This window comes from Phacochoerus africanus, chromosome 2 (assembly GCF_016906955.1).
Source record: "Phacochoerus africanus isolate WHEZ1 chromosome 2, ROS_Pafr_v1, whole genome shotgun sequence".
In the NCBI taxonomy this organism is placed as follows: Eukaryota; Metazoa; Chordata; class Mammalia; order Artiodactyla; family Suidae; genus Phacochoerus; species Phacochoerus africanus.
This window is the reverse complement of record NC_062545.1, coordinates 255,316,650-255,376,181: the sequence shown is the minus strand read 5'-3', so window position 1 is coordinate 255,376,181 and position 59,532 is coordinate 255,316,650. Positions and strand designations below refer to the sequence as shown.

The 59,532-nt window shown below is 44.1% G+C and overlaps 1 protein-coding gene across 4 annotated transcripts; it reads left to right on the top strand.

The window, feature by feature from the left end:
- Positions 1–27,770: 27,770 nt before the first annotated feature.
- On the top strand, positions 27,771–45,155 carry INIP (INTS3 and NABP interacting protein). 4 transcript variants are annotated; one of them, XM_047768171.1, is made up of 5 exons: positions 27,771–27,907; positions 28,881–29,010; positions 38,318–38,420; positions 41,393–41,483; positions 42,379–45,155. In XM_047768171.1, exons 2-5 carry the CDS (start codon positions 28,986–28,988, stop codon positions 42,472–42,474), a joined length of 315 nt encoding a protein of 104 aa, XP_047624127.1. In that variant the 5' UTR covers positions 27,771–27,907; positions 28,881–28,985; the 3' UTR covers positions 42,475–45,155. The 4 variants fall into 4 exon arrangements, with proteins under 4 accessions (XP_047624127.1, XP_047624126.1, XP_047624129.1 ...); XM_047768170.1 differs by having other exon boundaries at positions 27,774–27,907; positions 28,930–29,010; XM_047768173.1 differs by lacking the exon at positions 28,881–29,010 and having other exon boundaries at positions 27,809–27,907.
- Positions 45,156–59,532: the final 14,377 nt, after the last annotated feature.

Below are 59,532 nucleotides of genomic sequence, written 5' to 3'. Positions count from 1 at the left end.
GCTGTGGCCCTGCAAAGCTCAGCGATACCTCACACAATTTCATTCCTTAGTATTTTTCTTGTTTGGGAAAATGTAAACCTAATTCACCGTTCCCTCTTAGGGGCAGTGATAACGGGGAAAAAAGATGGAAAAATGGTTCTCTCTCTCTCTTTGCAATACCTACTCTTTTTTTTTTTTTTTGTCTTTTTGCTATTTCTTGGGCCGCTCCCGCGGCATATGGAGATTCCTAGGCTAGGGATCCAATCAGAGCTGTAGCCACCGGCCTACACCAGAGCCACAGCAACGTGGGACCCAAGCCGCATCTGCAACCTGCACCACTGCTCACGGCAACGCCGGATCGTCAACCCACGGAGCAAGGGCAGGGACCGAACCCACAACCTCATGGTTCCTAGTTGGATTCGTTAACCACTGCGCCACGACGGGAGCAATACCTACTCTTTTAAAGATGCAGAAAAAGCTCTAAAACAAAAGAGGAACGGAGTTCCTGCTTTCCTAAGGCAGAGCTCCTGGCCTTCCCAAAGCCTCTGAATTCCACCGGCTCTTCCCAGATCCTTGCCGCTGCGGTAGCCCCAGCCAGGCCTGCTCTGCCTAGCCCCTCCCCTGCTTCGATAAACGATCACACAGGCCCAAAGACTCGTCCTCAGTGTAGAGAGGTAGTGAGACTGTGAGGGCAGGTGCACACAGTATTTCCATGTAACAGTGTAGCAAGATGGTGTTGAGGACACAGTAGGAAAGTTATCCTCGGTACCCAGATTTTAGATCCAGGTGAGATGTCTTGCTAAAGACAGGGCTTCCTCCCGCCCCAGCTGTGCACGGTTAGTTCATTATGAGGGCACTTCAGGATTTGCAGGGCAGGAGCCTTGGTTTTCCTGGTGCCCCACTTGGGCCTTCCTGCCATGCAGCTGGCAGAACCATCCCCCGCTCATGAAGAAAATGGGAGATTCAAGAAGCTGCCCGCACCACACAGTCATACATCTGATTCTCTCTTCTGGCTGGAATAGCAGCCTTTAAGGAGCTAGGGCCCATAGACAGACACTTCTAGAAGTTTTATCTGTAGGAATGCCTTTTTCTCCAAAATCAAACCCCAAAGCAAAAATCAAGTGTTTGTGAGACTTCTTAAACCACCCTGTCCTATTCTAGAGTGCTATTTAGTCATCTCCCAGTTTCTAGTGCTGGTGGTGCATCTTGGCTCCTCCAAGTTTCCAACCTTGCCGAGTCTTCCAAATTCACTCATTCAACAGCTTCTTAACATTAAGGCGGAACTACGATCCTTCTAGGAAAAGCCACATCCAGCCACTCAGGAGGGGATCTGCAGAGGTTATTGATGATACAAGTAATTTAACACCTAAATGAGAGTAGCGTTCTAGCCTCACCTCAACCGCTGGATTTCAGTACAGTCTCAGAATGAAGGTCTGCTTTGCTGACTTCTCTCCATCCATCAGCACCAGCACAGCCCAGAACCCCCTGGAGTGTTGATACTTGGGTACATGGCCAGTACAGTCTGGGGGTCAGAAAACTGAAGGGGACATCGAGAACTAAATCATGTCACTATTCCCTTAAAAAGGGAACATCTGCTAGAAAATAATAACTTGGTAGTAATAACATTAGTGTTATTACTAATGGAATAGTTTTTTTTTTTTTTGTCTTTTTGCTATTTATTGGGCCACTCCCTCGGCACATGGAGGTTCCCAGGCTAGGGGTCCAATCAGAGCTGCAGCCACCGGCCTATGCCAGAGCCACAGCAACGTGGGATCCGAGCCGCATCTGCGACCTACACCACAGCTCACGGCAACGCCGGATCGTTAACCCACTGAGCAAGGGCAGGGATCGACCCCGCAACCTCATGGTTCCTAGTCGGATTTGTTAACCACTGCGCCAGGACGGGAACTCCAGGATGATGTACTTTCTATTGGATGATATTGCTGCTGATGGTAACCCGTCACATGGATAAGGGAAGCTACAGAGGGTCCACTCCTTCCAGCCGAGACCAGGGGCCTTGGGCTATTGGGCAGTGAAAGATGGAGGGAATAACTCCCACCTGCAGCCTCAGGTAGTACAGAAATCAAGAGATTGTGCAGAACTGAGTAAGATGAGGAGCCAAGATCAGAAAACCAGGGTAAGGGGTCGGAATAGGTCACTAGAGCAAGGAGGGGGATATGGTAAAAGCAAGTCTCAAGAAAAGAGCTGGGGGACTTCCCATCACAGCTCAGCAGTAGCAAACCTGACCAGTATCCATGAGGATGTGGGTTCAATCCCTGGCCTTGATCAGTGGGTTAAGGATCCGGCGTTGCCATGAGCTACGGTGTAGGCCATAGACAGGGCTTGAATCCCAAATTGCTGTGGCTGTGGTATAGGCTGGCAGCTGCAGTTCTGATTCAGCCCCAAACCTGGGAACCTCCATATGCCACAGGTATGGCCCTAAAAAGAAAAAAGAGCTGGGGTTCAACAAGCTGAAGTGACAGATTCCAAAAATAAGCCTTTCATGATCCTGAGCAGCATCCTGGGGGAGAAGAGGGTCGGGTGGAGGCCATTGTCATTGTGAACCACTCACTTGCTGGGACGGGATGCGTGGAGTGGCCAGGACATCAGAATCGACTGTTATAGAAGGCATCTCTCAGCTGATGGGGAAATTTCAGCCGGGGAAGTGATTTCTCAAACACTCCTTTCTGACCCGTGCATATAATTTGTATCAAATTAAGCACCAGGTTATAGAGATACCAACTCTTGTGTTTCTGAAGGCAGGATGCTTTCTTGGCCTCGATATACTTCCTCGGGAAGGATGTGGCTAGCAAGAATATTCTCTCCCTCCCTTTTAAAACTTTTTATTTTAGAGTACCTTTAGATTTATAGAAAAGTCACAAACAGTGCAGAGAATTCTCACATACCCCTCACCCAAAATATCCTATTGCTAACATCTTATGTCACTATGTCACTTATATCACTTATCACTCATATCACTTATATCACTCTGTCACAACTAAGGAGCCAATGCTGGCACATCACTATTAACTGTATACTTGATTAGATTTCACTAGTTTTCCTGATGTTCTTTTTCTGTTACAGAATTCCACCCAGAGTACCCACATTACATGTTATAGTCACATCTCTTCACCTCTGCTATTTTGTGGCAGTTTCTCAGACTTCCCTTATTTACAATGACCTTGACCCAGGTTTGAAAAGTACTGATTAGGTGTTTTATAGAATGGACCTCAGTTTGGATGTGTCTGGTGTTTTTCTCATGGTCAGACTGGGGTGATGGATTTGGGGGAGAAGAGCGCAGAGGTGACATGCCTGCTCACCACATCATATGAAGGCTACCTGACATCAACCTGACTTACCTCCGAGGATGTTAGCTTTGATCACCTGGTCCAGATGGTGTTTTCCAGGTGTCTCCACTGTGGTTACTCCTTCCCCGGCATCACTCACCCCCTCCCCATACTCTAGTTTTTGGAAGCCTGTTGCTAAGGGAAGATTGGCTACTTTGTAACCATTGAGGTTAAGATCCCATTTTCGGAGTTCCCGTTGTGGTTCTGTGGTTTACAAACCAGACTATAATCCATGAGGATGAAGGTTTGATCCCTGCCCTCGCTCAGTGGGTTAAGGATCTCGCATTGCCATGGCTTTGGCATAGGCTGGCAGCTGCAGCTCCCAATTGACCTCTCACCTGGGAACTTCCATATGCTGCAGATGCAGCCCTGAAAAGCAGAAAAGAAAAAAATCATCCCATTTTGAACTCTTTATTTTAAAAGAGAAAGCCATATGGTCAAGGCATGTTTCAAAGCATCATATGAGCAGGCATGATGTGCCTGCAGCAACGCCATGCAGTCTAACTGGGACCCTGCCTTTATATGTGCCACTCCTCCTTGCTCCTGCCCTCTAGGCCTGGTTCTCAAGGGTTATTCCCTGGCCCCCCACCAAGTCTGTTGAAAGAGAAACTTCTCTTTCATTAGGCTCAGCAATTTCCTCCTAAAATCTAATCAAGAAGTGGAGGTCTGCTTAATCATTAACTAGGAAAGGATTAAGAAATAATGCATTCCAGATGACTTAAAGATATAAATGTAAAAAAATTTTTTTCATGGCCGCACCCTCGGCATATGAAGGTTCCCAGGCTAGGGGTCTAATCAAAGCTACAGCTGCCGGCCTACACCACAGCCACAGCAACGCCAGATCTGAGCCATGTCTGCGACCTACTCCACAGCTCACGGCAATGCCGGATCCTTAACCCACTGAGCAAGGCCAGGGATTGAACCTGAGACCTCGTGGTTCCTAGTCAGATTCGTTTCTGCTGCACCACGACAGGAACTCCCTAAAAATAAAATATTAGCAGGAGTTCCCGTCATGGCTCGGTGGTTAACGAACCTGACTAGTATCCATGAGGATGCAGGTTCGACCCCTGGCCTTGCTCAGTGAGTTAAGGATCTAGTGTTGCCGTGAGCTCTGGCTTAGGCAGGCAGCTGCGGCTCCGATTCAACCGCTAGACTGGGAACCTCCACATGCCGAGGGTGTGGCCCTAGATAGACAAAAGACAAAAAATAAAATATTAACAGACTATGTAAATAGCTTTATAGAAAATGCAGACCTTTAGCCACACTGGATACTGAAATCTGTAATAGAGAAGATAGAGATATTTGACTATAAAAAAATTAAGGAGATTTGGAGTTTCCATGGTGGTGCATCAGAAATGAATCCAACTAGTATCCATGAGGATGTGGATTCTATACATGACCTTGCTCAGTGGTTTGGGGATCCGGCATTGCTGTCAGCTGTGGTGAAGGTTGAAGATGTAGCTTAGATCCCATTACTGTGGCTGTGGTGTAGGCCAGCAGTCGTAGCTCTGATTCAACCCCTAGCATGGAAATTTCAATATGCCAGGGGTGCCATCCTAAAAAGCAAAGAAGAAAAAAAAAAAAGAAAGAAAATTAAGGAAATTTGGTATTTAAAATACTATATATCAAGCTAACACAACATTGTACTCCAATATAAAATAAAAATTTAAAATAGAGTAAGATACTATATATCAAAAGCAAATTGTGATGGGAGATCAGGGGTAATAGCTAAACAACACAGGATTTCTTTGGGGGGGGTCACAAAGTTGTTTTATTTTTTATTTTATTTTGTTTTTTGTCTTTTTGCTATTTCTTGGGCCGCTCCCGCAGCATATGGAGGTTCCCAGGCCAGGGGTCCAATCAGAGCTGTAGCCACCGGCCTATGCCAGAGCCACAGCAATGCGGGATCCGGGCCGCGTCTGCAACCTACACCACAGCTCACGGCAACGCCGGATCGTTAACCCACTGAGCAAGGGCAGGGATCGAACCCGCAACCTCATGGTTCCTAGTCGGATTTGTTAACCACTGCGCCACGACGGGAACTCCTATTTTTTTATTTTTTTGGTCTTCCTCTCTTTTTAGAGCCGCACCTGTGACATATGGAGGTTCCCAGGCTAGGGGTCCAATCAGAGCTGTAGCCGCCAGCCTACGTACACCAGAGCCACAGCAACACAGGAAAGCCTCATCTTCAGCCTACACCACAGCTCACAGCAACACCAGATCCTTAACCCCTAAGCGAGGCCAGGGATCGAACCTGCGTCCTCATGGATGCCAGTCAAGTTTGTTAACTGCTGAGCCACGACAGGAACTCCGATGGGGGTCATGACATACTTTAAAGTTCCTTGTGAAGATGGTTGCGCAACTCTGAAAATATAGTAAAAATCATTGAATTGTACACTTTAAGGGGGTGAATCGATGGATATGTTAATTAGTGGATTACACACCTTAAATATATATTTTTTTTCTTTTTTTTTGTCTTTTTGCTATTTCTTGGGCCGCTCCCGTGGCATATGGAGATTCCCAGGCTAGGGGCCTAATTGGAGCCGTAGCCACCGGCCTACGCCAGAGCCACAGCAACGCGGGATCTGAGCCGCGTCTGCAACCTACACCACAGCTCACGGCAACGCCGGATCGTTAACCCACTGAGCAAGGCCAGGGACCGAACCCGAAACCTCATGGTCCCTAGTCGGATTCATTAACCACTGCGCCACGACGGGAACTCCCTTAAATATAATTTTTAATCTGTCAATTATATTTCAATAAAGCTGTGGGAAATATCTTTAGGAAACAAATAAGTGTATGAATTGTGTGGTATATGAATAAGATGTCAATAAAACTGTTAACAAACAAGGGAAATGACAATCTAGAGAAAATTATTTGAAACACCAACTACCCTCTAGGTGTTAACAAATCTTTAATATGTAGAGCTCCTACAAATTAAGAAGAACCCAAACAATCAATCCAAAAGAAAAAATGGACAAAAGGATATGGATAATCAGTTCAAAGAAGAAGAAATACAAATGGCCAATGTAGTGTGAAAAAATGTTCCATCTCACTAGAGATCTACGAAATGTGCACAAATGCTAAAAGATACAGTCTTCGCTCATCCTATTGGCAAACATTGCAAGATCAATAAATTATAATCAGGTGAAGATCATGTTTTATGAGGCCTGAAATTTAAACAATTTAGGGGGCCCTTTTCAAGAAAAAGAATTCAAAATTTCAATTAAAAAATTTCTTACAAAGGTGACTATTTATTTAGAATGGGAATGTAAATCAATTGATAAATAACAACATCACAAAAATTTTATTTATTAACTGCATGATATACCTCTACTATACTATTTTCCATAATCTTTGGAAAGACTTTTTTTTTTGGCCACACTTGCAGCATATAGAAGTTCCCAGCCAGGGACTGAACTCCCATCACAGCAGATCCTTAACCTGGTGTACTGCAAGAGAACTCCTAGATGCAAATTTTTGTGTGTGTGTGTGTGCACGCGCACGTGTCTTTTTAGGGCCACATGCACAGCATATGAAGTTTCCCAGGCTAGGGTTCGAAATGGAGCTGTAGCTGCCGGCCTACACCACAGTCAGAGCAATGCAGGACCCAAGCCCTGACGGTGACCTACACCACAGCTCACAACACCACCAGATCCTTAACCCGCTGAGCAAGGCCAGGGATCAAACCTGCATCCTCAAGGATGCTAGTCAGATTCATTTCCACTGAGCCATGACAGGAACTCCAGAGACGTAAATTCTTTAAGACCTTCTTCTATAATATTTTATAATATCATTTTCTATAGAGAGAATAGAAAGGTGATGAAATCTTTCTTTTAGAATGGTTGACTACCAATTGCTTTCTTTATTTTTGATAGTTTAGGAAAGTTTCAGCTTCACATTTGTTGTTGGTAATGTACTAAGGTCCTATTTGATACATCAGCAGCATAAGATATGTGGCTTACCACCAGACATACTTGTTTGAAGTTCTGTTACAGATTTTTGGCCTATAAACATGGGAGTTCTTATTCTGTTTTAGGTAAGATCCACCAACAAAACAAATTTTATGGTGAGTTACTGCATTATCAAGGATATGCCTATAGGACAGAGTTTTTGGTTTTGGCTAGACACCAATGAGAACTGAATTGCTTGTTACAATTGTTAACTTTGATGATGGGAAGAATTTTCCCCAGAGCAGCCTCTGGCTCCATACATTTCAAACTTTGTTTTTTCTCTAAAACCTTCCTACATCCAGTGCCAGGTGCTGTAAGATGAGTCTAGTTCACAACGTGACCTTTGGCCCCGCATCTCACCGGATTATGCCTGGAAACTACTCCTACTCCAGAATGGCTAGCAATAACCTCACTACGGGAGTTCCTGTTGTGGCGCAGAGGAAACAAACCTGACCAGGAACCATGAGGCTGCAGGTTTGATCCCTGGCCTTGCTCAGTGGGTTAAGGATCTGGCATTGCCGTGAGCTGCGGTGTAGGTCACAGATGTGGCTTGGATCTGGCGTGGCTGTGGCTGTGGCGTAGGCCGGCAGCTGTAGCTCCCATTCGACCCCTTGCCTGAGAACCTCCATGTGCCACAGGTGCGGTCCTACAAAGTAAAAAAATTAAAAAGACAAATGGGGAGTTCCCTGGTGGCTTAGCAAGTTACAGATCCAGGGTTGTCACTGAAGGTTGGCTCAGGTCACTGCTGTGGTGTGGGTTTGATCCCTGGCCCAGGAACGTTCGCATGCTGCAGGCATGGCCAAAAAAGAAAGAAAAAAAAAAAAAAAGGCAAGTGGCAAAATAACATGTAGAGTGGGATCACTGTGTATGAACACGTGTGTGTGTGTGTGTGTGTGTGTGTGTGTGTGTGTGTGTGTATACACACATATATGAATGCCTACGTGTTTATACGGGAGTAGGAAAACCATGACAGACATGCAGCAGACTATTGAGGTTTTTATCTTGGGGTGAGGGGGTGTCAGGGCAAGGGCAGGCCAGATTAACACTATCTTTCTACAATTTCATGTACTTTCCCACATTATGATGAACATTGATTATTTAAAAATTCTGATAAGGAAAACATTTTAAATTAAAACATATGACACCTCTTAGTTAAATGTATTTACAATGTCTCCTACTTCTTTTCCAAGACTAAGCACATTCTCTGTTACAGGCCAACATTTTTCTTAACATTTCACCCCTCCTAGAGTGGTGTAAGTACAGGAAGAACTTCTAAGAAATCTCCATTATACCCCAATTAACAGTCCATTGTACTTAAAAAAAAAAAACTTTATCATGTATCACTTACTATTCCAAATGATATTCATATGCTACACAATAGCAACAAAGACAATTATCAGGCACAATCTTAGACTTTACCTTAGGGCTATGTCTTATCCGTCTCCTTTTTTGTCTTAGCTCCGCTTTCATCATCTGTGTCTTGTTAACTAGCAAGATTGAACTCGTGTCATATTCTGAGGGATGCTACAGAAGCATTCCTAATTTGGAAAAAAATTTCAGTTTTATTAGAAATTTTTAGACTTCAGAATTATGCGTCTCTTTGCTATTAACTGTATTTATAATGTGCATTTTTAACTGGAGCTTGTATGTTCTTAGCATCTTCATTTTGATGATGATCTCAGGATTTTTTAACATTCTGAATACTTTTTGAATATACAATAGAGCATATTTGGAGTTGTCTGAAAAATAAACACTATTTAATTGGCTAATGAAATAGCTATCTGTTCCCCATACTTACATTTGTTTAAGATCAAGAAACTACCACTTATTTCAACTTCAATTTCTTTATGTTACTGACAAACGAAGAGCAGCAGGCTTAACACATGGAAATTTGTGCCCAGTCAGGCTCATCTGAGTTTTGTGGGGCCTAGGGCCAGAGTACTGATGCAGGCTCATGGTCCATACATCTAAATATTTAAAAGTTACACATCAAGCTAACAAATATGTGTAAAGCTATGGCTTCGAAATGACTGAAAGCTGGCTAAATATCAAAGACAACTACCTTTATTATTTTTCATGTCTGGGTGGTCTATTGATACTGGAGATGAGTAATAAAATAAATACATCAATAGGTTATAAAATTTATTTTTCCTGCCTTCATGCCAGCAAAATAATTATTTACATTAAAAGATCATAAGATTTTTCACATAAGAGGTGTGTTCAAAGATAAACTGAGGCATATTAAAAATTGTAAGAGTTTGAGCAAAAATCAATTTGAGGGAGGTCCCATTGTGGCACAGCAGAAACGAATGCAATGAGTATCCTTGAGGGTGTGGATTCGATCCCTGGCCTTTCTCAGTGGGTCAGTGATGTGGCATTGCCATGAACTGTGGTATAGGTCATGGATGCGGCTCAGATCCTGAGTTGCTGTAGCTGTGGTGTAAGCCAACAGCTATAGCTCCGATTCAACCCCTCGCCTGGGAACTTCCATATGCCTCGGGTGTGGCCTTAAAAAAAAAAAAATTGAATCAGGCAGCACCAAACTGGAGCAGTTAGGAGCACTCCAAGGATAGGAGCTGGGGGTGGACTTTTGTAGCGAAAGGTGGAATCAAAGCAAAGAAATTACTGTCTACAGCTTAAAGTCTACTTGGCTGTTAGTGATTAGGTGTTCAATTTCATTACCGGAGGCATTTCCAGGCATAGATTTTGGTTTGCCATGGCATTAACGTCATCCCAGCCTAATGGCCTCTAATTTAGCAGCAGTCATGTCAAAGTGGACCGTGTCTTAAGTGACTGTACTTCTTAGTTTTTTTTTTATTAATTTCAACTTGGAGAAGATGTGTTTTTTGCTAAGTAAACAACTGAAATTGCCCATTAAATGCTCAAAGGAGTGTTTAGAGTCAGAAATTAATCACAAATTTTACACATCATATTGAAACACTGAAATGGGAATGCAGGAGTTCCTACTGTGGCTCAGCAGGTTAAGAACCCAACTAGTATCTGTGAGGATGCGGGTTGGATCCCTGGCCTCTCTCAGTGGGTTAAGGATCCGGCATTGCTGCAGGCTGTGGCATAGGTCACAGATGCAGCTCGAATCTGGCGTCGTTGTGGCTGCGGTGTTGGCTGCAGCTGCAGCTCTGATTGCTCCCTAGCCTGGGAACTTCCATACGCCGCAGGCACAGCCGTAAAAAGACAAGACAAGAAAAGGGGATGCATATGGTAAATTATTATCACAGAATGTTAGAGTATATTTTAATTTTATCATAAGTTATCACATATTGTAATTTCTACCATCTCTTAAAGCCATAGCTAGAGTCAATACAGTAAAGAGTCGGTATCATGTTTCACTCCTGGTACAAAAAACTGATGCATATACACATATGAGAGGAATATCAATTGTTTAATACTGCAAAAATATTCCTCAGCCCATCCAACTGTGCTAATTCATGAGCAACTCCAGAATTACAAATGAGAATAAGAAGAAAATGGACATTCGGCACTAATGAGAAATAATTGTTAGGTGTGTAAGAATTTATTGAATTGATCTAAGAGGAAGTATTTTGAAGTTAATTTGTTTTCTCCTACCTATGTACTTCTGCTGTTCACCTATTCCCTGCACTCAAGAGCAGGGTCCATTTTTGACCTTGTGAGAAAGTAGAAAAAATATGTATTGGTTTCTGCTTTCCACTCCCCACCTCATCCTGGCCCAGAGCTCCTGACAACCTTGTGAATTCCTAAGGGATAAGGACGCTGGGAGCATCGTTTGATCTTATAGTTCGCCTTTGACCCTAGTTGCTGACATAGGGTTCCTAAATCCATCAGAACTTCCTGGGCGAGAGGAGTGCCTTATTTTAATGAGGTGATTCTGGGTTGGCTCCTGGATCGCTCCTGAATGGCAGTTACTCACCGCCACAAAAACCAATGATCGGCAACTTGGAATTTTCAGCCACATTTCTCTGTCTCCTGAGAGGAGAGAGGGGCTGGAGATGGCGTTAATGAGCCATCATGCCTGCATGATGAAGCCGCCCTAAAAATCCCAAAGTACAGGGTTTGGAGAGCTTCCAGGTTAGTGAAGCCCCCACATAGCAGCAGGGTGACACATCCCAGCTCCACAGTAAGAGAAACTCCTGTGCTTGGGGCCCTCCAGGCCTCGCCTTATGTATCACTTCATCTGACTGTTCCTCTGTATCCCACAGCACAGTCTTTAAGAAACTGCTAAACATAAGTAAGTGTTTCCCTGAGTTCTGTGAGCTGTTCCAGCACAGAATCGAAGCCAAGTAGAAAGGAGGTCATGGGAACCCCCAATTTGTAGCCAAGTCAGGCAGATGTTGAGGGTAACCCGAGGACCTACCACGTGCAAATGACATTTGAAGTGGTAGACAGTCTCATGGGACTGAGCCCTGACCCTGTAGGATCTGACACTATCTCCCAGTGGATGGTGCCAGAATTGAGTTAAATTGTAGGAAACCCAGCTAGTGTCTCAGAATTTTGTTGAAAAGCCTTCTGGTGTCAGAAGCGTTGTGAGTGTGGTAGTGGTGCAAAGGAGACACCCAGGAGGAAGACTGGGTTTTTCCCCCAACTCAGACCTCAATGGGGCGAAACCCATCAATTTTCACGGCATTCTAACCCAGCTGACTTTTGCTTTAAGAACATAGGGCAAGAGGAGTTCCTATTGTGGCTCAACAGTTAGCAAACCCGACTAGCATCCATGAGGCCCTTAAAAAAAAAAAAAAGAACATGAGACAAGAGATATGAAATGTTTCCTTGGGGCCTGAATCGGGTAAGGTGCAGATGCTCAAGGTTCCAGGCTGTGCTGGGCCAGGGTCAGGTACCATATATTGAGTGACAGAGGATCTCATCTGTTCTTTAACAAATCTGTGTCTCTCTGTGTGTGTACATGTGTGTGCAAGACCCTCTAAAATGTGGGGGCAGGATCCCCTTCTGCTTAGGCCTAAGGGTAGTCCTTTATGAAGTCACAAATGACTTCACACTGTGCCATGCAGATGAACGCTTACAGTCTTTTTTTATTTTTATTTTTGTCTTTTTCTAGGGCCTCACCTACAGCACATGGAGGTTCCCAGGTGAGGGGTCCAATCGGAGCTGTAGCCGCCGGTCTGTGCCACAGCCACAGCAACTTGGGATCCGAACCGAGTCTGTGACCTACACCACAGCTCACGGCAACACCGGATCCTTAACCCACTGAGCAAGGGCAGGGATCGAACCCGCAACCTCATCGTTCCTAGTCGGATTTGTTTCTGCTGCGCCACGATGGGAATTTCCAGATTTTACAGTCTTGAATAAAGAAAATTGGTGGAAGAGGCAAGCAAATCCTCTTCACACTGAATTGTGATCAAGTTTGCCAAAATAATGTTACATAAAATTTAATGTGTTGATTTGAATGTATTAATTCTGGGGGGGGGGTTCTGTGATTGAATTGTAAACCTGAATTCTAAACAGTTCTTAATTTTGAGAAATATCATATTTACCTGAAAATCTTGTAAAGTTAAGTAATCTTCATAAGCAGGCCCAGGATTTGTATTGATTTACAGGTGATAGGAGTAAAGTATAATAAAAAATGATTGTTCCTCTTGTTACCAATTAAAGGATTTCTCAAAATAATGAAGTGATGTGTTTTTAATTTTATTTTTACTTTTTGCTCTTTAGGGCGGCATCCACAGCACATGGAAGTTCCCAGGCTAGGGGTCAAATGGGAGCTATAGCTGCTGACCTACACCACAGCCACAGCAACGTGGGATCCAGCCACATCTGTGACCTACACCACAGATTATAGATCCCTGACCCACTGAGAAAGTCCAGGATCGAACCCATGTCCTCATGGATACTGGTGGATTTGTTTCTGCTATGCCACAATGGGAACTCCTAAAATGATGTTTTTAAAATGCCCTGGGAGAAATGCATGCTTAAAAGAAGCCACATCAGTGCACCAAAGATACACGTGTGTTATTAATTCAAAGCTATTGCTCACATATTTTGGTATTAGATGATAGATACTGTGAAAGAAAAATCAAAATGGCATCACTATTGCTAAGAGAGCTCTCTTTTTTTATTTCTATTTTTTTAATTTAATTTTATTTTATTTTGCTCTTTAGGGCCGCATTCACGGCACATGGAGGTTCCCAAGCTAGGGGTTGAATCAGAGCTGTAGTTGCCAGCCTACACCACAGCCATAGCAATGCCAGATCTGCGTCGCATCTTTAGTGAACTCCTAGAAGAACTGTTTAAAAGGCAGGCAGGAGGTCACTGAAGAAGTGTGACTTATGCACATCTCAGCCCAGATGGAATCGGACCATTTGACAAATTATCTTAACATGGGCATCCAGAACATCTGCCCAGTGTTCCAGAAACTGAAGATACTTAACAGACACTTACCCTAATGCAACCTGCAACAGCCATCCCTAAGGACAAATCTTGCCTTTCCTATGTCAGAGTAGCACCTCATGGCTTCTGCCTTTATAACAAGCTCCTGATACTTTCTCTTCCCCAGAATACTTTTGGTTTTACCTGAATCTGTGTCTCCAGAATTGCAATTCTTAAGACCCCAAACTCTTTTAGTATTTTCAGCCTTCTGTGTTTTGGGGGGCTGACATGACTGAGTAGGAACCTTCCTTTAAAACCATGGGAAAATACTGGAGTTCCCATTGTGGCACAGCAGAAACAAATCCTACCAGGAACCATGAGGTTGCGGGTTCAATCCCTGGCCTTGCTCAGTGGGTTAAAGATCTGGCATTGCCATGAACTATGGTATAGGTTGCAGACGTGGCTCAGATCTGATGTTGCTGGAGTGTGGGGTGGCAGCTGTTGCTCCAATTGGACCCCTAGCCTGAGAACCTCCGTTTGCCTCCGGCGTGGCCCTAAAAAGAAAAAGAAAAAAAAAATGGGAAAATACAGTAAGAGATTACATTTGTAGGGGGTTGTTTAGCTTTGTTTTGTTTTGATTGCTTTTTATGGTCTCACCTGTGGCACATGGAAGTTCCTAGGCTAGGGATCCAATGAGAGCTACGGTTGCTGGCCTACACCACAGCCACAGCAACACCACATCTGCGACCTACAGCACAGCTCACCGACCTACAGCACAGCTCACCGAAACACCAGATCCCCACCCACTGAGTGAGGCCAGGGAAGGAACCCAGGTTCCCATGGATACTAATGCCATTTGTTTTCTCTGCACCACAACAGGAACTCCCCCTTTGGAGTTCTTTTAACAGGATAATGTTGGTGCGAAATTTTCCTGTCTGGTCTGTCTAGTATTACACACACAGCTCAATACAGTAGTTTGCATTGTAGAAAACACTGAAGGGAAACCTCAGATAGTTACCAAAAAGGCAAATTACAGAAAAAGAGATTAAGATGGTGGAATAGAAGGACTGGAGCTCAACTTCTCTCCTAAAAACAAAATTCACAACTAAAGACTGAGCACTCTTCACCCAAATGGACTGGAAACCTTAAAAAAGATATCCTACTCCAGAAGAAAAAGAGGAGGCCACATCAAGAGGTAGGAGGGGCAACTTCATGATATAAACAACCCCTTACCTCCTGGGTGGGAAGCTCCACAGACTGGAAATTAACTAGTTCACAGAGACTCACCTACAGGAGTGAGAGTTCTGAGCCCCACATCAAACTCTCACGTGTGGGGATCTGGCACTGGGAGAAAGAGTCCCCGGAGCTTCTGGCATTGAAGGCCAGTGAGGCTTGTGTGCAGGAGCTCCACAGGACTGGGGGAAATGGAGACCCCATTCTTAAAAGGCACACACAGACTTTCACGTGCACTGGGACCCAGGGCAAAGCAAAGTCTCCATGGGAATCTGAGTCAAACCTGACTGCAGTACTTGGAGGACATCCTGGGAAAACAGGAGTGAACGTGGCTTGTTGTGAGGGAAGGACATTGAAAGCAAAGCTCTCGGGAATATTCAGCAGCCTACCTTTCTCTGGAGGTGGCCATTTTGGGACAATCTGGCCCCACCCATCAGTCAGCTGCTGAGAAGCCCCAGGGCAAACAACAATCCAGGTGGGATCACAGTACCCCCCCCCCCCAGTAAACAGGCTACTTAAAGACCCCTCAGGCACACAGCTGCCCCTAATCCCATCCAGAGACTAAGTCCCACCCACCAAAGGGATTAGAATCAGCTCCACCTACCAGTGGGCAGGCATCAGCCCCACCCATCAGCAAACCTACAGCAAGCCCCCATACGGACTTCAGCCACAAGGGGGCAGACACCAGAAATAAGAGAGGCTACAATTTTACTCTCTGTAAAATGGTCACCACACCAAAAACCTATAAAAATGAAAAGACAGAGAACTATAACTCAGATGAGGGAGAAAGGAAAAACCCCAGAAAAACAGCTGAGCAATGAGGAGATTCTCAGCCTCCAGGAAAAAGACTTTAGACTGTTGATGCTGAAGATGATGCAAGACATTGGGAATAAACTGGAGGCAAAGATGGATAACTTACAGGAAACACTAACCAAAGAGATACAAGAAATAAAACTTAAACAAGAAGAGATGCAAAATACAACAACTGAAATAAAAATTCACTAGAAGCAACCAACAGCAGAATATAGGAGGCAGAAGAACAAATAAGTGAGGTGGAGGACTGATTAGCGGAAATTACAGATGCAGAACAGAAAAGAGAAAAAAGACTGAAAAGAAATGAAGAGAGTCTCAGAGAACTCTGGGACAATGTTAAATGCACCAACATCTGTATTATAGGGGTGCCAAAAGGAGAAGAGAGAGAGAGAAGGAGAGAGAAAAAAATATTCCAAGAGATAATAGCTGAAAACTTCCCTAACATGGGGAAGGAATCACTCACTCAAATCCAGGAAGCACAACAAGTACCATATAAAATAAACCCAAGGAGGAACACCCCGAGACACATATAAATAAAAATGACCAAAATTATAAGACAAAGAGAAAATCTTGAAAGCATCTAGGGAAAAGAAACAAGTAACATACAAGGGAACCCCAATAAGATTATTGGCAGATTTTTCAGCAGAAATTCTGCAGGCCAGAAGGGAGTGGCATGATATACTCAATGTGATGAAAGGAAAAAACCTCCAGCCAAGATTACTTTACCCAGCAAGGCTCTCATTCAGATTTGAAGGAGAAATCAAAACCTTCACAGATAACCAAAAGCTGAGAGAATTCAGCAACACTAAACCAGCCTTACAACAAATACTAAAGGAATTTCCCTAGGCAGAAAAGAACAAGAGAAGAGGAAAGAAAAAAGAGCAGCAAAAACAAATCCAAAGTAGTTAATAAAATGGCAATAAGAACATACATATCAATAATTACCTTAAATGTGAATGGACTAAACACCCCAACCAAAAGACATAGACTGGCTGAATGGATACAAAAACAAGACCCATATATATGCTGTCTTCAAGAGACCCACTTCACTTCTAGGGACACATACAAATTGAAAGTGAGAGGATGGAAGAAAACATTTCATGCAAATGGGGATCAAAAGAAAGCTGGAGTAGCAATACTCATGACAGACAAAATAGACTTTAAAATGAAGAATATTTTAAGGGACAAGGAAGGACATTACATAATGATGAAAGGATCAATCCAAAAAGATGTTATAACAATTGTAAATACCTACGCACCAAACATAGGTTCACCACAATATATAAGGCAACTGCTAACAACCGTAAAAGGAGAAATCGACAATAACACAATCATAGTGGGGGACTTTAACACCCCACTTACAGCAATAGACAGATCAACCAGACAGAAAATCAATAAGGAAACACAGGCCCTGAATGATGCATTAAACCAGATGGACTTAATAGATATAAATTTCTAGGACATTCCATCCAAAAGCAACAGAATACACATTCTTCTCAAGTGCACATGGAACATTCTCTAAGATTGACCATATCCTGGGCTACAAATCCAACCTCAGTAACTTTAAGAAAATTGAAATCATATCAAGCATCTTTTCCAACCACAATGCAATAGGACTGGAAATCAACAACAAGAAAAAAACTGCGGAGTTCCTGTTGTGGCGCAGTGGTTAACGAATCCGACTAGGAACCATGAGGTTGTGGGTTCGGTCCCTGCCCTTGCTCAGTGGGTTAACGATCCGGCGTTGCCGTGAGCTGTGGTGTAGGTTGCAGACGCGGGTCGGATCCCGCGTTGCTGTGGCTCTGGCGTAGGCCAGTGGCTATGGCTCCGATTTGACCCCTAGCCTGGGAACCTCCATATGCCGCAGGAGCGGCCCAAGAAATAGCAACAACAACAACAACAAATAAAAAAAGAAAAAAACTGCACAAAACACAAACATGTGGAGACTAAACAACATGCTCCTAAATGACCAATGGATCACTGAAGAAATCAAAGAGGAAATTCAAAAATACCTAGCAGCAAATGACAAGGAAGATATGACACTCCAAAACCTATGGGATGCAGCAAAAGCCATTCTAAGAGGAAAGCTTAGAGCAATACAAGCCCACCCCAGGAAACAAGAAAAGGCCCAAATAAACAAGCTAACTTTACATCTAAAGCAGCTCAAGAGAGAAGAACAGACAAGACCTAAAGTTAGTATAAGGAAAGAAATAAAAAAGATCAGAGCAGAAATCAATGAAATAGAAACAAAGAAAACCATAGAAAAGATCAATGAAACAAAAAGCTGGTTCTTTGAAAAGATCAACAAAATTGATAAACCCTTAGCCAGACTTATCAAGCAAAAAAGAGAGAGGACTCAAATCAATAAAATTAGAAATGAAAAAGGAGAAGTAACAACAGACATCACAGAAATACAAAGGATCATAAGAGACTACTATATGCAACTATACGCCAATAAAATGGAAAACCTAGAAGAAATGGACAAATTCTTAGAAAAGTACAATCTTCCAAGACTAAACCAAGATGAAATAGAAAAGATGAATGGACCCATCACAAGAACTGAAATTGAAACTGTGACAAAAAAACTTCCAACAAACAAAAGTCCAGGACCAGATGGCTTCACAGGCAAATTCTATCCAACATTTAGAGAAGAGCTAACACCTCTCCTTCTGAAACTATTCCAAAAAATTGCAGAGGAAGGGATACTCCTAAACTCATTCTATGATGCCACCATCACCCTGATACCAAAATCAGACAAAGATACCACAAAAAAAGAAAACTACAGGCCAATTTCACTGATGAACATCGATGCAAAAATCCTCAACAAAATGCTAGCAAACCGCATCCAACAATACATTAAAAGGATTGTACATCATGATCAAGTGGGATTTATCCCAGGGATGCAAGGGTTCTTCAATATCCACAAATCCATCAGTGTGATACACCACATTAACAAACTGAAGAATAAAAACCACATGATCCTCTCAATAGATGCGGAAAAAGCCTTTGACAAAATCCAACAGCCATTTCTGATGAAAACCCTTCAGAAAGTGGGCATAACGGGAACCTACCTCAACATGATAAAGGCCATATACGACAAACCCAGAGCTAACATCATTCTCAATGGTGAAAAGCTGAAAGAATTCCCGCTGAGATCACGAACAAGACAAGGATGTCCGCTCTCGCCACTACTCTTCAACATAGTTCTGGAAGTCCTAGCCACAGCAATCAGAGAAGTAAAAGAAATAAAAGGAATCCAAATTGGAATGGAAGAAGTAAAACTATCCCTATTTGCAGATGACATGATACTATACCTAGAGAATCCTAAAGACTCTACCAGAAAACTGTTAGAGCTCATCCATGAATTTGGCAAAGTCACAGGATACAAAATTAATACACAGAAATTGACTGCATTTCTATACACTAACAATGAAAGAGCAGAAAAAGAAATTAGGGAAGCAATCCCATCGCATCCAAAAGAATAAAATACCTAGGAATAAACCTACCTAAAGAGACAAAAGACCTGTACTCTGAAAACTATAAGCCACTGATGAAAGAAATCAAAGATGACACAAATAGATGGAAAGATATACCATGCTCGTGGATTGGAAGAGTTAATATTATCAAAATGACTATACTACCCAAGGCAATCTACAGATTCAATGCAATCCCTATCAAATTACCAAGGACATTTTTTACAGAACTCAAACAAAATATTTTAAAGTTTGTTTGGAAGCACAATAGACCCAGAATAGCCAAAGACATCCTGAAAAAGAAAAATGGAGCTGGAGGAATCAGGCTCCCGGACTTCAGACTATACTACAAAGCACTATACTACTGGCACAAAGACAGATATACAAATCAGTGGAACACACTAGAAAGCCCAGAATTAAACAAACCCACGCACCTACAGCCAACTAATCTATGACAAAGGAGGCAAGGATATACAATGGAGAAAGGACAGTTTGTTCAATAAGTGGTGCTGGGAAAACTGGATGGCCACATGGAAAAGAATGAAATTAGAACACTCCCTAACACCATACACAAAAATAAACTCAAAAGGGATTAAAGACCTAGATATAAGACCAGACACTATAAAACTCTTAGAGGAAAACATAGGCCAAACACTCTCTGACATAAACCACAGCAATATCTTCTCAGATCCACCTCTTGGCGTATTGACAATAAAAACAAAAATAAACAAATGGGACCCAATCAAACTTCAAAGTTTCTGTACAGCAAAGGAAACCCTAAACAAAACCAAAAGACAACCCACAGAATGGGAGAAAATCTTTGCAAGTGAATCGACTGACAAGGGATCAATCTCCAAAATTTATAAACAACTTCTGCAGCTCCATACCAAAAAAACAAACAACCCCATCAAAAAATGGGCAGAAGATCTAAACAGACAGTTCTCCAAAGACATATAGATGGCCAAAAAACACATGAAAAGATGTTCAACATCACTCATCAGAGAAATGCAAATCAAAACCACCATGAGGTACCACCTTACACCAGACAGAATGGCCATCATCCAAAAGTCTACAAACAAGAAGTGCTGGAGAGGGTGTGGAGAAAAAGGAACCCTACTACACTGTATGTGGGATTGTAAATTGGTGCAACCACTGTGGAAAGCAGTATGGAGATTCCTCAGAAAACTACAAATACAACTACCATTTGTTCTAGCAATTCCACTCTTGGGCATCTATCCAGAGAAAACCATGCCTCGCAAAGATACATGTACTCCAGTGTTCATTGCCGCACTATTTACAATAGCCAAGACATGGAAACAACCTAAATGACCATCGACAGAGGAGTGGATAAAGAAGAGGTGGTACATATACACAATGGAATATTACTCAGCCATTAAAAAGAACGAAATACCGGCATTTTTAGCAACATGGATGGACCTAGAAACTATCACGCTAAGTGAAGTCAGCCATACAATGAGACACCAACATCAAGTGCTTTCACTGACATGTGGAATCTGAAAAAAGGACAGACGGAACTTTTTTGCAGAACAGATGCTGACTCAGACATTGAAAAACTTTTGGTCTCCAGAGGAGACAGTTTGGGGGGTGGGGGGATGTGCTTGGGCTATGGGATGGAAATCTTGTGAAATCAGATTGTATGATCATTATACAACTACAGATGTGATAAATTCATTTGAGTAATAAAAAAGTAATAAAAAATAAAAATAAAAAAATTTTAAAAAAGGCAAATTACAAAAGGATATTAGATAGACAGAGAGATCATAGAATGTCAACTTTTTTTTTTTTTTGGTCTTCCCAGGGCCACATCCGAAGCACATGCAGGTTCCCAGGCAGGGGTCAAGTCAGAGCTGTAGCCGCTGGCCTATACCACAGCTCACATCAACACAGGATCCTTAACCCACTGAACCAGGCCAGGGATCAAACCTGCATCCTCATGGATCCTGGTCAGATTTGTTTCTGCTGAGCCAGGATGGGAACTCTGAATGTCCACATTTTTATAATGTTTTAAAACAACAGAATATATTTTAGGGATACAATGTAGCAGAACTTGAAAGATACATATTAGAGCAATGACAACTAAATTCAGGAAGGTGGCTTACCTTGAGGTGGAAGTGGTAGGGGAAAGGTGTCTAGGAGAATCCAAATGTACCTGAAATGTTTTTTTAGGCCAGGTAAGAAGTTCTACAGTGTCTATGATATTATTAACTATATGTTTTTGTAAGTCTAAATATTTCATTAAAAGGCAACCCAAAGAACAAAAGCCTTTCCAGCATTTTTTCTCAAGTACTCTCACAGGAGCTCTGAGTGAAGTGTGAAAAGTACTGAATTAGTTTCCTAGGGCAGCTGTAACAAATGACCATAGACTTGGTAACTTTAAACAACAGAAATGTATCCCCTCACCGTTTTAGGAGACTGGAAGTCCAAAATCAGTTTGTGCTGAATATAAGCAGGGAAGAATGTTCTCTGCTTCTTCCAGCTCCCAGGAGCTGCCAGCATTCCTTGGCTTGTGGCTGCATCACTCGTCTCTGCCTCTGTGACCACACCATCCTCCCTTCAGCCGGTGATGAACGCCTGCTCCCTCTCTTTTATAAGGACATTTGTGATTGCATTTAGGGCTCACCTGGATAACCCAGGCGACGCTCCCCACCTCAAGGGCCTTAAGTCAATCACAGCTGCAAAGACTTCTCCCATATAAAGTAACATTTACAGGTTTCCAGGGTTCAGGATTAGGTTCTTACCACAAACATCTTTGTCTCTAGTCAGAATAGGAATGCAATCCTTTCCTAAAATAGGCTCAAAGGTAGTCAATAAAAAGTCCTGATTAATTTAAAAGCAACATTTTATTGTTGTTGCTTTTTAGGGCCACACCTGTGGCATATGGAGGTTCCCAGATTAGGGGTCAAATCGGAGCTGCAGCTGCCAGCCTACCCCACAGCCACAGCCACAGCCACACGGGATCTGAGCCACATCTGCAACCTAGACCACAGCTCATGGCAATGCTTGATCCCCAAATCACTGAGCAAGGCCAGGGATCAAACCTATGTCCTCATGGATACTGGTCGGGTTCATTACCACTGAGCCACCATGGGAACTCTCCCACACTACACTTTATCCTTGTGATTGTAAACACAAGGAGCAGCTTCACCTAGTGGTTTAGTTCAGTATTGCAAACAAAAAATGGTGGCATCTTGGACAAGTTTTTGATGTCTCCACATCTTTAAAACAGGTAGATGAGAAGTTCCCGTTGTGGCGCAGCGGAAACAAATCCGACTAAGAACCATGACGTTGCAAGTTCAATCCCTGGCCTTGCTCAGTGGGTTAAGGATCTGGCGTTGCCATGAGCTGTGGTGTAGGTTGCAGATGCAGCTCGGATCTGGCGTTGCTGTGGCTCTGGTGTAGGCCGGCAGCTACAGCTCCAATTCAACTGCCACAGGTGTGGCCCTCAAAAGACAGAAGATAAAATAAAATAAAATAAATAAAATAGGTAGATGATAACAGTATCCTTCTCAATGCTTGGTCTTGAGATAATACACGGGGAGTCTTAGCACATAGTAAAGTTTCAATAAAAGATATCAATTTCCCCAAAGTTTCTAGAGGTTTCATTCCATTGTAAGCAAATGCTCCTTGACCAAACCATTGAACCACCTGTCTACCTCCTGACGTAACTGAAACCCACTCCTTTTTCAAGGGTAGCCTCCCTTGTGTAAGGAGGAAAACACTCTAGTGTCTAGCCATACGCATCATGGTAAGGGGTGCTTTGGTTACCCCTTTCCACAGATGAGGAAATCGAGGCACAGAGAAGTGACTTGTCTAAATGTTCACACAGCAATTGGCAGAACCAGAATCAGAACCCAGAAAGCCTAGCTCTAGAGGCTGCTCTTTTAACCAGTGGGCAATTCTGCCCCTTTTTGTAGCTAAAGGTCTCTTATTTTAAGTTCACTTCATTTTCTGTGAAAGGGTATGAAGTAGGAATACATTTTGTTTGAGCAATATCGCTGGAGTAGCCAGCTCCTAAGATGGTCCATGCTTTGGACTGAATGTCTGTGTCTCTCCCATCCCCAGTGATGGTATTTGGAGGTGGGAAGCTTTGGAGGTGATTAGAGCATGAAGGTAGAGCCCTCAGAAATGGGATCAGTGCCCTTGTAAATGAGACCCCAGAGAGATCCCTCGCCCCTCTAGTCATGTGAGGTCGCTGCAAAAACACAGCCATCTGTGAATGAGAAGGTGGGCCCTCACCAGAGCCCAGTCATGCTGGCACCTTGATCTTGGACTTTCCAAGCCTCTAGGCCTGTGAGAAATAAATTGCTGGTTGTTATAAGCCTCATCTATTGCATTCTGTTACAGCAGCCTGAGTGGATAAAATAGTCCCCAGGGATCCCACCTCACACAGCCTGGTAATTCCCATCCACATGGCAGCAAGGCTGGTCTGCGGGGCAGGCAGTATATGGCAGAAACAATGGTATGTGACTTCCAAGATCAGGTTATAAAAGATACCATTGCTTCTGTCTTGGTCACTCTCTCTCACTCTTGTATCATTTGCTCTGGCTGTGAGTTGCCCTGTCACGAGCAACCCTATGGGTTAGGCCTGGATGGTAAGGAATTGAAGCCTCCTGCTGTTACCATGAGTGAGCTTGCAAGTAAATCCTTCCATATAGTTGAGCTTCAGAATGATCGTATACCCAGGTAGCTTTTTTTTTTTTTTTTTTTTTGGCTGCTCCTGCGGCATATGGAGATTCCCAGGCTAGGGGTCTAATTGGAGCTGTAGTAGCTGGCATATGCCAGAGCCACAGCATCGCAGGATCCAAGCTGTGTCTGTGACCTACACCACAGCTCACAGCAACGCCGGATCCTTAACCCACTGAGCGAGGCCAGGGATTGAACCCCCAACCTCATAGTTCCTAGTTGGATTCGTTAACCACTGAGCCACAGTGGAACTCCCCAGGTAGCATCTTAACAGAAATCTTAACAAACGTTCCTAAGCCAGAACCACTCACCTATGCTGGCTGGATTCCAGCCCCTTGGACATTGTTAAGAGAATAAATATTTGTTGTTTTAAACTGCCAAGTTTTGGGATAATTTGTTACACACAATAGATAACTAATACAGTGGTCCTCTCAACTCCTACATACTTTTATTTTATTTTATTTTTTTGCTCTTTTAGGGCCACACCCGTGGCATCTGGAGGTTCCCAGGCTAGGGGTCCAATCGGAGCTGTAGCTACCAGCCTACACCACAGCCACAGCAACCTGGGATCCGAACTGAGTCTGCGACCTACACCACAACTCAGGGCAACGCCGGATCCTTAATCCACTGAGCGAGGCCAGGGATCAAACCCATGACCTCATGGTTACTAGTCGGATTCGTTAATCACTGAGCCACAATGGGAACTCCCAACCTCCTACATACTTCATTTTAAAGGCTTTCTACTGTAATGTATCTCCCATAAGTATTTAATCATGAAATAGCAAAAGAGGGTTAAATCCCCAACTGGAATGTGGGGACTATTCTCAGCTTCCTACTTTTTTTTTTTCTTTTAATGATTTTTATTGTTTCCCATTATAGCTGGTTTATAGTGTTCTGTCCATTTCCTACTGTACAGCAAGGTGACCCAGTCACACATACATTCTTTTTTCTCACATTATCATGCTCCATCATAGGTGACCAGATACAGTTCCCAGAGCCTCCTACTTTGATATCGAAGGTCTCTAATCATCACAACGGCTCCACGAGGAAGCGCTTCACAGATCGTTACCTGACGTTTCCTCATCAGTTAACAGAGCCACAAGATGGTCACATGCCTTTCTTCTGTCTTGGACTTTTCCCCACGCTGATATGCAGGGTGTACATATTTATTCGCTGACCTATTGACCAAGTACCAAGATATCAAGGAAAACACAGATCTTTCATAATTACCCCCCATCACCGCTATTTCTCTCCAGGACTCTTCATTTTACGAAACTGAAACTCTACACCCATTAAATAACAACCCTTCATTGTCCCTTCCCTCCATCCCCCGGCAACCACCATTCTCCTTTCTGTCTCCGTGATTTTTGACTCTTCTAAGTACTTCATGTGAGTGGAATCACACAGTATTTGTCCTTTTGTGACTGGCTTATTTCACTTAGTATAGTGTCCTCAAGGTCATACATACTGTAGCATATATCAGAATTTCCTTCTTTTAAATGGTGAATAATAATACATTGTTTACTATGAAAACATATGATACATTTTGCTTAACCGTTCCTGTGTTTGTGGATACGTGGGTCACTTCATCTCCTAGCTATTGTGAATAGTGCGGCTAGGAAACAGGTGGTTACGTATCTTTTTGAGACCCTGTTTTCAGTTTTTTGTGTATAACCCCCCCAAACCTAATTTTTTTTAGTAACCATTAAACTGTTTTCAACTAGTGGCTTTATCATTTTGCATTTCCACCAACACTGCACAAGGGTTCCAATTTCTCTGCCAACACTTGTTATTTTATTTTCTGGTTTTTTTTTTTTTTTGGCGGGGGGGGGGGTTTAATAGTAGCCATCTAATGGATGTGAAGTGGTCACTCGTTTATTTTTATTTCCTTTTTATAGATGATAGAACTGAAGGGCTCACAATCATTACATATCAGACCTGGGATTTGAACTGAAGCAAATTGACCCACTTTTTTTTCTTTCTTTTTTTAGGGTTGCACTTGAGGCATATGAAGGTTCCCGGGCTAGAGGTTGAATCAGAGCTGCAGCTGCCGACCTACACCACAGCCACAGCAACACAGGATCCGAGCCACATCTTCGACCTACATACCCCGCAGCTCACAGTAACCTCAGATCCTTAACCCACTGAACAAGGCCAGGGATCAAGCCAGTGTCTTCATGGATACTAGTCAGGTTCATTTTTGCTGAGCCACAATGGGAACTCTGGCAAATTGACTCACTATTAACCAATATGTTAAGATACTTGTGAGACTGAAATGCAAAAAACGCTCAAGAAGATGAAAGGGTTCAAGGACTAATAGTTAACAAATAAAGGAAAAAAATAATCAGCAGCAAGGTAAGCTTACCTTTCTCTCCCTCTCTCTCTCTCTTTGGCCTTGCCAGCAACATGCAGAAGTTCCTGGGCCAGGGATCAAATCCATGCACCACAGCAGCAACTCAAACTAGAGCAGTGACAGTGCTGGATCCTTAACCCACTGCCCCACCAAGGAACTCCAATTTACCTTTCTCTTGATAATGTTTTCCAAATCCTGTGAGGCTGAATCTATTATGAAATTACAAAATGGTGTTCTGGGGGGTAGAACTCTTTTTTTCACCTTAAAGAAATTTGTTCAGAATGTCCAATCTGAACTGTTTAATTCTTGGGACTTAGACTGGAGTTTTCTTATGCCCTAATTTATGTATTGACAACATAAAAACAAAAAATTCTCTTAAGGTTCTGTCAGCAACATATGTTCCAGTCATCATTTTAGCCAGTCCAGATCTCGAAAAGTTCTCTTAGCTGAAAAGGGGTCCCAGCCAACTACCAAAATGCTCATTTTACATCTAGATTAAAGAAGTCAGCAGACTACTGAGCTCTCGGATCTGGTCTCAGAGGAGTTCCTTCCTGCAGAGCAGAGACAATGTGTGAGATTTAAGAACCGGAGCTTTCCCATATGACAGACCTTTAGTCATTGAAATTCAGCTAGCTACTTGACATAAAGTAACTGAACATTTCTGAGTCTGATGTATAAGTAATAAAGAAAGAAATATATAAATAAATCACATATAAATATAGGAGTGAATGTAAGTCATACATAAATCAGGGAGTGACAGGACCAGAGCTGATGCCCAGGAAGCACCTAGCATGTACAGGCACTTAATAAATGCTTGGTAGTTCAAATTTCAGTCATGGGTCCATGCACAACAAAATTGGGCACCATAAACATATTATTAAGCAAACATCAGTTATTAAGAACATATGCTCAAATTCTAGAAAAGATGGCGATGTTAAGATGGTTAACGACCCAGAACAGGTGACACACATCCACACGAGGTTACTATTCAATGCAGAGAAGTATATCTATTGTGCTGGAATCAGGCCGACAGGTGATCCCACTAGGAACGACTTCTTGTTCTGAGATGTGGCATACCCATTTCTTAAATACAGACTATTGCACAGTAGTAAAAGTTTCCACAAGTTTATTGCTTTTCTCATGTATAATTATGTAAACTACAAAAGAAAAATATGCCTGGGATTTGCGTATATAGACGCGCAACCTGAGAAGGTTGTTAAAGCTGGAAAGCGAGTCTAGCCTATGAAGACTTGCTCTCCGAATCCCAAGGGGAGCGGGGCCTTTAGCGCTGGTGGCTTTTCGCCCCCGCCGCTCCCTGGATGAATGGGCCGCTCGCGGTGCTAGGGACCCGGCGGTCTCTGCCCCGCCCCTGCCCAGCGGAGCCCGTAGGAGGCGTCCCTGCGCCCCGCCCCGCTCGGGCCCCGCCCCGGCCGGCCCCGCCCCCGCTGGTGCGGCCTGCGTGTTCCAAGAGCCTCTCCGCCTGCCACTCTTGGAGGGGAAGTGGCGTCTGCAGGAGGCGGCAGTTAGAGTACGAATCGCAGTGAGCAGCGGCCCCCGGGTTCAGCCGGGAGGCGGAACTTCCGCTCCCTCCCCGGTAAGTCATCGAGAGGCGGAAGCGCAGCGGGGGCGGGAAGGTTGTAGAACGGCACGTTGAGCTCTGTTTGCGGTTCTTCAAGTCGCGTCCCCTTGGAGAACGCACCCCGACTGAGGCAGCCCCGGGCTCTCTCGCCTCCGGTAAGTAGGACCATCTGGCGGCGCCGGGGGAGTAGAGCACGTGGCCCCGGCGCTGACCCGCTGTAGCCGTCCCTTGCCAGCGGGCAGTGGCCTCCGCCAACCCTGCTCCCAGCGTTTCTCACTCCCAGCGTTTCTCACTCCTCCTCCGCTCTTTGGTCTCTGCCGCAGCTCCCGCCCGGCCTGCCCTCCACCACGCCCCAGGGCACCCTTTTGAGACGCAGGTCCAGCCCGGTCCCATCTCTGCTTGACGAAGATGGCCCTCTTGTCCTTCCCGTTCAAATCCGGCTTCGCTCGCCCTGTGTTCCTTCGCCGCAGGAGACACAATATTATTTCGTTCAAAACGAAAAAAATGTTTGCTAGCGCTTGCATTTTCCCAAAGACCCCTGAGGGCATCCTTCGCCAAGCCGGGAGAATCAGTGCCTCTGCGCTTGCAGAGCGCTGTTTACAAGAGCGCGTTTGTTAAACTTCGTTAGTATGGTTGCTTTCCCACCGAATTATATGTTACTTGAGGGCAGGAGTTAGGCTCTTGCTCTTTGGAGTTCTCTCCAAGGCCCGATACAAAAACACAAAGTTTGGAAACTCAACAGCCCAAAGTATTCTCACTAGCTTTGTTCCCCACCTATAAAGTGGTGATAAATGAAATAACTGATTTCACTCATCTTACACAGTGTATGGTGCAGAATATGTACTCGATAAATATTCGACTCGTTTTATTTTTAGCTGTCAGTAGTTGCTAGGTACGGTTTTTAAGTGGCTGGAGAGGCATCCTAGATGCGTGATTTTTCTTCCCATCCCTGTGATCATATTGATGCTCTCAATTAGTTAATACATTTGGTAGTATTTGACAAGCACAGCCTAATTATGTAATTAAAGACTAACGCTAAATGTTGGTGTCAACATCTGCAAGAATAAACATTTAACCTTCATGCTCTAATAACTTGAGGGGCTTGATTTAAGTCTGTGTGCCTTTCAGATGTATGCTTCCGAAGAGATGAAGATATGTGTGTACACATTTCTTATAGGTGATTGTAAAGTGCTGACCCATTGCCACTGAACATAGTTGAAACAGAATAGGAAGATGGCAGCAAACTCTTCAGGTCAAGGTAAATGCATCCTGGAATTTATTCCTAGGAACTTTTTTCCCCGTGTAGTAAAGTATTTTGGTAGAAAATTTAGCATGCTGAAGCCAGAATAAAAAATGAATAGCAAAGTAAAACCCCCATATTTGAAGCAAGTCCAGCCAAGCAAGTCCAATATATACATCCTTAATAGCTATAAATCTTACCTTTTAATCTGGTTAAGGTCATTCACATTTTGTAAACCTAGGTCTTCTGACATCTGTGTTTTCTCGCTCTTTTACTTGAGATCAGAACTCTCCCCCCCCCCTTTTTTTCCCCTGTCTTTTTAGGGTCGCACCCAAGGCCTTTGGAAGTTCCCAGGCTGGGGGCTGAATCATAGCTGCCGACCTACGCCACAGCCACAGCAATGCTGGATCCTTAACCCACAGAACAAGCCCAGGGATCGAACATGCATTCTCATGGATATTAGTTGGGTTCATTATTGCTGAGCCACAACGGGAACTCTCAGAACCCTTTCTCAAGAAGTTATCACTAGGCACTATCCATGCCTTCATCTTCATTTGCTCTAAAAACTTTCATACACATTTCATCTATGTTAAGAGCTCTCCAAAGTAAATCAGGTTAGGAGTTCCCATCTGGCACAGCGGAAACAAATCTGACTGGGAACCATGAGGTTTTGGGTTCGATCCCTGGCCTCACTCAGTGGGTTAAGGATCCAGCGTTGTCGTGAGCTGTGGTATAGGTTGCAGACGTGGCTTGGATCTGGTGTGGCAGTGGTGTAGGCCGGCAGCTGTAGCTCCCATTAGACCCCTAGCCCGGGAACCTCCATGTGCCACGGGTGCAGCCCTAAAAAGCAAAAAATTAAATAAATAAAATAAGATTAGAAATATTCTAAATAAGACGTTTTTATTTAAAAACAGTTTTAAAAAGTAAAATTACATCTCTAGAAAGTATTAAATTCCACTTTGTAAGTTGTTTCCTGCTTAGAAACTTGAAGCAAACTTGTATTTCCTTTTTGTATCAAGTCTAAACTCTTATTTGGGAATTCCCTTTTGGCCCAGGATTCAGAGAACGTTATCAAGAGAAAGGTAAATTGGGGTTTTTTGTGGTGCATTGGGTTAAAGATTGAGCATTGTCACTGCAGCGCTTGAGTCACTGCTATGGCATGGGTTCAATCCCTGACCCAGAAGCTTTTGTATTCTATAGGCACAGCCAAAAACAAACAAAAAAACTATTTGACCCATCGTGTTTTTAAATTAATCTTAGTTTTGTTTTATCTTAAGCTTCATATAAATGGAGTCATATAGTGTGTATTTGTGTCCAGCTTCTCATACTCACTGTACTGTCTGTGAGAAGAATCCATGTTGTACTGTGTATCAGTAGGTCATTCTTAGAGTTACCTGGTGGCCCAGTGGGTTAAGGATCTGGAATTGTCACTGTTGTGGCATGGGTTCCATCCCTGGCCTGGGAACTTCTATATGCTGCAAGTGAAGCCAAAAAACCCCACAAACATAGCTTTTTATTGGACACTAGTATTCCATTTTATGAATTTACCACAATTTACTTATTTATATCCTCCTTTTTGGAAGGTTTGGGGTTATATCAGTTTTGGCCATTGTGAATAAATGAATATTCATTTGTAGGTCTTTTTGCAGATATTTGCATAAATATCTAGGAATGGAGCAGCTGAGTTTATAGTTAACTTTGTGAAAAACTGCCAAATCTTTCCCCAAAGTGGTTGCAAATCCTTCTAGCATGTGTGAGGATTCTGGTTGCTCCATATATAGCATTGTTGGTCTTTTCAATTTTAGCCATTTTAGAAGCTGTAAAGTGACATCTTATTGTAGTATTAACTTGCCTTTCCTGGATGACAAATGTGGAGCACTTTTTTGAGTGTGTTTATTAGCCATTGTAAATCTTCCTTTGAGAAATGTTTATTCAAGCCCTTTGCTTAATTTTGAGAAATTTGGTTATTTTTTATTATCAATTTTTTTTGTTTGTTCTAAGTCTGTATACAGGTCCTATGTCACTGCTAATTGCATTATCTAGATCATCTTGGAGTTGGTTTCTGTTGACTGCATTTTTCTTTTCTTTTCTTTTTTTTTTTTTTTGAGACTGGGTTACATTTTTCTTTTTCCTAACTAAGTGATTTGTAATTGAATACTGGCTATTATGACTAATCCATTGTAGAGACTCTGCATTCTGTTACAGTCCTCTGAAATTTGATTTTTCTTCTAGCAGATGGCTTGGCTCATCTCATACTCCAGACTCTTGTCTCTGTTAGGTTGGGCAGCAGCTGAAAGCTCTGCTCATTCTTTTTAGCTTTCAGCTGCTGCTTCACTGCTGGGGTCTCCCCTATGTATGTGTAGTTTAGCAGAAAGCAAAAACTTTGAGTGACTTTTATAGGCAAGTTACTCTGAACTCTGTCCTCTGATACCCCAAGCCAGTAAGCTGAGAGATCTTGCAAGCTGTTTGTGGATTGAGGAGTGCAAAAGGCTACTGATTCCCAAATCTTACAAGTTGCAGTTTCTGCCTGTTTTTGCTCAGTCTCTAGTTCCTTCAAATAATGACTACTAAGTATTTTGTCCAGAATTTATTCCTATATTTATGGCAGGATTAGTCTAACCAAACAATTCTGCTAGTACTGGAAGTTGGAAGCCCACCGAATCTGTTTTAGTATATTAGTTACATTTAGGACAAACTAAAGGTTACATAAGTTTTATAGAAGTGTAGTGTTGTAAAAAGCTAGCTGTGAGGACAGCTTTATTGGCTGTAACCAGCTAATACTTACTGTGTTCTCTCAAATAACCATGTGTGATTTGTGTGCTCTATGGACTAATCACAGGTCAGCATCCTCCTACGATCTCGACCGGTTCTTTTCACCAAGTTAGAAGGATTCAAATTAAAAATAATTTAATTTGGAGTTCCCATCGTGGTGCAGCAGAAACGAATCCCACCAGGAACCATGAGGTTGCGGGTTCAATCCCTGGCCTTGCTCAGTGGGTTAAGGATCCAGCGTTGCTGTGAGCTGTGGTGTAGGTTGCAGATGCGGCTCAGATCCAGCATTGCTGTGGCTCTGGAGTAGGCCGGTGGCTACAGCTCTGATTCGACCCCTAGCCTGGGACTCTCCATATGCCTCGGGTGCGGCCCTAAAAAACAAAAGCAAAAATGAATTTTAAAAACATTTAATTTTTTTTTTTTTTTGTCTTTTTGTCATTTCTTGTTCTGCTCCCATGGCATAAGGAGGTTCCCAGGCTAGGGTCGAATCAGAGCTATAGCCACCAGCCTACGCCAGAGCCACGGCAACGCTGGATCCTTAACGCACTGAGCGAGGCCAGGGATTGAACCTGCAACCTCATGGTTTCTAGTCGGATTCGTTAACCACTGAGCCACGACAAGAACTCCTAAAAAAAATTTAATTGGAACCAAAAATGAAACTGAGGAATATCTATTTTGGCAAGAAATTACGCTGCTAAAAAATCACACAGTGCAGTCCAAAGGAAAATAAATTTTCAATTATCCCTCTGTTTTAATAGCACAAGTATTTGAGATTTATAATTTGCTGGGTTTGGGTTGTTTTTGTTTGTTTTGTTTTTTTAGCAATTGCAATAAAGCACAATCGTTGCTGTGCTGCCTTTGGTCCATAGTCAAATCCACTATGAAACATCCCCTAATTAAATAGAAGTGAATTTAGATTAGTCCTTCGCCTTTTGTTGCTCTTTTATCAGCGTTTTTATCAGTGTCATGGAGCTGCTGCTATTTGGTACCAGCAGAGGGAGTCCATATCATGTTCTAGTGACTCCTAGACTCTCAGTGAAAATTTAAAATTCCTATTGGAGTTCCTGTAGTGGCTCATGGTTAACCAACCCAACTAGTATCCATGAGGACGCAGATTCCCTCCCTGGCCTCGCTTGAGTTGAGGATCTGGTGTTGCTGTGAGCTGTGGTGTAGGTCACAGACACGGCTCAGATCCCAGGTTGCTGTGGCTGTGGTGTAGACTGGGAGCTATAGCTCCGATTAGACCTGTAGCCTGGGAACCTCCATAGGCCGCAGGTGCAGCCCTACAAAGACAAAAAAATAAAATAAAATTCTTATTTATTTGGATCTATTGCATTTTATTCTTTATATTGAATTATTTTTGTACTGTTGATTGTATTGGAACTACTTACTATGGAGCTGGAATGCCAAGTGCCATAATTATCTTACAGTGATAATGAAAGAACATGACTTAAAATGTTCATCTGTGTGTTTATTAATGTCTCTGGTGTAGGGGATAGAATCCGTTGTGTTCCCCAAGCCCTCTTTCAGACTAGCAGTCTGCCAGACTCTAGTAGTCATCTGAACTGCTGAATTTCACACGGCCTTGGCAGGCAGTGACTGAAGTCTCATGTTCTTCTTAGGATTCATCTTAGCATGGAACATTTTATAGGTTCATGATAATTTTTGGATTGAAAAGAAGTACCATTTTGAGAATTTTAATCTGTGTGACCTTACATGACAAAGGAACTCTGCATTGTGATTCAGATTAAGGGCCTTGAGATGGGAAGATTATCCTGGATTATTCACATGAGTCCTTAAAAGCAGAGAGTTTTTCCTAGTTGTAGTCGGAGAGAGAAATGACCGCCGAAGGGTCAGAGAGAGGAAACGTTTGCTGGCCTTGAGGCTGGAGAAAGGGGACCACAAGCCAAAGAACTTAGGCAGCTTCTAGAAGGTGGAAAAGGCAAAAACCGATTCTCTCCCAGAGCCTCCAGAAAGAAATGCAGGCCTTGATTTTAGCCCAGTGAGATTCCTGACCCTCAGAACTGGAAGATAATAGATCCGTGTTGTTTTAAGCCGCTAAGTTTGTTGTCATTTGTTATAGCAGCACTAGAAATAATAAAACATTTACCTATATGAGCCATAAAGCTCAGGACCGTCCGTGCTTCTTCCTCATTGTGTACTCGATTTGTCACCGTCCTGTTCATTTAACTGCCTACTCAGCTCCTGGGGCTGTTTTCTCTCTCCGTGGCCACTAACAACTTCTGTCATCTCCAGCTTGTTCTACTGTAATAGTCTCTTCCTCTCTTGTCTAGTCTATTCTCAACCTTGCAGCTACTTTCTAAAGAGGGGAGGGTCATTTTGTCCCCCACCCCTAATTACCCTAATTAAATTTTCAGCTCACGCATTACTTCATGTAGGATATTTTTCCGATACTGCTCTCCCTACTCCCAGTCTAGGCCAAGTTGATTCAACATTTATTCCTAGAATGATTGTTATAAATACTTACAGAATTTTATTTATTTCAGACTGCTCATCTTAGGCTTTAATTATACACTGATTTGTGTAATTATTTGATAACCTCTATCTTCACCAGAATATTTAAGAACCATGAGATCTAGAATCAAGTCGTGCCTCATCACTGTATCTTTTGACTCTACCTTAGTGCCTGTGTTACCAAGTGCAAGTCTGTGTGCCTGACGCACAGTGAGGCCAAACAATACCACAACGTCAGAGTTTGGAGCAGAGAAGGGTTTATTGCATGGACTCTGTATTAGACTGTTCTCTTTTTTTTCTTTTTCTTCTTATAGGGCCACACCTGCTGCATATGGAAGTTCCCAGGCTAGGGGTCGAATCGGAGCTACAGCCACTGGCCTACAGCACAGCCACAGCCACACCAGATCCGAGCCACGTCTGTGATCTACACCACAGCTCACAACAGCGCCAGATCCTTAACCTACTGAGCAAGGCCAGGGATCGAACCTGCATCCTCATGGATCCTAGTCAGGTTTGTTAACTGCTGAGCCGCAAAGGAAACTCCTAGACTGTTGCTTATACTTTAACCGTTGTGCTCTATTCCTTGTGCTTCGTCGTGCTCTGTGCCTTTTGTAAAAGAATGGTGCCTGTAGCTTGGAATGTGTAGCGTGACCGTGACCTGACCTGAGCAGAGAATAACGGGAACATTGTGACCTGACCCACATGGACAAAAGATCCAGGAACAAAGGATCTGACATCAAGTTTGCAATAACCATGTCCCTCCCTCGCCCAGCCTTTAAAAGGGCTTTGCCGAAAGCCTTCAGGGAGCTCAAGCTTTTTAAGGCGTGAGCTGCCCGTTTCCTTGCAGAGCCCCTGAAATAAACCCTTCTCTGCGCCACACTCGAACATCTCGGTATTAGTTGGCCTCACAGTGAGTGGAGCACACAGACTTGTACTCGGTAACACTGTATGTATGTCATGAATACACAATAAATATATGTTGAATCAATATATAACTTAAAACCTATTAAACCAATACTGCCACGACGACTTGGCTCTAACACTAAGCAGCTTTTTTTTGGTTGTTTTTTTAATGGCTGCACCTGTGGCAGATGGCAGTTTCTGGCCAGGGATTGAACCCGAGCTGCAGCTGCGACACCACCAGGCGGGCGACTGAACTTGTGCCACCACAGCAACCTGAGACGCTGCAGTTGAATTCTTAATCCACTGCACCACCGCAGGAACTCCGAACAGCTCTTAAGTATTACAGTTTGATTTACTGTATGGTTGTAAAGACGAGGTAGCTTGTAGGATACCACCTAAAAGGATTTGAATATTTTAAAACATCCTGTTAAAAATCATTGATAGGAAAGCAATAGAACAACTGTAATTGGAAAGTGGATTATCCGTAACCTCACCAATCAAATGATAATTTTCATTCTTTAGTTTTAGATTTTATTCAATAAAAAGAATTCTAGGAGTTCCCGTTGTGGCTCAGTGGAAACAAATCCAACTAGGAACCATGAGGTTGCAGGTTCAATCCCTGGCCTTGCTCAGTGGGTTAAGGATCAGCATTGCCGTGAGCTGTGGTGTAGGTTGCAGACGCGGCTCGGATCCCGCGTTGCTGTGGCTCTGGTGTAGGCCGGCGGCTACAGCTCTGATTTGACCCCTAGCCTGGGAACCTCCATAAGCCACGGGTGTGGCCCAAAAAAGACAAAAGACAAAAAAAAAAAGAATTCCAGTTAGTCCTTGTTTAAGTGTGGTAGAACTATTCATGTAAAGTGAATATCAGCTGTTAGGTTTCAAATGCAATTTGATGTAGTGCTAGTTACTCCAGAGTATTTTTAGTGAGACAGAAATGTGTGGGGATTAAATGTTTCTATAAATGAACGTGGAAATGAGAATATATATGAGTGTGAATGGAGATAGAGTTATAGTTCTAAAAGTGGAACATTTAGAATGTGCTGCTTTATTCCAAGACAACTTTAATAGGAAAAAGTTTCATTAAAAAGGAATATTAAATAATTCCTACTGTACATGAGATAACATATTTTAACACCCTTATGCTTTGAAGAATGTAGAAGCTGCTTATAACTTTAAGATACATGTAAAATCATGTAAAAGTTAAATCTTGATTTGTGCCAAGAAACAGTGTGTGTTTAAAAAAACAGTCCAGGTAGTGATTATAATAAAACAATTACGTTTTACATATTGATGCTGTAGAGTAAATCTGTGTGACCCTTGACGGTAGGAGGATCTTATTGTAGAAAATTACACTTAACTACATCCCAGGAGCAGAGAGGCTACCTGGTTTGTGCCTCAGTGAATGCTCCTTGTTCCCTGTGCATCCTACACTGTCCCTGACCAGTCTCTGCCCCTCTCCCCAGGAGAGGAGGAAATATGCATCCTACCACCCAATTCTCCTTCATAATCCACATTAAATGCTTAGAGCCCCTCATGTGAGTGTCCTTGGGAATGCTTAGGTCTGCTCTGCTTGAAAAATGCTCCCTTCTTCCCACCATCTTCATTCCTTCCTCGAGCACAGCGATGCTCACCCAGGAATCCTAGTCCCTTGGCTCCCCGCCCCCCACCCCCAGTGTTCTGCTTCTTAATCCTTTAACCCTTCCATTTGTTTTCTTCCACATTAGGGATCAGAAACGTAAATGCCTACAGATAGAAACAAATCCGATAACTACGGTAACAAGCTGGGGAGAGTGCCCAGCTAAAGGGGACAACTGTTCCTTTGTTTCACCTAGTTGTTGCCATGGGGGCATCCAGACCCCTGTTGCCAGATCTTGAGATGTTTCAAGAGAAACAAGTGGTCTGAGAATTTTGTATACACACTCTCTATGTTTACATATTGGCATTTAGTTCAGATTTTAAAAACACAGTTGGATGCTGCTCCTGAGCCAGGACTTTGAACCTCTGCTCTAGATCATAAGATTAGAGCTCAAGGAGTTCCCATTATGGCTTGGCAGGTTAAGAACCCGACTAGTATCCATGAGGATGTGGGATCGATCCCTGGCCTCGCTCGGCAAGTTAAGGATCCGGCATTGCTGCAAGCTGTGGTGTAGGTCGTGGATGCTGCTTGGATCTGGCATTGCTGTGTCTGTGGCATAGGTTGGCAGCTGTAGCTCTGATTCGTCCCCTAGCCTGGGAACTTCCATATGCCATGGAAGAGAAAAAAAAGAAAAGAAAAGAAAAAAAAAAGATTGGAGCTCAGAATCAAGCCCAGTGTTCAGTATTTGATAAGGGACACATCTCTTTGCACCCTATCAGTTATGCTCCATTTCTCTCTCAGAATTGCCTTCTAGTCAGTTGCAGTTTTCGACTTGTTCCTTGAAAGACTGTGTGTTATTTCTGGTTTTTGTTTGTTTGTTTTTTGCATTTTTTTGCTTTTTAGGGCCAAAGGTATGGCCTGTGGAAGTTCCCAGACTAGGAATTGAATCAGAGCTGCAGCCACTGGCCTACGCCACAGCCACAGCAATGCAGAATTCGAGAAGCATCCAGGACCTAGCTGCAGCTTGTGGCAATGCTGGATCCTTAACCCACTGAGCGAGGTCAGGGATTGAATCCGCATCCTCATGGATACTAGTCAGGTTCGTTACTGCCACAGTGGGAACTCCATGTATGAAAGCAGTTGAGAAACAGAAATATTGTTTTGGCCTGAGTATTTCTAATGCTCCCACCCCCACCCCCCAATGAAAGAGGCATTCACCAAGAGGCCTAAACGGAACTTAAAAAATCTCTACTCCCCAAGATTGACTGAGCAGGCTAGAGGTTGGTCCCCATAGGGGCCACAGAGATTTCGTTAAAAAACAAATGCTGTCACCCATACTTTGGTGGTTAAAATTCGTTAGAACTAAGTCTTAAAAGTCCTCAGTCAGTTTCATCCGTTGCATTTATCTGTGTCCTATGCTGTCAAAGTTACTGGAAAAGAGGCAGTGGGGAAACAGTAACTGTGAAACCACTTACTAATGAGTTCATTACCATGTCAGAAAATAGAATTTTGCTTTCTGGGTTTCTAGGTGGCCTAGGTTTATAAAATAGCTCGAGTTTTATTTCTCTTTTTCATCCCCCACCCCCTCTCTTTTTTCAGGCTTCCAAAACAAAAATAGAGTTGCAATCTTGGCAGAACTGGACAAAGAGAAAAGAAAATTGCTAATGCAGAACCAATCTTCAACAAACCACCCTGGAGCTAGGTATGAAGAATAATGTGGTTTTTACATTCAGTGATATAAAAAAATAACCTGCACCAATAACTGAAATTGGCTGGCAGTGGTCTGGAATTTAACATGTTATGTTTTATTTCCTAGTTGGATTTGAAAAATTAGATGATTTAATTGATGATTTTAAATATTTTAATTCCAATCAGAATATTCAAATTTCCCTATGGCCTACCTTCAAAAAAAGAAGAGAGTTTTAAATGGGTTTTTTGGTTATGTTATTGGTAATGGCCCACTTTTTAAGCATAATGCAAAATAGGTGAGATTTGAGGTAGCTTAATGATCTTTATTCTATTCCGTTTCTGCCGTCTTGAATCCCTTCCCTGACATCTGTTAGCCCATTCCACCACCACACTAACTTTCCCCATTCTTTTTCAGCCAGACCTCTGAAAGAAGTCCTCTGTACCCGATCATCTCTGCTCTCTCACTTACGTACCCCTCAACCCCCTGCAGTCTGACTTCCAGGCCTCCCCACCCACGCCCCAAAGAACAAGTTGGAGCCTAGCTCACTTGCAACCTCCTGTGGCTAAATCTGGTGAACCTAAGTCTTTTTCTTGGGAGACTCCTTAGCGTTATTTGACACCACTCTGTTGCTCCCTCCTCCTCCTCCTCCTCCTCCTCCTCCTCCGGCATGTGGAGATACCTAGGCTAGGGGTCGAATTGGAGCTGCAGCCACAGGCCAACCTCACAGCCACAGCAACACCAGATCTGAGCCGTGTCTGTGACCTACACCACAGCTCAGGGCAACCGGATCCTTAACCCACTGAGTGAGGCCAGGGATCGAACCTGTGTCCTCGTGGATACTAGTGTGATTTGTAACCTACTGAGCCACAAGGGGAACTCTCTCCTTCTTTTTTTACATTGAAATGTCGGTGCAATATATTAGTTTCCCGTGTACCACATAGGGATGTGGCTTGTGCGTGTATGAGGAGATGATCACCACAACGTCTAGTAATCACCTGTCCCTACAAAGTTACTACAGTATTATCGATCATATTCCTTATGCTGTATATTCTATTCCTGTGACTTATTTTTTTTCTAACTGAAGGTTTGTGCCTCTTAATCTGCTTTGCCTATTTCACCCACCCCCAACTCCCTCTCCTCTGGTAACCAGCCATTTGTTCTCTCTGTGGGTCTGTGTTCGTTTGTTTTATTTTTTAGATCCCAAATGTAAGTAAGCTCCGATGGTATTTATTTTTGCAAATGGCAATATTTTTTATGGTGGAGTAATATTCTATTGTATACTTCTTCTTAATATGCTCTCCTTCCTCCTTCTTAAAAGACTCCTTCCTTGGTTTCCATTTATTCACTCAATGTGATACTGTGTTGGTTTCTTTTTCAGACATGTCTCCACTGCCCGTCTCTTGAATGTTGCTACTTCTCAGAATTCTGTTCCAGCCCCAGTTTCCCAGTCTACGTCTCTTCACTGGACGTAGTCAGTTGCGTCCACTTCGACAGCCTTTTATACATTTGCATCTCTAACCTAGTCCTCTCTCTCAAGCATCAAACTGCCTCCTAGACATCTTCCCCTTGATGTCCTGTAGGCACTTCCACCTTAGTGTGTCCCACACTGAACTCATCTTCCCTCTCTTCTCTCCAACTACTTCATGTGCTTGGCTTGCTCGTTCCAGGCAGTGGTACAGATCTACCACTAATCAAAGCCAGAAATGGGCAGTTTACCTGTTTATGAGTCCCTTTCACTTCCATCGCCAGTCATTTATAATCCTCTTACGTTTCTGTTTTGAAATGTGCCTCAGACGTGTCCATTTTTCTTCACTGCTACCGCTGCTGCCCTAGTCCTGGCCACTCATTTTTTGCCTCAATTACTACTTCCTCCCTGAATTTCCCACAGTCTTACGTTCTCTCGAATACATTTCTCAGTTTTGTCAGTTAGGATGTTTTCATCTGGAAGTAACAGAAAACCGAAACGTTGGCATCGGCTGTAGGATTGTGTGTTAACAAGGTGGTTCCAGAGAAGCTTGCTGCAGTGGTCACCAGTGTCAGCGTGGCCAGCTTCCTTTCCTCTCTCCTTTCTGCTTTCCCCCTTGGATCATCACCTCCCTCCTGGCCAAAATATGACTGCAGTGGCCCAGGCGTCAGTCACCTCTACACCGCGCCACCTACAGAGGCAAACACCAGAACGTTTCCCAGGCGATGTCCCTTTTGTAAGAGTGAGGAAAGTATTCACAAAGCCTTCTAAGCAGACTGCCTAGGAAACCTCCCTGCCCAGATCTGTGACCCTTTCTCTTGCCCAAACAGGAAGCCAGCAAGGGACATAGTACTCACGCCCTGGGGCCGGCCTGGCCTCCTCAGAAGCAGGGGACCAGCGGTCACTGACCTGGGTTTGGGTTCCATTAGCAAGGAAGAAGGGCGAAAAGCAGTGGTAGAGGAGGTGACCAGCCCCGTCTGTATCACGGCGGCCTTTCTGAATCAGAGTGTCTGTGATCCTTCCGATCCAGTCGCTCTTCTGCTGGTGACACTCTCTGGACGTCTCCCTTCACCGTAATTTCCTTCACAAGGCTTTACATGTCCCTGCACCTGCCTTCCTCCCTCGCCTCGTTTTTTGCCCACTCACTCCTCCCTTCCCCAACCTTGACCTCGAGTCCTGCTAACTTCAATTCTTACACATGCTCTCCCTTCTGCTTGAAACATTCGGCTCTTTAGTTTTCATCATAAATGTAATGTGATGATAGACCAGAGAACCTCAAATCTGTTTAAAAGCCGAGGACCACAAGCCATCGATAAAAAGGCAATAACCTGAAGCTCTAGTAGATAGATAGGCTTTCTTCATTTCAATTAATGTAGACAATGGGAAAAGGAAAAAAAGACTTATTCGAGAAGGTCTTTTTTTTTTTTTTTTAATTCCTATATAGAATGTGTAATGGAAAATATAATTGAGAAATAAGGGGGGTCTCTAAACCATCCAGTAACCCAGGTTTGCATTTCAGCATTGCGCTCTCGAGACCCACTCTCAACAAGGACTTCCGGGACCATGCTGAGCAGCAGCACATCGCAGCCCAGCAGAAGGCGGCTCTGCAGGTGAGCCAGGTGTCACCGACGTGGTCTCGCTGGAGACTTGCTGGGGCTCAGAAGGGCAGCACAGTGCCTGTTTTGTATTTCCGTGGAGCAATATCGATAAACGTGTTCCGCACATAATTGCAGTGGTTTGCTGACGCTCAGTCATGCCCAGAGGATTTGACAGACCCACCCAGCAGTAATGAAAGTATCTTTTGATGGTGCTGATGTGGTCATGGTTGATTCTCCGTGCACTTGGCAAGGGACTGCTTATGCCCAAAGAGTTTAGGGTATCTCATAGACAGAATGGTCCTGCAAAGCTGAAGTGGCTCGTTTAATAGAACACCAATATTTTTTTCAAATTCGTCATGTCATTACGTCCCTTCGATAGTCTTAACGGTTTATGATTGCTGTTTGGATTCTTTTTTTTTTTTTCAATGGGCGGCATGACTGTTGTGCAGGAAATGTTTAAAGACTCAACTCCTATCATAGCATGTGGTAATCCATCCGTTTAAAAAACTTGTAATTTAGTATTACATTGATCATTGATCATTTAACCAAGATTCCCAGAGACTTCTGCTTTATTGATTAAGAGCAGAGTACCTGGGGACCATTTTTGCTGGCTTTCCTCCCCACTCTATGTCTTTGACTCAATTATTAACCGAAGAGAATCACAGGGGAGAGAGTGGGGATGATAAGTTAGTGCCTGGCCCAACTTGTTAGTATGAATTCTTTATTACTGTCCATCTCCCGTGGGCTTACACATTAGCAGCATGAGAACTGATTTTTAAGATAAATTTGGTCTCAGGCCTTCAGAAAACATAAGTGGTTTTAATGCCTTGCTTGAAGAACTGCAACTCTCAATTGCTTAATTGCGTCTTTTTCCTTTCTTTTTTTTTTTTTTTTAACTCTTTCCCAGCATGCACATGCACATTCATCTGGATATTTCATAACTCAGGATTCTGCATTTGGGAACCTTATTCTTCCTGTCTTACCTCGCCTTGACCCAGAATGAAGAAGATATTTGTTGTAGCAAAAGTGACTGTAACATCAGATGCCAAAGCTACTATCATTCAGTGCTATACAAACTGTGACTTTCAGAATTCTGGCGGACTTTTACACGTTTTGTTTCTCTAAAAGAAAGATCTGTGTAAGTGAAAGCAAAAAAGGAGGGTTAACCAGGATGATGAGAGCTCCGGACAGTCTGTCATTGAAGGAACTGGTCATGCTGCCCAGGACTGTCACTCGTGTAATGCGGTTTGATTTTTAACTCTGAATCGGATGTGGTCTTGTAAACTCAGCCCCTCGCCCCCAAAAAGTTGGATGCGTCTATCCCGTCTAGAGTAGATGTTCAAGAACCATTTAAAGCACTTAACTTCAAACACATGAGGGTGCTGTTTAAAAATGTGAACCAAAAGGCTTAAATAAGTTCCATTCACACTTGCTGTTTATAGAACAGATATCAGTGTACCTTTGGAGTTTATAGTCAGCATATCATCCTGAAATATCCTTTAACTCATAACTAGTTCCCCTAGTCTCGGTTTTACAAGAAAACCCAAGATAAGACGAAGTCACTGACACGTCTTAAACATCTTTTATAAACCTCTGCCACTATAAATTATGTGACTAAATACTGTTGAAAACAATAAGAAATGTAGTTTTAAAATTTGTACATGCTCATATTTAGTGTTACTACGTAAATGATGTGCCTACACAGTCTTCTTGCCCATATTTGCTCTAATTAAACCCATTAATTAAAGTTGAGCCCCTTTCTACTCACTTGAAGGAAGAAGGACTTAGGTTAAGCAAGTGTCTCAACATGATACATGTCTAACAGAATCCAGGGTGCTTACTTAAATATGCAGTCCCCACAGCTTACTCTGGTCCTATGGAATTAGTGTGTCTAATTCAAAATAAAGTTTGAAACCATAGGATAGAGATTCAGTTTTCATGATCAATGTAAATTCATAGATTTGTAAGGTCATGAAACTTAGAGGTCATTTACCTAGCGTTGACCTTTTTTTTACTTTTATTAGGCTTGAAATGATGGTTTATACTATATTTCAGATACAGTATTTTTTATAACTGACCTCATCTTGGCCTTGAATCCCCATCCTCTTTGGTGGTAGGATGAAATTTAAACTTGAAATTCCAGTTTGAGTCAACAATTAGGAAAAGTTCATCTCCCTTTTCAAAGAGCGTCTTCTCCCTCCTCCCCTAGATATTTGTACCAACTGTCCAGCTCCATCTTACCTAAACTATATGAAGCAGGAATGACCAGTTCTAGGTGTGGCTGTGCCATCTGGATTCTTTCTGTTGAGAATTTGAACTGGCTTTCTCCATTCAGCTGAGGTGGCAGCTGTCCCCATTATAATGGTCACCATCCCAGCACAGGTGGCCTTTCTCCTACTGCCGAGGAGCTCTGAGGGGACCTTTGCCTCTGCCCTGCCTCAGGTCCCTCCAGCTGTCCCTGGCCCTCCTTGTAGGAGTCTTTGTTTCCTTGAGTTAATTTGACTAAGTCACTGTTCTGTGCGATCCATGAGCTACCGGCATCCTTCTAAATCTAGGGGCGCCAGGGAGATACATTTTTTGGATTGTATAGTTTTTATACATTTGAAGCCTCTACCAACCATGTGACTTTGATAACCTCAGTAAAGAGATCTTTCTCCTCAGAGTATCTTTTCTGGTCTCAGCCTTTTAAATAGATGTTGCCAAAAACCCACAGTCCTAGCTAGTGAGCACTGCCTCCGCCTCTCCTTTGACTCACTTACAAATTCAGTTCCATTCCATGTGTATTTATTAACACCTACTCTGTAAAGCACTGTGTTTTGCGGGGAACAGGTAAGGAGGACCTGCTCTTAAGGAGGAGAGGTGGAGAGGCGCCTGTGCCGGTGCAGTGGGAAAGAAGCCAGCATCCTGGAGCACGGAGCAGTCTCGATAGGCCTAGAAGAGTCGGCATGATGCTACCTTGCAAGGGAGGGAAGAGTTGCTCCAGACAGAGGTCAGGGTCTTATAACCAGAGGGCAGTAGGGGCGAAGGCAGCTGGGACTGCAGAGGTCATGGGAAGGGTGGCAGTGGACCCTGTCGGAAGCCTTCGGCGAAGTTCTAGCCTTGATTCCCTCGGGTTGGGGGTGGTGGGCTGAGCCACGTCTCCTCTCCACCTGTCACCCTGTCTCATCTGTAAAATGGGAACAGTGCACGCTCTGCCTCCTTCATGCCTGGTATTTTTCAAAGTGCAGGTTTCAATACGTTACTGAATTGAGAGTCCAACCTAATGGCTAAAGAGGGTGTGAACTGCTTTTTTTTTTAAAATAGAAAACGTCAGGGTACGTGGCATATAATAAATGGGAGGTTTTGTTTCCTGAGTCTTCCTTTTCTGTGTGGTTTAAACTTACTTTGTGTATTGTCTGTTCCACCAGCATGTAAAGTCTTTGAGGACAAGGGGTTTTGTTTCCCTCTTTCTCCGCTTCTTTCCTCTTTACTCCTGTATTCTGCTGAGAACACTGTTTGGCATATAGTAGGGAGTCGGTACCTACTTATGGAGGGAATGAAGGCATGAAGAACTATGACCTGGATCATGATTTAAAAGGTATTTCTTGTTACTGTGAGTCATGGCAAAAATGTTCTGAAAGCCACTGCTAAGTAACAGATAGTGCTTTGTATGACTCTAGAATAAAAACTGAAATGACTCAAGAATTTCGAAGGGAGGTGTTTTTATTCCCCCCTGAACAGTCTATAATCTGTCTCAGTTCTTTGCTTCTCTTTGGCCATAGAAATTCAGCCTTTATATGCGTGTAAGGCCCATTGAAAAAAAGGGTTTCGGCAAATACGGTTACACTCAGCGCCGAGGACGTCAGGTTGTTGGTGCCGATCACCCCCCACTGGCATCCCGACAGCTGGCACGAGGCCCGCTGTCAGGGGCCTTAAGCTCAACCAGTCTTCGCCGAGTGCTTTTCTTCCTCACCTCTGCATGTGCAGTGATGAGTACACGACAGACACCCACAATTGTTTTTTTTTTTTTTTGTCTTTTTGTCTCTTTGCCATTTCTTGGGCCGCTCCCGCGGCATATGGAGGTTCTCAGGCTAGGGGTTGAATCGGAGCTGTAGCCACCGGCCTACGCCAGAGCCACAGCAACGCGGGATCCGAGCCGCGTCTGTGACCTACACCACAGCTCACGGCAACGCCGGATCATTAACCCACTGAGCAAGTGCAGGGACCGAACCCGCAACCTCATGGTTCCTAGTCGGATTCGTTAACCACTGCGCCATGACGGGAACTCCACAATTCGTTTTTTTAAATGAGCAAATAACGAACATGGATGGGGGAGGACAGCTTCACTGTCCTCAAGAATCTGGCAATCGAGAACAAGCGACGCTGACACCAGTACTAACAGCATGCTGGTAGCTAATTCTGAACGCTCCAGAGAACACTCCTCTGAACTTGGCTTTCAAGATTGAGAGATTCCAGCCAGGAAAGATAAGGGAGCAACAGTCAGAGCAAAGGGGAAACTTGCACAAAGGCAGGCAGGAGCGCAGGCATCGGGGCCGCTGTAAAGCAACCAGACATACCCTTTGGTTGGATTGGCACGGACAGGTTTGGATAAATCTGTATATGGCAATCATTAGAAGCGAAGCCAAACCTAGGCTGGACTCATATTCTAGAGTCTGGAATTCCAGAGAGAAGCAACTGTCATTAATCTGGTATAGAGCCGGGAGCGAGTGAACTTTTTTGAGCGTAGGCAGGCATGGCGATGGACCAGTCTGGCTGTCCTCAACTCCCGGGCAAGAGGAAACTGGCAAGGCGGCAGAAGAGTGGTCATCCTCACCTTCCACTGAGAATGCAGCCACACCTGTTCTACTCACAGCCATACCTCAGCTCCAGCTGCATCTACCTCTGCTCTCTCTTCCCTGTAGTTCTCGAGTCCTTAGCCCAGATTTGTTTCCTCACCTCCCACCCTTAGCTGCCTTTCTCCCCTCCCACAGCTTTCCTCCATAGCTCTACCTCCAAGAACCTCTGAAGAGAAACAGCAAGGCCTCCTCGCACGGTATTCATTTCATCTTCACAACAGCTCAGTGAGTTCGTGGATATCCTCAGCGGTCGACTCCGCACCGATTCTTCCTCTCCCGCTGCCTAGCGGCACTCAGACTTGCACTGGGTCTGACCCGCCCCCCCAGGCAGCCAGTGTGTGGACCGGCTCCGCAACGGGGGTGGGCCTCAGGTGCCCCAGACCCAGCAGGACCTCTCCCTGTTGCCACAGCCCCTCAGCACGTGGTACTTCACAAACCCACAGGAACCGGCTCAAGAGTGGACCTGTTATCCCAGTGAGGCTGCAGGAGGGGTTGCTACACACACGGAAAAGCTGTGTTTTCACTCCCCTGAGACAGCTACTAAAAGGGAGTCTTTCTCTCGTAATGCGTAGAGGGAAATTATATATTTTTTTTCCCTTAAGTGTTGTTGACAGCCATCCTGTGACCAAGAGGTGGGGCCAGTCTTAGGATGAAGCCACCGACCGTAAAAGGTGCAACAGAGAAATATAAAGAACCTGGGTCCCTGAGGACAGCATCACACGGCTGAGTTAATTCCTAAAGAGCCACCCCTCCGCTGTGGAAGGGGGTGGAAGGGGGTAATAAGCCTCATTGTTGCTTAAGCCAGATTAAAGGAGGCGTTCTGTCACTTGCCACCTACACACAAGAGGTACCAACTCGCTAAGTGACCTCGGCCACACAGCTAGGTGGCAGAAGAGCAGAACCCCCAAAACTCCCATCTCCTCCTGTAGCCAAATGGCACCGCCTCCTCACACTTCAGTCTCCTACCTCGAACCTGCTGAGCTCCGCCCGCCCCGGCCGCGTCCTTTCCTCACGATGCCCTGCTGTCACCTCTGGAACTCCTTTGGTTCAGCCACCAAAATATCTCTACATTCAAACTCTTTCCGGCTTCTCCTTGAGGGTGACAGGTCCTGGTGGCTCTGGGGAGGAAAGAGATGAGGGGTTCACATTCCTGGCTCAGGCTCAGCTGCTCTCTGGCGGGCTCACCACCACCCCTCCAGAATATTCATTTCCTTTCAAAGTTTACTCCTTAAACGTGCATGGCCCCTACCCCCTTAAAAACCCCAGCGTGGTCCCTGCCAAGTGCCAGGCCCCAGCACTCCCTCACCTTCCGTAAGTATGTGACCCTCCTTCACAGCCATCCCCTCCCCTGCGTTACCCTGGCTGCTCGCTGGGGATAGTGACAGCCACCTTCGTGTGAACTAATAACCTAGTCTCCCACTTCCAGAAGGGTCGCCACATATGGGCCACTGTCTGAACCTGGAATCAGATAACCCTCTTCCTCCCCAAGTTGCACCCTGTTCTGCAGCCACATTTGCTACCCTCCACGTTGTCAGCTAGCTCTTTGCATTCCTATCTTTCTCCATAGAATCACGCTTTTTGCCTATAAATGGGCACCTGCTTAAAGATGGTCCAGGGATCTAACATTTTCTTCAAAGGAAGACAGTGGACTGGCTGTCCCTTCACTGCCAGACTGCATTTGTGTCCACAGCGTATGCCTTACTTGCTGGAAGGGGTGAATGCTTCACATTCCTTGTGAAGGCTGGTTTCTACGTTTGTCTTCCATTGATGACGGCCCCATTTCTCTGCTTCCCTGTATAACTCCCCAAAAGAGCTGCCTATGCCAATGCTCTTTCATTTCCCTCCACTTACTGTCTCTGGCACTCACCCTAGTCAAGCTTATGTCTCTACAAATTCACTGCAATTGTTCTTTTAAAACCGCCGCCAGTCATCTCCACTTGGCCAAATCCAGGTGCCCATCTTTATCTCTTGTCCTACTTAAATGCTCAGCAGTATTTTCCACAACTGATCGCTCCCTCTCTCTTGAAACGCTCTCTGCACCTGTCTTCAGCAGCACCCTGCTCTCCTGGCTTTCCTCCTGCCTTACTGGTTGTGTCTTCTTCATCTCCTTTGCTGGCTTCTCCTCCTTCCAAATGCAAAGCGTTGAAATACCCTAGAGATCAGCCTTTCCGTCTCTTTTCCATCTACAGTTATTGCTGGGTAATATTCCTCCACTACTATGGCTTTAAGTACAATCTTCTGATTACTTTCAAGCTTAAATCACCAGCCCTGATCTCTCTCTGCGGTGCTCAGTCTCCAAGGATGGCTGCCATCAAATCCTCCCATGCCTCTAAGTCACATGCAATGCTTCTAATCAAAAGGTGGTTTCTGTGTCACCTCCGCATGTATATGTCCTGGCCTTGTGACATATTTCGACAAATAGGATATGGCAGAAGAGGTGCTGTGTCAGTTTGGACTTCTCCTGAATGAAGCCTGACAGCTTCTGCTCTTGTCCTTTCTGGAGAAACCAGTCACTCTGTAAGAAGTCTGACTCCCCGTGACCTCCATGCTGTGAGGAAGCCCAAGCTGGCCACCTGGAGAAGCCGTGTGGTGGAGCACGAGGTGCCAGACATGTGAGTGAAGCCACTTCGGACCTTCCTGCTCAGCTCACTACTGGATGCAGCCAAGTGAGTGATCCCAACTGATGCCACGTAAAGCAGCACTGCCCAGTGGAGCCGGTCAACCCATAGAATTTTGAGAAATAATAAATCATTGCTTTTTAAACCTCTTAAGTCTTGGAGTAGTTTATTTATTATGCAGCAAAAGATAACTAAAATTAACCCTTGATCTCCATGGGAGTTCCCGTTGTGGCTCAGTGGTTAACGAATCTGACTAGGAACCATGAAGTTGCAGGTTCAATCCCTGGCCTTGCTCAGTGGGTTAAGGATCCAGCGTTGCTGTGAGCTGTGGTGTAGGTTGCAGACGAAGCTCGGATCCCGTGTTGCTGTGGCTCTGGCGTTGGCCGGTGGCTACAGCTCCAATTAGACCCCTAGCCCGGGACCCTCCATATGCCGCGGGAGCAAAAAATGGCAAAAAGACAAAATAATAATAATAATAATAAAATAAATAAAATAAAATACCCTTGGTTTCCATACTCCCATATGCATTGTCAAAGTGACCTCTCCACTTGGAAGTCTAATAGGCACCAAACTTAACTCATCCAAAATCAGATTCTAACACCTCGCCTTCCCGGCATATGCTTCCCCCCACACTCCCCATCGAAGTAAATGGCCGTTTGCTATCAACAAAGGAGTCATTCTCGGCTCCTTTCTCACACTCCTCTTTCAATCACAGCAGCTCTAGCCTCGAAACATACCCAGAATCCCATGAATTCTTACTACTTCCACTGCTGCCGTCTTGTTCCAAGCCACCATCATCATCTACCGAGACTACTGTGACAGCCTTCCTACTGGCTTGCCTCCTTCCACCTCGGTCCCCTGCCCTTCATCTCTTCTCACAGTGGAGAATTTCAACATAGTAGCCAGATGATACTTTAAAAATATAAGTAAGCCTGGAGTTCCCGTTGTGGCACAGCGGAAACAAATCCGACTAGGAACCATGCAGTTTTGGGTTCGATCCCTGGCCTTGCTCGGCGGGTTAAGGATCTGGCATTGCCGTGAGCTGTGGTGTAGGTCGCAGACAAGGCCCGGATCTGGCGTTGCTGTGGCTGTGGTGTAGGCCAAGAGCAAAAGCTCCGATTAGACCCCCAGCCTGGAAACCTCCATATATGCCATGGGGTGTGGCCCTAAAAACACACACAAAAAAATATATATATGTATATATGTGTAAGGCACCTGAAAAGATGTTCAGCATCACTAATCATTAGGGAAATGCAAATAAAAAACTACAGTGAGATTACTTCACACCCAGGATGGCTGTTATGAAAACACAGACACACACACACACACACACACACACACACACACACACACACACACACACACACACACACATGACAAATGTTGGAGAGAATGTGGAGAAACTGGAACCCTCCTGCACTGTTGAGAATGTAAACTGGTGCAACCGCTGTGGAAACAGTATGATGGCTCCTCAAACTTGTTTTGTTTTGTTTTTGTTTTTGTTTTTGTTTTGCTATTTCTTTGGGCCGCTCCTGCGGCATACGGAGGGTCCCAGGCTAGGGGTTGAATCGGAGCTGTAGCCACTGGCCTACACCAGAGCCACAGCAACGCGGGATCCAAGCCGCGTCTGCAACCTACACCACAGCTCACGGCAACGCTGGATCGTTAACCCACTGAGCAAGGGCAGGGACTGAACCCGAAACCTCATGGTTCCTAGTCGGATTCGTTCACCACTGCGCTACAACGGGAACTCCGCTCCTCAAACTTTTAAACATAGAGTTATCATCCATTAATTCCACTTTGGGGTATATACCCCAAAGAAAAGAAAGCAGGGACTCAAACAGATAGGTGCACACGCAGGTTCATAATAGCACTATTCACAACAGCTACAAGGTGGAAATAACCCAAATGTCCATCATTGGATAAATGGATAAACAAAATATAGTATATACACACCACAGAATATTATTCAGCCTTAAAAAGGAATGAGATTCTGATACATGCTAGAATGTAAATGAACCTGGAAGCCATTATGCTAAGTGAAATAAACCAGACACAAAAGAACAAATATTGTATGATTCCACTTATACGAGGTACCTAGAGTGGTCAAATTCATAGAGAATGTAGACTGATGGTTACCAAAGGCTAAGACAAGGAGGAAGTGATTTATGATTTAACAGGTACTGAGTTACACCAAGGGATAATGAATGAAAACACTCTAGAGATGGATGGTTGTGATGGTTGTACAATAACTTAATGTCACTGAACTGTAACTTTTTTTTTTTTTGCCTTTTAGGGCCACACCCTCGGCATATGGAAATTCCCAGGCCAGGGGTCGAATCAGAGCTGCAGCTGCACAGCCACAGCAACCTGTGATCCGAATCACAGCTGCGACCTGGGACACAGCTCATGGCAACGCTGGATTCCGGACCCACTGATCGAGGCCAGGGATCAAACCCATATCCTCATGGATACTAGTTGGATTCGTCTCTGTTGCACCACAATGGAAACTCCTGAACTGTAACATTTAAAAATGGTTACAGTGGGCGTTCCCACTGTGGTGCAGAGGGTTGAGGATCTGGTGTTGCCACAGCTGCGGTGCAGGTCGCGGCTGTGGCTTGGATTCAATCCCTGGCCTGGGAACTTCCAGATACTGCAGGGGCAGCTGAGAAAAGAAAAAAAAAAAAAAAAGGTAAATTTTATGTATACTTCACCATAATTTTTTTTTTGGTTGCACCCACAGCATGTGGAAGTTCATGGGCCAGGGACTGAATCTGTGCTGCAGTTGGGGCTGGTGCCACACTGCAGCCTTAACCCACTGTGCCACAAGGGAAATTCTTGTGACAATTTGTAATGTAAATAAGATCATGTCTTTTCTCTAATGAGTTTCTGTCTCACTAAGAGTGAAAGCTAAAATCTTTACAGTGGACTACAAGTATCAAGAATATTGTCAAATGAGTCTACTTTTTGGAACGAAGAGGATTTAGCTGAAAATACGCAAAGTGAAGTTTTCCCTTCCTTGAATCTTAATATACTCTTTCTCTTTTCCCCTTAGATTTGTTTTGTTTTGTTTTGTTTTTACTTTTTAGGGCTGCACCTGCGGCATATGGAGGTTCCCAGGCTAGGGGTCAAATTGGAGCTACAGCTGCTGGCCTACACCACAGCCACAGCAACGCTGGATCCTTAACCCACTGAGTGAGGCCAGGGATGGAACCAGCAACCTCATGGTCCCTAGTCGGATTCTTTTCCACTGTGCCGCGACAGGAACTCCTCCCCTTAGATTATTAAGCTTCTCTACTGAGAGGCTGTTGATCTACTGAAAATGGCCAGTGACTAAAAGGACAATTGGAGTTTCAGCCAACAGTATCTGTGCTTCCAATCTCATGCTTGAACTAACAGGTCTGAATGATAATGAATGAATGTTGGTTTGTTCCTGGTCCAGAGTGATACTCTTTTTTTTTGGCCACACCCTTGGCATTCGGAAGTTCCTAGGCTGGGGATCAAACCCACGCCACAGCGGTGACAAGGCTGGATCCTTAACTGTTAGGCTAACAGGGAGCTCCCAGAGTGATATTCGTACTCTGCAGACAAACCAACCTGGCCCTGGAAATAGTTGGACCTGAGATGCTCAGCGCTTCCATTCTACCAGAAGGCAGTGATTTCTTAGCCCCTTCTGTCTGCCTTAATCTTAGGCAGAAGCAACTTTGAAGAGACAGGGAGCTCCCTGCTTTGCACTGCTGATCCCTCCTCCTGGCATGGTCTTCCCTTTACCCACGTAGCTTGCTCCTTCAACAGTCTCAAGTCTTTACTTAATAATGTCACCTTTTCCATGATGCCTTCTTTGACCACTGTTTTCAGATTTTCATCTCCTTTTTCAGAACAACCTGGCTTAGTTTCTCTCTGTGACACTTAGCATCTCCTAACAAAAAAATGTAATTTATTTTCTTATTTTCATTGATTGTCTGCCTTCTCCCATTAGACTATCAGGGCTGTAAGTGTAGATACTTTTCTGTATGTGTGTTTTCACTAATATACACCCCCAGTGCTTAGGAGAGTGCTTATTAGCACATTACAACGTGTGCAAATGTTTTAATAAACATGAAATAAGTCTGGCATCTTGGTCCTCAACAGTGGACCCCCTCCCCAAGTGAAAGTACCCATAGACATATGCACAAAAAAGCACACATAACTGCAGGGGGCTTTTAAACTCTCTGAGAGCCAGGGTGCCAGGTTAAAAGCCTTAGATCAAAAGGAATTTAGCTGGGAGTTCCTTTCATGGCTCAGTGGTTAATGAACACAACTAGCATCCATGAGGACACAGGTTCAGCCCCTGGCCTTGCTCAGTGGATTATGGATGCAGTGTTGCCGTGAGCTGTGGTGTAGGTTGCAAATGCGGCTTGGATTCCGCGTTGCTGTGGCTGTGGTGTAGACTGGCAAGCTACAGCTCTGATTCGACCTCTAGCCTGGGAACATCCATATGCCGCAGGTGCGGCCCTAGAAAGACAAAAAGACGAAAAAAAAAAAAGAGGGAATTTAGCTGTACCTTTTTGGATGCTTCTCCAGTGCAGTCTTTTGGAAATCTTTTCCATGCCACAGATGTTATTACTATTGGGAGTCTCCCAGGAGATTCCAGAGCCATGCAATATTGTAGCAAATACAGTGAAGTTGGCAGCTATAATTCTGTTAAGAAAACAGGAGTGTGTGCCAGCCCCTCATTCTTCATTACTGAGCTATTAATTCAAATTCTCTTAGGAAACCATCCAACAGTGAAAAGACTGAGCAGCCACAAGCTAAAGCACAGGCCTCTGTCCCAGGAGGTGCTGACCTTCGCTAGAGAAATGAATTGTCCTCTGGGGTGAACCACTTGGTGAGGCAAATGCTCCCAGATGCAGAGCTGTTCCCTTTGAACACCCCTGGCTCCTTGGGGATAGGAGATACCCTGCAGGGTGACAGTGACCTGCTTGGAGGTTCTCTTCAGCCTCGTTAACTCCTGAGGCTGCAGCATCCAAGAGGACCCGCCGCACCTTAGAGAAAGAGTCCCCCGTCCAGCGTGCTGGCTGAGAACTGAGGATGGAGGAAAGCTTTCACAAAAGAAAGGCGGATGGCAGAGGATCGGGTGGAGGGAGTAGACATCCCAGGCAGAGGGGGAGGGAAGGAGCAGGCACGGTGCAGAGGGGAGGCGAAGGTGTAACAGCAGGGGTCCAGCAGTCCATGTGGAGGAAGGGCTTTGTCGAGCCACTGACAAGGGAAATGACAGAGGAAGATTTGCATTTAGTGAAATTTTCCCAGGGAGATTTTCCCAGTGGAGGATAGACCAGCGGAGGTAAGACCACTCAGGTTGCTTTTAAGTGATCCTGCGGCAAGTGGTATGGTCTGACCAAGCTGGTGGCAGTGAGGAGAATGGGAAAGGAAGAAATTTTTTTTGTGTGTGTGTGTCTTTTAGGGCCGCACAGGTGGCCTGTGGAGGGTCCCAGACTAGGGATCCAATCAGAGCTGCAGCCGCCGTCCTACGCCAGAGCCACAGCAACGCGGGATCTGAGCTGCGTCTGCACCCTACACCACAGCTCAAAGCAACGTCAGATCCTTAACCCACTGAGCGAGGCCAGGGACTGAACCTGCAACCTCATGGTTCCTAGTTGGATTTGTCAACCACTGAGCCACGACGGGAACTCCTAGAGATGATTCTTGGGGTATACACAGGCAAACTTTTTTAGTAGTTATGTATGCTTTATCTGTAAGGAATCCAGCATTTATGTAGTGATATAAGTAACCATAGCAAACAGTTATTGACAGTTACTGTATACCAGCCATTGTTCTAAGTGCTTTCTATGTACTAATATTCTTACTTAATACTCCCCACAACCCCACAGATAGCTATTACTATTATCCCCCTCCTTCTTTTTTGCCTTTTCCAGGGCTGCTCCCATGGCACATGGAGGTTCCCAGGCTAGGGGTCTAATCGGAGCTGTAGCCACCAGCCTACGCCAGAGCCACAGCAACTCGGGATCCAAGCCATGTTTTCAACCTACACCACAGCTCACGGCAACACCAGATCGTTAACCCACTGAGCAAGGCCAGGGATCGAACCCACCACCTCATGGTTCCTAGTCGGATTCGTTAACTACTGTGCCACGACGGGAACTCCTGTTATCCCCTTTTTAAACATGAAGAAACTGAGGCACAAAGGGGTCAAATAACTTGCCCAAGGTCATAGAACCAGGAAGAGGCAGGGCTGGAATGTGAACCTGAAGGGTTTGATTCCAGGAAGCCTGCTTTAAAAAAAGGATTTATTTTTTGCTTGAAAATAAATTTAAGTCCAAAAAAATTAATTTAAAGAAAACGGAAAATAAATAATAGAACAAGGGCACTCAGCTGTCAAAAACCGTTCAGGAGGTACCTGCATGACTGACCCTGGCTGGGAGGAGAAATGCCTAAGAGTGGACTATACATAGTCCGCACATGTCCTGAGACTACAGGACAAAAGGAATCCTCTTGATCATAGTGTTCCCTGCCTAGGGGGAGGTCAAATTGCATCCTTTCAATTCTAGGCCATTAACTTAGGGACAGACAACAAACCACAAATATAGTATTAACCATTAACCGTCTAAAATGCTATTTGTTATTGGTAGGGATTAGATTCTTTAATAATGTCCTGAAAGATTCATTGGGTTCTTTAAATTTGACCAATCTCTTTTACATTATTACCATACTTAAGTGTTTTAGAAATGTGCTAAATTACTTCCTTGATTGCATTCTGAACACTTCAACAGCTGAGTACATTGTAAATACTCCAGCAGGAATTTTTATTTCTCATCCTTATTTCTTTGGGGTCCCATGAGAAATACAAGAAGCTTGTTTATTGCTGAAATATATCTTGTTTAACGTCTTTCATGTCTGTCCCTGGCGTCTTACCAGCAGAAATGGTAGCGACATGCTCCAAAGCAGAGGAAGAAATAAAACAGGGAAACCAAGAGAAGGAAGGAAAGGGAAATGTCCTGGGGAAGGAAGATGGGCTGCACATCTCCTGCGGCTTCAGGTCCTTACCGGGATGAGAAAAAGATGGAACAGGAGTTGCCATCGTGACTCAGCGGTTAGCGAACCTGGCTAGCATCCATGAGGACTCCGGTTCGATCCCTGGCCTCGCTCAGTGGGTTAAGGATCCGGCATTGCCGTGAGGGGTGGTGTAGGTCCCAGACGTGGCTCAGATCCTGTGTTGCTGTGGCTCTGACGTAGGCCAGTGGCTACAGCTCCAATTCAACCCCTAGCCTGGGAACCTCCATATGCCATGGGTGTGGCACTAAAAAGACAATAAGACAAAAAAAAAGGAAGGAAGAAAAAGATGGAACAGATGGATATAGGCTAAGAGGTACTGTTCATGAGAGATACCCTCCAGCACCGGGAAATATTATCTAAGTAAGAGTGGGTGGGTACCAGCCATTGACAGAACATCTACCCTCTGCCCTGAATCCTTGCTGGTCCCTGCCTATAGGTTCTCTCATTCTTTCAAAGTTTCAGTAGCACCTGGTTTCCAGAGCAATGCAATGAGGAGCATCTGTCCTCGAGGCCCTGGAAACCACATGCCACCCCAGCCCTGGGACCCCCTGCTCTGTGCACCCTCCTTCACCCTACTTTCAGCACAATGGATCACATCTCCATCTGTATGTGATCACTAAGTCTGCTGGAATCAACGAGATTTCCACAGATCTGCTCTCTACGTTAGAGGGAGAGACAAAATGTGTTCCTATCTGGTAGATACAAACAAGGCCATGTTAATTCTTCAAATTTCACTGGTTCTTGCCATTACTGCTACAATTCAGCATTTTCACCGAAAATGTTACCTCAGGTATCATTTATTATCTAGAAGGTCTTACTTGTAATTGTCAGCATCGTTACTCTCATCTCTCCTCAGGTCCTCCCTTTTGGCTTAAACATTCTGTGATTCTATAAGACTGGTGAGGAGGGCTGTGGAATCTCTAGCACAAGAGCTTTTGAGTGTGTTTATTTTAAAGTCTGCCTTATAGACAATGTCAAACATCTACCGAAAAAATAGAGAAGAGTATCATGAACTCTCACCTACCTATTGATCTGCTTTAACAGTTATCTACTCAAGGCTAATTTATATACCATCTACACCTCCACCTTCTGGATTATAGTGAAAAAAAAATCCTTAAATATTTGAGCATAGATCTCAAAAAGACAGCTCTTTTTAAAAAATCTAATGCAGAAGTTTTAAAACTTGAGTTTATATACGCAATGTTGCATGCATATATGCAACTTCTTGAGAAAATGGCCTATAGCTCTTGCCAAAAAATTTTTAACTGGGGCTCAGGAGTCTAACGTTTTAAAATTCATTGCTCCGGGGTTCCTGTCATGGCACAGTGGGTTAAGAATCCGACACTGCGGCAGCTTGGGTCATTGCCAAGGCTCGGGTTTGAACCTCAGATCAGCACAATGGGTTAGCAGTGGGTTAAAGGATCCAGCACTACAGCAGGTGCAGCGTAGTTTCCTGGCCCAGGAACTTCCATATGCCATGGGTATAGCCATTAAAAAAAAAAAAAAAATCATTGCACTAAGCAAAACAATGAGAAGAGATTAAATTTGCCTTGGGGCCAGTAATTATGAATAAAACCTCTCATCTTTTCACCATTACCATCGTTCTACTCATTTTTTTTTTGTCTTTTTGTCTTTTCTAGGCCACACCCTTGGCATATGGATGTTCCCAGGCTAGGGGGTGAATTGGAGCTGCAGCTGCCGGCCTACACCAGAGCCACTACAGCCACAGCAACGTGGGATCCGAGCAAGCCTCGTCTGCGACCTACACCTCAGCTCATGGCAAAGCAGGATCCTTAATCCACTGAGCGAGGCCAGGGATTGAACCCGAAACCTCATAGTTCCTAGTCAGATTCGTTAACCACTGAGCCATGATGGGAACTCCCTCATTCTACTCAATCTTAAGGGTTTTTTTTCTGCATATGGAAGTTCCCAGGCTAGGGGTTGAATTGGAGCTACAGCTACTGGCCACAGCCACAGCAACTCGGAATCCTTGACCCACTGTGCAAGGCCAGGGATGGAACCCAAATCCTTATGGATACTAGTCAGTTTCATTTCCACTTTGGCACAATGGGAACTCCTTATGTATTTTTCAGAAACTTGTTTTTTAGGAATATGTGTGTCTGTGTGTGTGTGTGTGTGTGTGTGTGTGTGTGTGTGTGTGTGTGTCTGTGTGTGTGTATAATGTTTTTTTTGCTTCTGCCTATAGCATGTCTAAGTTCCTGGGCCAGGGAGGGATCAAACCCAAGACACAGCAGTGAGTGACCTGGACCACTGCAGCAACAATGCTGGATCCTTAACCCGGTGGGGCACAAGAGAACTCCTTTAGGAATGATTTTAGCTGTTGTATATACAGGGCAGTCAATTTCATCTTCAAAAGGTTTTAGGATTAAATGTACTCTCCAAAAGCCGTAAGTACAAATTTAAAGAGCAAAAAAGGAGTTCCCACCTTGGTGCAGCGGAAATGAATCTGACTGGGAACCATAAGGTTGCAGGTTTGATCCCTGGCCTCACTCAGTCGGTTTAGCATCTTTTGTTGCCGTGAGCTGTGGTGTAGGTCGCAGACGTGGCTTGGATCTGGCATTGCCGTGGCTGTGGTGTAGGCCAGCGGTTGTACCTCCAATTAGACCCCTAGCCTGGGAGCCTCCAGCTGCCGTGGGTGTGGCCCTAGAAAAGACAAAAAGACAAAATAAATAAATAAAGAGCAGAAAAACAATAGCAGCGTGTGTACAATGGTCAGTATACAATCACCATGAGAGCTTTCCACACAGGCTCTCGGTCTCAGTGAAGAAATCAAGGGATTTCTGACTCACCAGAGCGAGAGTCAGAACGATTTCACCCAGAGCATTAGCTCAGAGGCACAGAATGCAGGTACACGCCTGCTCCAGCTGTCCTACTAAAGTTTTGCAAGATACAGAGGAAAACACCATTCTAGGAAATGTGACACGAAAATAAAAACCATTCAGAAGCCATACATACAGGTGGCTCAATTAAAATAACTGAGTTATTTTAATAAGACAGACATAACATATACATGAACATTTTCTTTATTTTCAAAAATCTGGGTTAAACAGTCAAGCTGCATGTACATACATCAAACCAAACCATAACGACAACTTAAAAAATAAAGAAACAGAATCTTGCAAATTGATAAGACTCTGCCAGACTATTAACTAGGGAGCTGGACTAGATGAACGAGAAACTCTGACCCTCTAGAACCGAGCGTAGATGCTATATGTACTTTCCCACTCGAGCGAGCCCACGAGCACGTACGTGTGTGTACATGTGCAGGCAAGTGTCACTCAGGGGAGAAAGAAAACCTTGAAAATGGTACAATAAAATAATTCAAGTTAGTGACCATTTCCTATATCATTCAGAATGAGGTTTCCAGTGTTAAGAAATTATAGATACCCTCCTCTACATTAAAAATTGATCCAACATAGTGAAAACATCAGCACACGATTTTGCTGCTATCTTTTGGAACAAAACAGCTACCCAGAAAATATTAACTGTTCAATTAAAACACCGTGTTTCTTGTCGAAGTAGTTAGAGTGAACA

What these genes read in the sequence shown, in the direction of transcription:
- INIP (XM_047768171.1), top strand. Translation starts at nt 28,986, where the DNA reads ATGGCAGCAAACTCTTCAGGTCAAG. An exon ending in AGCAAACTCTTCAGGTCAAG is followed by an intron (nt 29,011 to 38,317) that starts GTAAATGCATCC and finishes CTCTTTTTTCAG; the next exon opens with GCTTCCAAAACAAAAATAGA. An exon ending in ACAAACCACCCTGGAGCTAG is followed by an intron (nt 38,421 to 41,392) that starts GTATGAAGAATA and finishes TTTGCATTTCAG; the next exon opens with CATTGCGCTCTCGAGACCCA.